The sequence below is a fragment of the Helianthus annuus genome, chromosome 7 (assembly GCF_002127325.2).
Source record: "Helianthus annuus cultivar XRQ/B chromosome 7, HanXRQr2.0-SUNRISE, whole genome shotgun sequence".
Lineage (NCBI taxonomy): Eukaryota > Viridiplantae > Streptophyta > Magnoliopsida > Asterales > Asteraceae > Helianthus > Helianthus annuus.
Genome location: NC_035439.2, coordinates 2540160 through 2612248, shown reverse-complemented (window position 1 = coordinate 2612248; position 72089 = coordinate 2540160). Strand labels below are relative to the sequence as shown.

The window sequence follows — 72089 nt, the reverse complement described above, 5'->3', positions numbered from 1 at the left end:
TTTACTTTTACCACTTTTGGGGTGTAACATGTTTATCTATCAACAAACTTACACATGAACATTTTGCTTAAACACATGAACATTCCTATAACATGCTTGTATACGTGATGGCTTGATGCTTTAAACTTGGATTTATCTTATGTGGTGAATTTATCATTAACTTCGTACGAGCCAAACCGTGACATATGTAGCGCTATAGGATTAACGACCCGCCCCTTTATCTCGGTTATGTCATGAGCATATTGCGTTTCCTTGGTTTGATATGTTAGACACATACCATATTTAAAGGCTTATCTTGAATCACATGCTTGCTATGAGGAATTGTTCAAAACTTATCTTTTGCTATGTACGTATCAAACTTGTATACTCGCCTTTGCTTTTGCATTGAACTTTATTTTAACATGTTACAGGTGGATGTTGACGATGCATGGAATCTAGTAGGATGCTTAGATACACACTTAGAAAGAATTGTATTTGTATTGTATCATTTTATTATTCATGTTGTTGTACTTTGTTTCAAAACCTTGTACTTGATTCTTTAGAAATGAAATGAAATGATTATTTAAATACTTGTCACAATTATTAGCGTTATGATGTCTCGAGCAATCTTCACACTTCGTCTCATCCCGATGTTTCCGCCATTGGTTGGGGTGTGACAGTCTATGTCACATTACATCACATTGTGTTTTTTGATGATCACATTACATCATAATGTGTTTTACATCAGCAGTTTTCGCCCCAGCTTTCAATCGGCTTCCGGTAACTGTTCCGCTGGTATCTATCCTTTTCCAAAGTTTCCTGCTTTTTGAATCTCTTCCCTGCAACCAACAAAATACCGTAAATGACAAACAAGAATCACCCGTAATCGCTTTGTAAAACACGTAGTACAATGAAAGCTTGATCTTACGTATATAGAACAAGGAAAATCTCTTATCTTCATCCATGATTTTAGGTATATTTGGTATGATTTTGGGGGTTTCCGAATGTGGGTTTAGAGAGAAAGGGAAATTCGCGTGAAAATAGGAGTTGTGATTGCCTGACAGTTTTTTTGATTGATTAAAAACACGGCCATTGACAAAATTGCCCCTACTCATTTAAAGCAATCAATTAATTAAACTCAAATATTACAAGATTGCCATTGTCACACCCCAACCGATGGCGGAATCATCGGGGCGCGGCACTGAGCGAAACAGACTGTCCAGAAGTTTCCACAACAACTATTATTACAAATTCAGTTAAATGATACGTCCCATACCATATCCCAAATAAATAAACAAGTTATCATAGAAAGCAACTAGGCAAATAGTTCCGTTCCGACAACTCAGATTCAATTATTATTACAGACAATTGTTTATTATTTCTAGACTCCCTAGCCTCGATTTCATCACCACGCGCCTAAGCATCCTAGCAACTTAAGCACCTGTCACATACGTTAAAATAAAATCAATACATAAAATGTAAAGGTGAGCACACAAGTTTGATAATAACATATAGAGTTCGAGTAGTTTACGCATAACCAGGCACGTACACAGAGGAAAACGAAGCATGTTAATTATCGACATGGGACCATCGATACCAACGACTGCGGGTTGACCGTCCGAGATGGTTCGCAATACATGATTACCACCGTAATCCATGCAAGTAATTGTCCTTAACAACCCCCGTGTGAACGGGTGCTGAGTCCAAACTATAGTACTATGTTGCTAAGGCAGGTAGATAGCACTCCACGTGTAAACATAATAAACAGCATTCATTTAGTCAAGTAGCACATGCAAATGGTTAGCGTTCAAATTGTTTGTGTTTGATTGTGATTTGATAGGTAACGTATGTAACACCCAACAGTGCTAAAAGCAAAAAGGGATCGAGTATACTCACAGTGATTGATTATGGATTGAAGGGAGCGCTGAGAGTAAGATTAGCCTGAATAGTTTGACAGGATAACGATAAGTAACGCGGAAAAGTAAACAAGTGTGAATGGATCGAATGGGCTGGTCGATCGAATGACAGGTTCGATCGAACAGGCTATTCGGTTGGCTGATATGTCCGGTTGGACAGTCCTGTTCGATCGGCCGGTAGGCTCGATCGGCTGGGCCATTCGAGTGGATTGTTTCTTCCTCTGGTGTGTTTGTGTTTGAGGATTTGAACTTTTGAAGTTTTCGTTGCAGCATTTGAGAACACTGAAGTGTTCCTTCCTTTCAAGTCGATCGATCGAGCGGTTCGCTCGATCGGCTAGCTCACTCGATCGGCTAGGAACTCCAGAAATAGTCCTCAACTGAATGTCACTCGATCGAACGGCCTGTTCGATCGGCTGGCATTCCCTACTACGAACGAGTGGTAAAATCAATCAAGTGTTGAAGTATAGTATTTCATGATCCGAAGAGTAATGTTTACCAAACGCAGTTCGATCGAACATCTCTTCCTCAATACTATGCTTCCTGAAATTTTAAAAGTGTGGGACCATGTGCTAGCCGATCGGCTGGCCCTGTCGATCGGCGGGCATGTCCGATCGGCTGGGCTGTTCGAACAGCCTAGCCGTTCGGCTAGCAAGTCTGACCTGGTCGGCCTTTCGTCTAACACTTGGCTGTTTGATTATTTGTCATTATATCGAGGTAGTTTGGTAACGAGTTGAACTATGATACCTTCGTTCTTACTTGTCTCTCCGGATCGGACAGGAATCACCCAAATCCGTCCGTTGAGCGGTTCGGAACGTCGGCTTAGAGTTTAACCCATTGTCGGCGAACCTCGTAGATAGAACCCAAATCTTGAACCATCCAACCATTGGAATGATCGGTGAGTTGGCTCAGGCTCCGTTTCTACCGGTTTGAAGGCATTGAGTGTAAAAGAGTTGAAAGAAAGTTGGGATTCCTTCTTTCAATCCTTCACAACTTGTGGATGTTTAGATCTTTGATAGATCTTAACTTGTTTATGTGGAAATCGGTTAGATCTAAGCTATTCATGGTTGAATGAGGCCAAAGTTTGATGTTCTTCAAGAACACCATGATGACATCACCCAAGAACACTTAGATCTTGGTGATTTCGCGATTAGAAATCGAGTTTTGAAAGATAGAAAGGTGTAGAATCAAGAAATGATCAAGAACGTACAAGAGTTAGAGTAAAAACTTACCGGGATTGAGAGAAATCTGAGAAAAGGTGAAGAAGATGGCTGGTTCGGTCAGAGCTTTCCAAAAATGGAAAGTGTGACAATGACAGCCCTATTTATAGGCTCCAAAAGAGGAAAGTGGCAGCCGATCGGCCAGTAGCTCCGATCGAGTGGGCTGCTCGATCGGCTGGCAAGATGCTAGCCGATCGGCTGGCCTGTTCGATCAGGATGCTTCCTGTTCGATCCGCGACCCACTTCGAGTATTTTGCGACGATTTTCGACGTTTCGATTTCGATGGACGATGATACGAATACGATAGAGTTCCTAATCAAATTACTTTCAGTAGTTGGGACTATATCTAACATAAAATCTTCTATAAGTCACGTTTCGATTTCGGTTTCGATTGAGTTCGATTGCTTTTCGAGTTTCGATTTGATTTTCGATTGATTCGCTTGAGTACCACTCCAAACATATAAATAAACACGCACAAGTAACACATAAGACACACACACACGTATAACAATACCAAATTTTGCATAATTCGAGTCTCGAGTTCGATTGATTGTTAGATCGGTTTGATTACTGATTAGTCAACTTTATCGCATTGTTACTTCCTATCATTCACAGTCGTAGATCGGTTCGCGTTAAAAACATTCGATCACTTCGATTTTTGCTGATTACAACACTTACTCCACATAATACAACTAAAATCTAACATAGACTATCTACAGTCAAAGAAAGTCAAAGTTGACTTGGACTTGGACTTTGACTTTGACATTCGAAAACACGGGGTGTTGCAGCCATTGATTTAATCTCAACACTTAAACGCACCCATTGGATGGACCAGATCGCTTCCTAGACTTTCTAGGAAAAACACACTTTCCGCAGGATCCCCACTCATATAATATAATATAACAGATTGATGAGTTGTAACTAAGTTAAGCTGTAATAAGAAAAGTCATTGACTTAAAGAGTCAATATGTTTAGCTAAACGAATTAGTTAAATTGATTAACCCAAGTACGACCTACATAATTAAACGATTTAAGCACGTGATAAACCAAAGAAGATGTATTTTACTAAGCAGGTTAAAGAGTGATGTGTCACTCATTCTGGTCCAATGGTTAAACTTTTATTTTTTTTTGAACTTTTTGGCAGACAAGCTTTGTTATGTTTACGTTATACTATTTTGGGATATTGGATTAAGCTTTGTTATGTTTACGTTATACTATTTTCGGATATTGAATTTAAATAAACTTAACTTTCACTAATTGGCTGATAGCACTCTTAACTTTCAATTTGTACCACACTACTCACAACTTTCAACTTATTTTTCTTGGACACTCCTAAGCTAACTGAACCCTAACCTAATTAATTTATGCTGACGTGGCACTATGCTTAGTAACGTGGCATCTGACGTGACCTTTTTTGCTAGCGTGGCATATGATATGGCACTTATTTGGTGATGTGGCATATTTGATGACATGACATCTGATGTGACACATGTATAGTGATGTGGCATCTGACGTCAACTAACTTGGTTAGGGTTCAGTTAGTTTAGGAGTGCTAGAGGAAGATAAGTTGAAAGTTAGAATAGTGTGGTACAAATCAAAGGTTGGGAATGCTATCGATCAATTAGTGAAAGTTGAGGTTATTTAAATCCAATATCCCTATTATTTTCCAATCATGATATTTTAGTACATATGTTTGCTTGTTATTCTTATAAAGTTGAATTTCATTACCTCGTGTATTTAGTTCTCTTATCATTCAATTCCTTGAAACCAACTACAAAATTTCTAATATCTTTCCTGGTAATAATAATCCCTATGCCATTTGTTTCAGATCAATTGAAAACTCGTATAATGAAGCTCCATATAATACTAGTGTGTTAGTAATTACTTCCCACCTTTGGTTATACTATCCATTACTCTGAGCTAATGACATTACCAATTATGTCACTGACGGACTCAAGAATTATTTTATGTGGGTGCGTACGAAGGGTTTAACCAAACTTTCAAAGGGTGTGATCGGGTTTTTTTTTTGTCTATAAAATACACTAAAATTTATTTTTTAAGGGGTGCGACCGCCAACCCAACCCAACACGTTACGACTCAATACATTTATAAAATACTGTTTTGGGACTTGTTGAAATAGATATATATTCAACTCAATGTCAGATATATGTTTTATATAAGTATTTTCTAATTTGTTACATTTTAATTTGGAGTTAAATGCTTGGTTGGTCTATGTGGTTTGCAAAAATTGCAGACTTGGTCCCAGTGGTTTACTAATTACACGCGTGGTACCAAAACTTGTCAAAGATGAACTCGGTTGGTCCCCTGCCCTAACATCAGTTAGATTTCTCAGTTAACACACCCCATATACATGTTACATGAGAATAATCTTATGTGAATTTACTTATGTACCCTTGAAGATAAAATGAGAATATAAATTCATCATCTTCTTCAATTAACTCTCTCTGCATCCATACACATTCATCAGCTGTGAAATTGAGCAGCTGGATCTCCACACACGCTCTTCAATTAACTCTCTCTGCATCCACGCACATTCAATTAACTCTCTCTGCCATTGGTGCCATTATTCACGCATTTCAACTGTGAAATTGAGCAGCTGGATCTCGAACTTGTTACAATTTCAAAACTCGTGGATGAAACGATGTTTTTGGTTGATTGAAATGGTGAGAGAAGACGCTGACTGAGTTGACAATTTGAATTGAAGTTCGATGAAGCAGAAGGTTTTGTTACGGCATAAATGGAAGACGAAGGTGTTTGTGGTGGTTTTGTTAGGTTTTTGTTTGAGGCTGTTTGGTAGCCTCTGAATTGGAACCATTAAGAATTTTACCAATGAGAAGGTAGAAGAATGTGACATGTGATGATTTACCATTCAGAGGTTACCTCTTAACCATTCAGACTTGAGGTTACCTCTTATTCATTCAGAGGTTTTAAACCATTAAGAGGCAGAATCGAAATGATCATTAAGAGGCTACCAAACAGCCCCTTTCTCTACGTTTTTGTTAATGGAGGCACGGTACAGGAGGATTCGTGCGTCTTCTCTGTTTCCTCTGAAACCTAAAATTGCATTCTTAAACCAACCGATATTTTTTACCAACCCACATGTTGGGTTATATCGGACCCCAAATATTTATCAATGGGTTGATATGGGATCGATGGGCAGAAGGGAATATCCCACAAGTTAATATGGGCTAAAGAAAAAAGTTCAGTCTAATGATTAATGAAAATACTATGTTATTACTGATTCTGATTTCTACACAAATATGACAGTCAGTTCTAATTTATATTGTCTAATCTTCTCAATTCTCTTATTCAAATAAATATCTATATGATTAGCATTCTTTCAGGTGAGATACATACTGAGATGATGAATCGATTGTGTTGTGGGGATGATTTGTGTAGCTGATGAATGTGTGTGGATGCAAAGAGAGTTAATTAAAAAAGATGATGAATTTATATTCTCTTTTTATCTTCAAGGGTAAATAAATAAATTTACATAAGATTAACCTCATGTGACATGCACATGGGGTGTGTTAACTGAGAAATCTAACTGATGTTAGGGCAGGGGACCAACCGAGTTCATTTTTGACAAGTTTTGGTACCACACGTGTAATTAGTAAATCACTGGGACCAAGTCTGCAATTTTTGCAAACCACAGGGACCAACCAAGTATTTAACTCTTTTAATTTGCGTATATTTATGGATGGGCTTCTTTTTGGCCAGGAGTGAACCAAAATGAGAGAACAAAAAATACTCGATTGCATCTACTCTTACATGGCCTGGATTGCAGGCCTTGGTTTTTGTTTGAAAAAAGATGACCGACATCATCTCCTTTACATAGTCGATGATTCAAGTCCAGTTGCGGAGATTTCCAATTCCTCGCTCTATTCTAACGTCTCTTCTTGGGTTTCCTCGCTATACAAGGAGAGCTTTGCTTGTATGCTAAACAGGATAATACATCCATTCGTCTTGTTCAAGAGGTGTTATCTCTTCTTTGTTTGTTTTGGATCATCAATCATTCTCCTAGTTTTATTACCTTGTAATCTTGTATTCATCTTGTCTTTATCGATTTGTTCCATTTGACTTATCTGATTATATCCGACTTATAATTGCGTTTTTATTCTTGTTCGTTATATTTTTTGGCAGGGCTCTTAGCAGGTGTCGACCATACTAATATGAATTAGGCCAGTTATAGTTTAGAACTGTTCAACCCTAGTAAATATGTCTCAAGAGTTTACTAAAACTTGATCAATAATTAAACTTATAGTAAGTATATCAAGCCAATTATGGTATTTTAGGTACTAACAAATCTTGGATCGGAATGGGTGTTTTAGGATTATGTTTGTCATCCAACTATCTAACTATTGGTGAGTTAGATAAGGTTTAGGATAGCAGGTCAGATGTTCGATCTCCATAGTGTGCATGTTTTGCCGTTAAGGAAAAAAAAAACTATCTAACTAATCTAACTATTGGTTTTTAAATCATGCCATATATGATAATAAGCATGGACTTTTTATAGTTATCCTAAAATAATAATTTTAACGTAATTTATTTTAACTAGTTATATTATTACACAATATAAAATCGAGATAACCCAAAACCCATTCCTGGTTTCTATGAAACCGATAAACGATGTGTATGTACTCGATTTCTATGTGCTCGGGCTCTTGGTTCAACTTCTAGTGCCCGTTTTATAAAAATAACAAAGATGCGTTTGTAGTCCAACGGTTAGGATAATTGCCTTCCAAGCAATAGACCCAGGTTCGACTCCCGGAAAACGCAATTTTTTCCAAAAATTTAGCCCTAAATTTTTTAGTTTGATGAAAATCCACACTGATTTACTTTGGGTGTGCTCTCATCGGACTGTAGTTAGAAGCTAGTTTATCTGTTAAACAATAAAAATCCAGGTGAATTTTTTTAATCTTATCTGAATTATGCTTTATGATCTCTACATATTCAAGTGTATTTATGGGTGTAGTTAGAAGCTAATTATCTGTTAAACAATAAGAATCCAGGTGAATTCTTTTTAATCCTATCTGAAATATGCTTTATCATCTCTACATATTCAGCTGTACTTATGGGCATAAAACAGAAGCTATTCGAATTATGCCCATAAGTCTCTGTTACGGACCAAAAACCATTGCAACAAATGTGGGTTTATAGATAAAATGGATTCCCTCACCCACTAGACTAGTCTTTTGGATGAGCCTGAACACACGACCTATATATTTGGCAGACTAGTCTTTTGGGATGAGCCCGAACATGATTTATTATATATCTGGCACAAAGAAATCAAAAGTGTGGAATCTGCCTGTATACAAGAGTCATTGATCCAATCCTTACACGTAGTATCTAGTGGGGCATATATAGGCTAAACCCTTAAAATCTTAAATACACAAATGTTGGTCAACTAATCTAAACGATGCATTTTGTTTGACCATTTGATTCAAAATTTGAGTTGAGTCATATTGGTATAGTGGCTGCTGTTATGAGTGTCTAATTTATATTGTTTTTCCACTTTACCTTGTATTTCCTGAAAGAGTTAAGAAATTTGAAAGATTAAAACACATTACAGTTCCAGAAAAACTATATATAGCAAGTTTCATCAATGTTGAGAGATTAAGGCTACTTTGTTATGCCTCAATCTTAGTGTTAATGTTTCACTTTCGGTTTTACACGTTCCAAACCTTTACCCATGAGTGTAAGTGTTTTGAGGATTGCTGTGTAAACACTGGGGAGCAAATAACTTCTTAGATTTCGCCAACGTCACATCAAATTTTGCTTTCAAAGCATTTCACAACCTTTTTTTTTTAAATTTTTTTTTTTAATTTGATCAGTTTTCTTTGTTCTATGTGCTTTTACTATTTCAGGCTGTTGGTGTTATGGGTGTAACTGATTAACTGGTGGACAAGTGTTTAACAAGCCTAAGTTTTTCTTAATAGACTACTTATTTTGCTTTAGTTCCTCTATTTAGTATTTAATGTATGAGTTATGTATCACAGATGCCGCCGTTAGGCCGGAGATCTAGCAGTTAGTTTCAAAAAGCTATCATAGTAAAAGAATTATCTCCATTGTTTATCTTTATGTGTCGGTAAAAGCTTCCGAAACCATGGCTTATCTTTACGTGAGCTGCAATTACTATGCACCCTAATAAATGATAAATCACACGCGCGTGCGCACACACTTCCCCTCTTCACACCCGATTCTCCGAATCTAGGTTTTCAAATTTTCAATGAAAAATCTTTGCACCGGAACCCTTGAAGAAATCCTAAAACGGTTGGAGGTGAGGGATCTGATCCGCTGCAAGAGTGTTTGTAAGTCATGGTTATCTTTTATCTCTAGCTCAGTTTTCATAAAATCTCATTTAAAACATAGCTATCATAGTGATCGCAACAATGTCAATATTGCACATAAAAGAATTGTGTAGGTCCCTTTTCGCGGAGGATTACGAACCTAAACCTTGTTATACTAACCCACTAGCAAGTGCGGAATCCAAGCTAGTAGGCAAACCGGGATGAAGCAAGTAGAGAAACACAAACACACAAGATTCACCGATTAACACCACTGTATTAATACGTATGAAGGTTCCGGTTACAAGCACAATGTTTACAATCAGTTTGCAAACTCTCAAAGTGTATGTGTGTGTGTTTTCAGCAGAGTATCCTCTCTATCTCTCGGATGTACTCTCTCTTGGTGTCTTACTTGTGTCTGCTGAAACCAACACACTGCATGGGTACTTATACCCATACACAGCAGGTCTTGGTCGAAGGATCCGATAGATGGTCCGAAGGATCATCTATCGATGACAACATGTTCGAATGATCAGCAATGACCTCGAAGGATGATCCTTCGAGGTCCAACAATTCGAAGCATATCTTTCGATTACCTCGAAGGATCGACAGTATCCTTCGAGGCTATCCTTCGATTCAGACTAGCATATTACAAACAGATTGACCAAGTCAAACTAGGAGGATAGTTGACTTGGTCAACTTACAGACTAACTTTGGACATCGTTTATATACAGACCGAATACAGACAAAGTACAGACACAAGTGCACCAACAAACTCCCCCTTGGCTGTAGCTTTGTCTTTATCTTCTATAGTTGTAGACTCGTCTCGAACTTCGACGGTCTTTGGTCTTCGAGTTCCCAAAACTCTGATGTCCTTTCAAGTCTTCATTGTCGGAGGATCTTCAAAGTCTTCACGTCTTGAAAGCAGAGAGTGTATCAACAAACTACCCGTATCATGTAGGAAGTGTGTTGACAAACTCCCCCTTAACATAAGCCCCCCCTTGAGTTATGCTCGTGAAATACTTTAACTTTATGAAGTGAGATCCTTGTGGTGTTGATGATGGTCAGTGGCTACTCGATCATCTTCATCTTTTGAGCGCCTTCTCGTCGTGTCTTCATTCCAAATCTTGTCATCGACCATGTTCTCCTTGCCTTTAGAATCTGCACATGCAAGAAATCTAAACGCATAATGAGAACAACTGCTTAGAATATAGTATAAACAAATGACACACGAATGACCATGTCATAATCAAACACCGTCCGACAGTTTGAAAGTTTAATAAATTTCTCAACTTTAGACTTAACTTTCAAAACTTGCAAATTTCGACCGTTTATGAAGATTTAGTCAATTCGGTTTTCGTTCAGGTTTCAGGGAACGAAGACTCGAGCTCCAACATCGTACGATCGAAAATAAAGTAGAAATAAAATCTTTTTGGCTTTTATAAAGTTTATATTAAAACACGCCTAAAATCTTTTTGGTATTTTTGAAATTACAAGACAACAAGTTAAAATCCTTTGAGTGTTATCAAACGACATCACCGCTAATGTCGTGCTGATATGCACCAAACGACGAAACTGTTTAAAAGAAACAATAAAAGTTAAGCAGTAAATAAATATATACAGACATTCTTTTTGCGAGTTTCGAGGGTAAGAGAATCATATCAGTGTACGGTCATGCCAAAACACTCTTGTTGTTCAGTTAATTAACATTAAGATAAACATCCTATAACAATTATCGGTATTGTTGTCCACTTAAACTCAACTTATCAGATGTAATCATGGCGAGGGGATACGTTAAAGTATGATTTATACTTACCGACCGGTGTTCATCCACATCACGACACATTCCCGTATCAAGGTATGCACGAGAGTTCATCTTACCGGTGAGTATACCGATTATCATCTGTTTGATCGTATAAATTGTGAGATACTCACTTATTTTGATTTGAAAACAAGCCCTTTGTGATATAATCACTTATTGATGAGGAACTTGATTTTCATATGCATGAGGGCACAGGTGCAAGTCCGTGAACAGGTCAGTACTTCCGTACAGCAGAGAGACGAACTTGACACCCGGATAAATGTGATATATATTATCACTTATTTGATTTGGACATGTGATTGTTTATCACTTATTGAGGTCGAATGCAGTATGCAATATGTACACGTATGTATAGTATCATGGAAGATCTAGACTTGCGTCCCCGTTATTTTTCGGTAAAAGATACAACCATGATACTCAGATGATAAGCAACATAAAGACCGAATATCTCAGAACCTCGGCAATCTATCAAACGAAATTTCGGTACTAAGACCATATGCCAATGAATGGTTCCCACCTGGTCTTCAGTCGATTAAGATTTATATCGCCCTGCACACTTTAAAATGATTGTGAGCCTACCGATACATCTTATATAGAGCTGCTTATCGTTTTGCATTTAAGGTTTAAAGAGGTTTGGATAGACCACTGATGTACTATCATTTTCTCTTTTGCTCGCCAGGTAACTCATTTTTGTTTTTCTATGTTTTTGTGTTTTTGAAATTTTTCGATGTTTTTGGATTTTCAGATTTTGGATTTACTCCCCCTAAAATCAATAAACTAAGATAAATTTAAAAACACACAAAGATATTTACAAAAATGATTTTCCGATGTTGGTTTACTCTTGCTTGACCTTAATGCCGTTTACCAATAATAAGAAGTCAAATCTGGATTTGTCAAAAGCTTTGGTAAATAAGTCGGCACGTTGGTCATCGGTGTGGACCTTAACAACATCGATTAGCCTTTTCTCAAAGCAATCACGTATGAAGTGATATTTGATTTCGATGTGTTTGGTCTTAGAATGCTGCACAGGATTTTTAGTGATATCTAAAGCAGCAGAATTATCAACGTAAATAGGAGTAGTTAGGAATTCAAAACCGTAGTCCCGCAATTGTTGTTGGATCCAAAGAACTTGTGAACAACAACTTGAGGCAGCAATGTATTCAGCTTCGCATGTTGATGTAGCGACACACGTCTGCTTCTTGCACTGCCATGTGACTAGGCGATTTCCTAAAAACTGACATCCAGCCGTTGTGGATTTGCCGTCGATTTTGCATCCGCCAAAATCAGAATCACTGAATGCAACCAAGTCAAAGTTATTATCCCTAGGATACCACAGACCGGTGTCGGGGTAAGCCTTCAAATAACGAAAAATCCTTTTGACAGCTGCAAGATGTGAGGCCTTCGGGTTGACTTGATATCTGGCAAGCAGGCACGTTGGGTACATTATATCTGGCCTTGATGCTGTGAGATACATAAGGGATCCGATCATCGCGCGATAGTATGAAGGGCTAACAGGTTCACCCTTCAAGTCAGGAGTTATTCCGTGATTAGTTGGCAATGGGGTACCAATGGGCGATGCATCGGACATCTGGAACCGGCTCAAGATGTCTCCAACATATTTAGTCTGATGGATGAATATCCCAGACTCCGTTTGTTGCACTTGTAGGCCCAAAAAGAAATTCATTTCCCCCATAGCACTCATCTCGAACTTATCCTGCATAATGCGCTCGAAATTCCTACACAAAACATCATTAGTAGAACCAAAAATAATATCATCAACATATACCTGTACCAGAAGAAGATCTCCATCTTGTTCTTTGATGAAGAGAGTACAATCGATAAGACCTCTTCGAAAACCGTTCTCCAGCAGATATGTAGATAAGGTTGCATACCAAGCTCGTGGCGCTTGATGAAGACCATATAGAGCTTTGTTGAGCAACCAAACCCGATCGGGATGGACAGGATCTTCAAAACCTGGAGGCTGTTCGACATATACCTCTTCTTCAACCACACCATGTAGAAATGCACTTTTGACGTCCATCTGGTAAACCTTGAATCCTTTGAATGAGGCATAAGCCAGAAAGATCCGAATAGCTTCCAGACGTGCAACTGGTGCATAGACTTCGTTGTAGTCGATCCCTTCTATCTGACGAAAACCTTGAACGACTAAACGAGCTTTGTTCCGAATAACCACTCCACGGTCGTCTTTCTTGCATTTGAAGACCCATCGAGTGCCAATCTTCTTGTAGTTCTCGGGTTTTTCAACAAGCTTCCAAACACCAAGCTTGTGAAATTGCTGTAATTCTTCCTGCATGGCTTCAACCCAAGCACTATCTTTCAATGCTTCTTTCCACGACTTTGGTTCTTCTTGTGACACGTAACACGCGAAGGACCAGTCATTCTGTTGACCAGATTCTCTTATAGCTGAATACAAACCAGCATTTCGGTTGTTTCTCAGCTGATTACGCGTCTGCACACCGCGATGGACATCTCCTATGATATTCTGCTGGGGATGGGTATCGTGAATCCTCATTTCAGGATTATCTGGCACACGAGCATTGATACCCAAATTGGTAAGATTAAGATCAACAACCAACTCCACACCAGGAATGTGGGTAGAGGTGGATGCATTCCCTTCAGCAGTGTCTACATTCTGCGTATGAGGTGTATCTACAGAAGCACCTTGAACAGGAGCAGCTGGAGCTGAAGATCCTTCGGCTGCATCATGATATTCATCATCTTCAGAAGAGTCATTATAATCAGCAGCATCTTCATAAACCTCATTTTGAACCAAATTGTTGACTGACGTAGAAACTTGAGGATCAACAACAATAGGTCTAACCAATGGCGAGACAGCAGCGTTGTCACTTTCCAACAACATTCTAGCCGCTGCTGATTCTTCGTCAAAGGATGGCAGATTGAAGGAGTCAAATAGCCCATCATAATCGAACATCCACGGATCACCCGGAGCCCTAACAGGACTCGTGTACCTTTGAACCCTAACTTCGCTCCATAGCTCAATCTTCTTGGTAGCTAGATTCCAGACACGAAAATTCGGAGTAGCATATCCAAGGAAGAAACCCTCGATAGCTCTTGCACCAAACTTTCCATCCGGCTCAATCATAGTACACGGAGCACCAAACGGTTCAAGGTAAGAAAGATCCGGTTTCCTTTTCTGAAGGAGTTCGAAGCAAGTCTTGCCATGTCTCTTTACTGTAAGAACTCTGTTTAACGTGTAGCATGCAGCCGATACAGCCTCCCCCCAGAATTGAATAGGGAGTTCCGACTCTACTAACATTGTTCTTGCAGTTTCAATAATAGTTCGATTCTTCCTCTCAGCGACACCATTTTGTTGTGGAGTATAACGAGAACTGTACTCATGAAGAATGCCTTTAGAAGTACAAAACTCATCCATAACTTGATTCTTGAATTCAGTTCCATTGTCGCTTCGGATCCTTTTCACTTTCAACGTATAGAGATTCTCCAACATTGTAAGAAGATCCTTGAGGATGCCGGGAGTTTCACTCTTGTGTGCCATAAAAGATACCCAAGAAAATCTAGAGTAGTCATCAGTAACTACTAAACAATAGGCATCACCAAACGTTGTCTTGTGCTTCATAGGTCCAAAAAGGTCCATATGAAGACGTTCGAGAGGCATGCTGACAGTGTTGATTTTCTTCAAAGGGTGAGACTTCTTTGTTTGCTTCCCTTTTTGGCACGAGACACAGATATCTTGTAGATGAAAACTTCTCACAGGCACACCATTCACAAGATTATTTTTCACCAAATGGTTCATCTTTCTCAAGTGAATGTGTCCCATTCTTCTGTGCCAAGAGATAGACTCCTTTTCTGTGGCTTTTGAGACAAAGCAAGTGACTTGTGCAGATGTAGTAATCGCCTGGCTCATATCGAGAATATAAAGATCATTAACTCTCGGAGCCGATAAGAGAATCCATTCTTGTGGAATTTTGAAACCAGGTTTCAGCACATAGCAGCCAGCATCATCAAAAATCACTGAGAACTTTTTATCGCAGATTTGCGACACACTCAGAAGATTGTGATCAATTTGCTTCACATAATTGATCTTATCAAAGCACACGATACCATTGGAGATACTTCCTTCTCCAGTGATGTACCCACCTTTATCACCCGCAAAAGCAACATACCCTCCTCTAATATTTCTCACGTCATATAGGAGCCGTAAGTCGCCAGTCATGTGCCTGGATGCTCCACTATCAACAATCCAATGACTATTAATAGTTCCTCCTAGAACATCCTGCACATGTCAATTAAACACATCAGTTGAGAATGGGGACCCAAGCCTTAGTGGTCTTGGGTCGTCCCTTAGCATCACGAAACGTGAGCTCAATCTCTTGATGGTTTTCAAGAACAACTGCTCCCCCTGAATTGTCACCCGACTTAGGTAACCAAGTTTGTCTTTGCCTACCTGTTTTTGAAGATTCTGGTTTTACAGGTTGTGACACTCTTGGTTCCTTTTGAACTGTTTTAACTTCAGATTTTAATGCTTTTTCAACAGTTTTCATGTTCTTACGTCGTTGTTTAGTTTCTTGTTCTTTTACAGTTCGTTTATCTTGTTTAGGTGAAACTGACCGACGTTGAGGGTGAACTGTTTCAGGTGGAGTTTTCTCAACAAATTTCTTCTTTGGAGCATTTGGGCAGTTTCTGATAATGTGCCCAATTTCTCCACATTTGAAACAAGTTCTCCTTTCAACAGACTTAGGAGAACTTAATCGACTACCAGATGTTGAACCTGTAGAACCTGAGGTACTTGCTCTTTCATCACACCCGTCTGTGTGTTGGGTGTAATTGTTATCACTGTTACGTTTCAAAATCTTGACTTGTTGTACAAAATCAGTGTTTGATTTGTTTTCAAAAGTCTCAATTTTATCTGTACCTTTTGATGCTACAAATTTAACATCTTTTCCTTTCTTTGTGTAACGAGCTCCTTTTGATTCAACCTTAGCCTTTGGCTTTGGAGCTCGTTGTTGTTGTTTACCCTTAGAAGCAGTCGGTTGTTGAGTGGTTGGAGATTTTTGATTACCAAACTGTTTTCTAATCTCAGCCTTAGGAATTGGATCACATTGTGTTACCACAATTCCCGGAAGTGTTTTTCCCAAAAATTTGTTTGTATTGTCTTCAAAGACTTTGTCAATCAAAGATTTATTTACATTTTTAATTGGAAAAACATGATCTGAGTAGATTTTATTATCTCCAACCAAAGTGTACAACACATTACTGCTTTTAACAGTAGACACACCTGTCTTATCAACCTTGACAGGATCAATCACTTGCTTCTTGACAGATGGAACCTCAGGAATATCAGGATCACAAAGGATGTGATTCTCTCGTGGAATATCTACTCCTTTCATCTTGCTAAGTGATTTATCCTGATCACTTACAGCCACTTCTGATTCATCATCCGATGTCTCATAGTCCTCGATAATTGGAGGACTTTGCTTCATGGATGGTGAAGTTTCTTGTTCCTTAGAGGCTGTGTTTGAAGAATTGTCCGGTTTGAACCCAAGGCCAGTAGTAAACTCCTCAACATCAAGAGGCACACTGGGTTCATACCGAGGCATTTCTTCCTCATCAGGCATCTTGGTATAGTTGTTCATCAAGGGGGGCGGACATTTGTTATACCCTATGCCTTTCTGATTTCCCTTTAGTTGTTGAACATCGATGATGTGATCAAGCACAAATTGGGAGTTAGAATAACTATCCAATTTCTGTTTGATCGCATCATGTTCGCATTGGGCAATGGCTAATTTCTTTTTAGTTTCTTCCACAATGTTAATATATTCATTTATACTCACTTGCTTGTGGTAAACTACTTTGTTAACCTCGGACACATTTTTCTTTAAAGTTTCTATTACAGATTTAAATTCTTTTTCATTCCGAGTTAAAGCCATGTTTGCCTCTTTGCATTTCGACAGTTCAATAACCAAATTCTGATTATGACTATGAAGCTTTTCTGATTCAAGCTTCATCTCAGCACATGAGTTACAAATACTAGGGGCAGGAGGTTCAGAATTTACCTGACTAGTAGAGGCTGAACCATTTGCCATAAAGGCAGTTTGAAAAGAAAAAGCTCCATCTTCAGAAAATAGCTTTTCCATTTCCGTTGATGTAGCAGCAGCCTTCCTAATCAGAATTGATTTCTGACATTTAAGCTCATCAGCTTCATTCAGAAGATCCTGAATATCTTCACTTTCTTCCTCCTCATCAGGCTCTGAGTGATTATCCCCAGAAACAGAGCCTTCTTCATCCGAACTTCCAGAATAACCAGAACTGTCATCACTCCCAGAAGATTCTTCTTTATGAACCTGCTCGATGACTTTAGCATACAATGCAGTTCCACTTCCCTGATCACCTTCACCAAACTGCACTGACCAGTCACATCCTTCATCAGCTTGAACAGCCAAAGCCCGATTGTGATTGGTAGTTCCAGGCTGTCCCTGATTGTTATTCACTGCCACCATCCTCCGTTCACGGTTTTCTTGTTGGGCATTCACATTCGTCTGGTTTCTGAAAGGGTTGTGATTGCCGTGTTTTGTTGGTCGAGTGCACTCACGTTTAAAGTGCCCTTTCTCGCCACAGTTAAAGCACGTGACGGCATTAATATCAAACCCATACTTCGTGTTTTTCTTTCCTTCCAACGAAGTTCTTCCAGTTCGTGCCATGAAATCTTTTGCCCTTCTAACCGCACTAGCAAAAGCCCATTTAATATCCATCAACTCCATTTCTTCCTTGTCGATCTGATCATAATCTTCATTGGTCATGTTGATGTTTCCAAGCTGACCTGCTACCAAAACACAGTATGCACTGACCATGGTGTTGATAATTTCCATATGTTCCTTAGCAACTTCAATGCTAAGGTGTGAAAGATTTGAGTTGTCGACTCGGATTGTGTGATGACTTTGGGGTTGAGGTTGAGGACTGCTTGTATAGTGAGCTTGCTGTTGTTGTTGTTGAGGTTGTGGTTGTGGCTGTGTTGGAACAGGAATGTAGGACCTCGGATCGAATTGAGGTTGTGGTGGAGCAGCTGTTGATTGAGGAAATGGAAAGGAACTTGAACTTGTATTGGACACAAATGCAGTCTGCAGCTTAGGTTGCTGTTGCTGAGCTGCAGCGGATCTTGCCAAAACATCGAATCCTGGAAGATACATTTCTGTATTCTGAGGAGCTGGAGCACGCCTTGCTTTCCTAATTTCTTCATCATTTTTATGTTCCAGCTTTTGAATGAACTCATAGATGTTGACTTGATCTAGAGTTCCAGTATGCTTCAGCAGTTCAATGAAAGAACTCCACTTTGGAGGTAAGGCGTCAGCAAATCTACTCACCATGTCTTGTTGAGTAGACACAACTCCATAAGCACACATCTCACTAATCAAATGATAGAAACGTGTGATCATATCATTCAGAGTCTCGTTTTCCAAAAACTGAAAGGATTCAAACTCTTTCTTCAACAAATCATGCCGAGATTTTCGAGCAGCTGCATTGCCTTCTCCTCTAGCAACTAAGGCATCCCACAATGCTTTCGTGGACTTGCAATATGAGAACTGATGGTAGATGTCTTTGTTGAGTGCTTGAGTAAGTGTGGCAAAGGCCTTTTTCTCCAATTCATAAGCCTTCTTGTCATTTTCAAGCATATTGGCATAACCCTCTGAAGTTGACGCAGCAGTTTCAAGATTAGTATTGAACGCATTGATGAAACACGTCCAAAGATCAGTGCTTTGCCCTTGAACATATGTGTGAAAACGGTTTTTCCATGATGGAAAATCGTTCATATGGTTCAACTTAGGTGGACGATTGTTGCTGCCAGTTTCACTCTCACTAATCAGAAGGTTCTGAAGACTTTGACTTTGATTGGATACCAAAGCCCATTGACTTGGACTGATTGATGGCTGTGGAATCATACTCTTTGCCCAATCTGCAGCAGTGACTAGCTCTTGATTGGATCGTGAGTCCAAACTCCAATCCCACGGACTAGTACAACTCATTTTGATCAAATATAAGTACCAAACCTACACACCACAAACTGTTAAGTGCAAAAACAGATATGAATCGAAAGATGCAACCTGTTCGAGAGATCAAGACTAGTTCGAATGATCAACAGTGATCGAAAGATTACTGTTGAGTTTCGAGCAAAGTCTTCGAAAGATTCACAATGAAAGATCCTTATCTTTCGACCAATTATCACGAAAGATTCACAGTTCGAAAGATCTTTATCTTTCGAATACTGATCTCGAAAGATTCACAATGAAAGATCCTTATCTTTCGGACTACTATCTTTCGAAAAGATTCCACACACGAAGGATAATTCTTAGACTTCGAAAGATTACTCGAAGGATGCTAATCTTTCGAGCTGTCTCTGATCGAAAGATGATCTTTCGAAGTCGAAGGATATCTTTCGGAACTTTCTGACACACTGACACAAAGTTGACGGGTAGGTGAGAAAGGTGATGGGTTGGTGCACAACTTTCGGCAGAAGGTATGTGCAGACCCAACTTTTCACCAAACTTTGAAAAGTTTTCCCAAAATGGACAACACCTTATCCACAACCAGTCGCCGGAATTATGAACGGAAAATGGCCGGAAAAATCAAAGTCTCTTAAAAACAAGTTTTCAAGTTACCCAACCCAACCTTGAACACTCCCGAAGGTTTAGAAACCGTTTTTCAGTTTAAACAAGCAAGAAAACCACCAAAAACGGGTGCTAAACCAAGTGTTCAAACACACCAAGAACTTGAACAACCCGGTTTTAAACAAGGTAAAGAGCCAAGCTCTGATACCACTTGTAGGTCCCTTTTCGCGGAGGATTACGAACCTAAACCTTGTTATACTAACCCACTAGCAAGTGCGGAATCCAAGCTAGTAGGCAAACCGGGATGAAGCAAGTAGAGAAACACAAACACACAAGATTCACCGATTAACACCACTGTATTAATACGTATGAAGGTTCCGGTTACAAGCACAATGTTTACAATCAGTTTGCAAACTCTCAAAGTGTATGTGTGTGTGTTTTCAGCAGAGTATCCTCTCTATCTCTCGGATGTACTCTCTCTTGGTGTCTTACTTGTGTCTGCTGAAACCAACACACTGCATGGGTACTTATACCCATACACAGCAGGTCTTGGTCGAAGGATCCGATAGATGGTCCGAAGGATCATCTATCGATGACAACATGTTCGAATGATCAGCAATGACCTCGAAGGATGATCCTTCGAGGTCCAACAATTCGAAGCATATCTTTCGATTACCTCGAAGGATCGACAGTATCCTTCGAGGCTATCCTTCGATTCAGACTAGCATATTACAAACAGATTGACCAAGTCAAACTAGGAGGATAGTTGACTTGGTCAACTTACAGACTAACTTTGGACATCGTTTATATACAGACCGAATACAGACAAAGTACAGACACAAGTGCACCAACAAATTGCTATATCTATACATCCCGACTACTTGATGTATCGTTGCTATAAAATCGGTGAACAATTCTTTAACTTCAATGACCGCTATCTACTCGGGTCTTGTAACGGTCTGATATGCATCTCTCCTCGCTGTAATGAAGTTGTAGTCATCAATCCTTTGACTAGAGAGGCTAGGAATGTACCAAATCCCCAAATCCCCGTAACCGAGTTTGTATGTTGGGGTTTTGGTTATGATTCCATAAAGGATGATTACAAGATCATTTTAGGGTTTAGGAAAGGTGAAAATTGTACCTGTTTTCAAATGTTTAGTTTGAGATCTAAAGTTTGGAAAGTTATTGGAGAGGTTAATCACGCCTTTTTAAGTACAGCGGGTATCTTATGCAAGGGGATGCTTCATTGGGTGGCATATTGTTGGACCGTTCTATGACCCTAAAAGTCAGTCAAGGTAGTTCATCTTCACGTACGGAGGCGGAATCAACGTAAATGAAGTTACAACAGCTTATCCTTTCAATTCCTTTTCTTTCTATTGCTTTCTGATGAAAATTTGGCAGAGTTTCAGCACCGTAGCACACACATACACTGTTACAACTTATGAACCGCTCTGACCTATATATAGAGATCCAGGGTCGCTTATGTGACATGCCATATAAGCGATCCAGATCCTTTGTCACATAAGCGATCCAGATTCATGTCACAAAAGCGGTCCAAGACAATACAATGACTAATAAGCGATCCTAACTATGTTTAACCTAAAATTTACACTTTGACCCCCTATTGACCAATATTGACTTCAGACTTTTTGTAGACGCAGTCAACAGACATTCCGTGCATCAACAGACTCCCCCTTGGATGTTGACGTAGTCTTTATCAGTCTTCAGTTCCATAGTCATCAGTCTTTGTCTTTTCACAAACTCTGTCTTCTTCTCATAAGCATTCTTCACAGGTTCCAGGACTGTCTCTAGCTCTATCTACAAACTTCCCATTAGCTGTTGATCCAGACTCCCCCTCTCACTGACTCCCCCTCTCATTATGCTGGAATCTTGAGATATCTGGTTCAAGCTTTTGCAGTTTGCCTCCGTTGGGAAATATTGTCCAAACCTGTTACTCAACCAATAACATTACAATCTATCTTTTCAAACAATAAACACAAATTCAACCAGCTTTTAGAAATCCACTCAAGTTTTCAAGTTCAAGTTAATGACCCTGAATACTTGATTAATCTACCAAGTTCAATTTAATGACCCTGGTTGATCTTTTGACGAATCACACTGATTTAGTAAAACTATTTTCCAATTTTCTGAAAATAACAAGTATCAACTTAATGAACTTGTTTGTAACTTTGAAAACAAACAAATTTCCAACAATATAAGCTCTCCTCGATCTTCAGCTCAGAACCTCCTGCATCTGCTTCATCTTTCTAGAATCCGACAATCAACTTTCCACTCTGGTTTGTCTAAAATAAAGCAGAAATAAAATCTTTTTGGATTTTAAGATGATCTAAACTAAGAAATGAAATAACAGAAAACTTAAATTGCAGAAAATAAACTATTTACAGGTTTGTTTTTGGCGAGCGTGTCAGGGAATCATATCAGCTTTTCAGACAGATTACAAGTACCGTTAAGCTACATTACATACTCAGATTTAAACAATTCACCTCGATTGTCGATATACTGATCCATCTTAAATTTTCACACAAACTTCAATCTATTCAGGATACTGTTTAAGTGTTTTAAGAACATAGCTCAATTCATGTTTCCCACCTCTTGAATATACTCCCGTATCCAGAATCCCAATATTCAGTCTTACAGGCAAGAATACTACAATGATGTCTGTACATAAATTAGGGGTTAAATGCGAGAACTGAGTGATCTCAGGTCAGAACTACCGTTCAGCAGAGAGATATCAGCTTCGACTTTGCAGTGTGTCCCCTTTAGAGGATCTTTTCAGCTACAACAACTGATTATCAATTTTATTGTCTAATCAGCTGAGGGCTTTATGCTCTGTTTCAAGCATTTTGGATAAAGTATTAGCCAAGGACTAGGTCAGAACTACCGTTCAGCAGAAGTCCCGGAATAATACCCCAGACATCATAGAGTATAACCACCTAGTATATCAGAATACGAGACCTTTCAAACGAGATTTCAGAGGTTACCTATATATCCAAGTAGTGTTCCCCACGAATTTCACCAGTTTGAAATTTTAGGTTTATATCCCGAATACATCTACTAAATGTACGAAAACCTATCGACACATCGTTAGTGAGACTGTTTAACTCATTTTGTCTTTCCAAATCTTTAGCATACTGTAATTGTCTAGCTGATGTACTATCATTTTCCCTATATACACAAGCTCTTTTTCAATTTTATCATGTTTTTGTATTTTTGCATTTTTTACTGTTTTTGTATTTTTCTGAAAATAAAATATGTACAACTATCTATCTCCCCCTAAATACCAAAACACGTAAAAAATCGACAAACCATCGCAGATTGTTTCTCATCTTCATCCGCAACAGTACTCTCATCAACGCTCACAACCCCATCCGACACCGAAAGCAATTTCATACCATTAAGTTTTAACAAATATTGAAACCGATTTTTATCAAAAGCTTTGGTATGCAAATCAGCTTTTTGTTCGTCAGTGTGGATTTTCTCAATTCGTATCAACTTTTTCTCGAAGCAATCGCGAATAAAGTGATGACGAATCTCAATATGTTTAGTTTTAGCGTGATGTACTGGATTTTTAGTTATATTAATTGCGACCTCATTATCAACAAACAGAGGTGTGTTAAGAAACTGCAAACCATAGTCGCGCATCTGTTGCTGTATCCACAGGATCTGAGAGCAGCAACTGCTAGCAGAAACATACTCCGCTTCACATGTAGATAGCGCCACAGATGTTTGTTTCTTACACTGCCAAGTAACCAATCTCGGACCAAAGAACTGGCATCATGCAGTTGTTGATTTCGCGTTGATTTTGCAGCATCCGAAATCCGAATCGGAAAACCCTTCGAGTGTAAAATCGCCTTTGCGAGGATACCACAACCCCAATGTGGGTGTGCCTTTCAAGTAACGTAATATCCTCTTCACAATAATCATGTGCGATTCTCTCGGGTTAGACTGAAATCTTGCTGCGAGGCACGTTGGGTACATGATGTCAGGACGTGAAGCAGTTAGGTACATCAAAGAACCTATCATGGATCGATAAAGTGTCTCATCAACCCTGTTTCCGGTGAGATCTGGGTGAATCCCATGATTAGTCGCAAGTGGGGTAGCAGCTGGAGTAGAACTTGACATTCCAAATTTCTCCAGAATATCATGCACGTACTTCGTTTGATGAATGAAAATTCCCTCAGGAAGTTGTTCAACTTGTAATCCCAGAAAGAATTTCATCTCCCCCATTGAAGACATTTCAAATTTCTGCTTCATCACCTGTTCGAAATCTTTGCATAATTTCTCATTTGTTGACCCAAAAATTATATCGTCTACATAAATTTGTACTATCAGAAGATAACCATCAACGACTTTAGTGAAGAGAGTGGCATCCACTTTTCCACGTATGAACTGGTTAGCGAGTAGGTGTTGAGACAAAGTCTCGTACCAGGCTCTCGGCGCCTGATGTAGACCATACAACGCTTTGTCCAACAAATAAACTTTGTTTTTGTGGATTGGGTCAGTAAAGCCCGGCGGCTGACCAACATAAACCTCCTCTTTGACCTTCCCATAAAGAAACGCTGATTTAACATCTAACTGAAATACTTTGAAATTCTTCCAAGACGCAAATGCTAGGAAAATTCTGATAGCCTCTAGTCGTGCGACAGGAGCATAGACTTCGGTAAAATCAGTCCCCTCCTGTTGACTAAAGCCCTGAACAACGAGTCGAGCTTTGTTCCTTACAACCACTCCTCTGTCGTCCCTCTTACATTTGAAAACCCATTTTGTATTGATTTTTCGTTGACCCTCCGGCAAATCCACTAACTTCCAAACACCTAACTTCTCAAACTGACCTAACTCTTCTTGCATCGCTATGACCCAAGAGTCTTCAGTAAGCGCCTCTTTGTAAGTCCTCGGTTCGACCTGCGAAATAAAGCAACTTAATGAAAATTCAGTTTGTAAAGGTGCTACTGTAGTATAAAAACATGTTAAGCCCTGATCAATTTGACGTCTTGTTCGAACGCCCGATTGCAATTCTCCTATTATCAACTCCTCTGGATGATACGAAAGAGTTCGCGGCATCACTTCGCTTGGAACTTCTACATTTCCTTCCAGATTAGTAACATTCTGCTCTGCATCTTGTTCACCAACTTGGTTTGTTTGACTTGACAACTGGATCTGCTCCCCCTCAAGATCTGAATCACCATGGTCAAAAACTGGCCTATTTTCAGCTTCTTGATCATCATTCACCTCCGACTGATTACCAGGAGCAACTTCATCATCATGTTCACAAGCGTTACTAGGACCTGCTTCATCATCATTTGAAGTCTCCCGAGGTCTTCTAGAATACTCTGCTGGAAACCTGAGCGACGATTCATACTCTCGTAAAATATCCAGCTCATCAAAGAAATCTTCCTCTTCCTCTGATTCTTCTCTCATGTCAAACGATTCCCAAAGTTTGTCATAATGATAACGCCATGAATCACCAGGATTCTGTGGCGGCATAGTATAACCCTGACATTCAACATTCGCTGCTTCAATAATACGCTTTTCACTTGGAACAAAGACACGCCGTGTAGGACCTGAATATCCAACAAATATTCCTTCAAAGTTCTTTGAACCAAACTTGCCATTAGGCTCTATCACCATACAGGGTGACCCAAACGGTTCAAGATACTTCAAATTCGGCTTGCGTTTATTGATTAGCTCAAAACACGTCTTGTTGAACTTCTTCACAGTAAGAACTCTGTTGAGAGTATAGCATGCAACAGAAACAACTTCAGCCCAGAAATTAATTGGTAACTTGGAATCTGCAAGCATCGTTCTGGCTGTCTCGATTAGCGTCCGGTTCTTGCGTTCTGCAACTCCATTTTGCTGAGGAGTGTACGGAGCACTAAACTCATGCAGTATACCTCTTTCATCACAGTATTCCTCCATCTTACTGTTTTTGAACTCAGTACCATTATCACTTCGAATTCTACAAATCGGTCTCTGGTACAGATTCTCAATTTTCTTAAACAATACCATCAAACTATCAAAGGTTTCGTCTTTTGTTTTCAAAAACATGACCCACGAAAATCTGGAGTAGTCATCAGTCACGACCAGACAATAGGAATCTCTTGTTATACTTTTGACGTTCACTGGACCAAATAAATCCATATGAAGTCTTTCCAAAGGTCTTGAAACTGAATTGACTTGTTTTGTAGGGTGTGACTTTTTCTTCTGTTTGCCTTTGACACAGCTTATGCACTCCCCTTCCAGAGGAAAACCTTTAATATTCACTCCAGTGACCAAGTCGTTATGCACTAAGTGATTCATTTTCCTTAGGTGAATATGCCCCATCTTTCGGTGCCATAACCTTGACTCTTTCTCCGTTGCTCTGGACACAAAACAATGAGCCTGACCCGTGGTTGTAGCAGCAACGCTCATGTCCAACACGTACAGATCGTTGACTCTTGGTGCCCTCATGATGATCCACTCTTCAGGTATCACAAATCCCGGTTTCAAGATCAAACATTCTTTGTCGGTGAAATGAGTAGTATACATCCTGTCATAGATCTGGGAGATACTCAGCAGGTTGTTCTCCAGCTCAGCGATGTAGTTAACTCTCTCAAACGTTATAACGCCATTTGACAGCGTTCCTTCACCTATGATCCTTCCTCCTTGATTACCCGCAAAACCCACATAACCACCATTAATGTTATTCACATCATACAGCAATGCGGTCTTCCCTGTCATATGCCTTGACGCTCCACTATCCATTATCCACCTGGATACAAGTTTTGGAAGATCCTGCACATAACAAATCATCATTTAAACAACTTCAAGAAAGATGCCGATTCATGCTTCGCGATCCAGGAAGCTCCGGCAATTCAAACTGTTTAGTCAAACATGGTGTCCACCCAGGCCTCATTAGCCTTAGGTGTAACCGTGACTTTGGCAATTTGAATTTTGAAATTCTTAGACTTAAGAGGTGTAAATTGTGCATCATAATCAACCGTAATTGATTCTTCAGCATTTTTCACCTCAGAAGTTGAAACTTTCTTCTCAACTTTAGGTTCAATTTTAGGTTTCCACACCTGTTGAGCTACTGCAACCCTCTTATAAAATTTATCATTTTGATTTACCAACTTCTTTACGGGTTCAGTTTCTACTGTCAAGTTGTCAATTTGAACATTTTTCTTCCCAACAACTTTCTTCTCAACATACATCGGTGTTTTACCCTTCACATCAACTTTCTTTTGTTGAACCTTTACAGATTCAGTCTTAGGCTTCACATATGTACACTTTCGTGCAATATGACCAACCTGTTCACATCTAAAACAAGTACGAGTATCAACTACCCTACTCGTGCCTTCAGACTGAGCCTGTGAAGCTCTCTTCTCAAAAAATTCTTTGTTTGATTTTGTAAAAATTTCCTTTTCTTCATCAGCAAGTGAACTTGAACTGTTCACAAACTCTTTCTTTTCTACAAACCTCTTGTTTGAAACATTTCTTTTCTGATATGGTTTACCCCCCTGATAACCACCCGACCAGTTGTTTCTGTTGTTATTGTAAAAACGTGGTGGATAAACAGTTTTCTTGTTGTAAACCCTCTCTTTCTTTCGACTCAGATCGTTCACTGCTGACAACTCGACTTCGACCAGTTTGAAAACATTTGTCAATTTGTTCAAATTAACATTCTCTAATGGAAACTCAGAATCCGAAAACAACTTATCCGATCCCGACATCTTGTACATGACAAGATCAGATTCATCATGTAAGTTGTTTTTGGACTTTTGCTTCGGAATGTATTTATCTAGAAAACACCCATCCTCCTCAGAAGTGTCACAATCCGGCTTAAGCACTTTGTCTATCACACTTTTCACCACATCATTTTGGACACCCTCTTCATTGGAAGACGTGAACGTGACATCAATGTTCCCAGGAAGTGTAACATCACTTTCTTCCTCAATTTCCACCAAACTAGACTGCTTTTTCGTGTAGTTGTCTAAAATTGGCGGTGGAACTTTGTGAAACCCTACACCCGTTCCATCAGAAAACACATCCTCACCAGCTTTGTTTTTCCCTATAGGTTTGGGAACGATATGCTGCAAAACAAAGCTAGCTGAGCTATAGCTGTTTAATTTTAACTGAATTCTTTCATTTTCAATTTCAATTTCTTGGACTTTAAGTTTTAGTTTAGCAATTTCATCCAGTTGTTTGTTAATTGATTCTTCTTTTAATCTCAAAACAGCTCTCAGATGTTCATTTTCTTTATACGTTTTACCATTTCGATCATCACTATCTTTGACAATGCTTTTTAATTTTTCAAACTTTTCAGAAATTTGTCGATTCTCAAGAATTAACTTTTCATTTTCACATTTAATTTTCTCTCGTTCAGTTTTATCATTTTCAATTTGAGTTGTTAATTCTTTGATTCGTTCAGTTGAAGATTTTACTGTTCTGTCACGACTGAGAATCTGATCCTCAACATTTCTAACCTTCGTTGTCAGATTCTTAATTTTCTCACTGTTCAGATACATGACAGTGCTACAAAAATTGCATTGTTTAGTGCAATTTTTGCAATCAGCATTTCCATCTATTTTGTTACCTGACACATTCATTGACACATTTTGACTAACCTGATCCTTTGACTCAGTAACAGAAACAGGATCTACCTCAAGTGCTTTTGCAGCTAGCACCTTGTCAGCCATATTTCCCAGGTTCTCAGCTGTCAATTCCTGTGTAGTATCAATCAAACCAGTATCAACCTTCTTTACTTTCTCAATCTCTTCTTTTTCTTTCCTCTCTTTCTCTTCTTTCTCCTTTCTCTCTTTCTCCTTTTCTTCTTCAATCATCTTTGACGTTGGTGTTCCCCACCACTTGTGCTGCCAATACTCATCATCTTCTTTAATCTCCTTGATTATAGCTTCCATATCAAGTGTGCTGTCATCAATCGCAATGTTTCCATAACAATCCAGATAACATTCCCTATCTGGATCCCATCTATTTGCTCGTCTTGCTTCCAGATAAACACGAGAGATCCTCAAAATTCTGTTTTCAGCAATCATCTTTCGATAACAATATTTTTGCTCTTCTGTTCTATCTTCTTTCCATGGAATTGGTTCATCATCATTTGCCATGAATGCGTAACCAACCGCATCTTCTTCCGGTAACACTTCTTTACTCCAATCATACCCCTCGTCATCATAAATCACTGCCAAAGCCCTTGATTTATCTCTGTTATCATCAGACTGCTTCAATCTAGGCGGCTCGGATTTATTCTGATGGTAGATTGCCTTTTTGTAGTAGTCGTCTCGAAATGGATTCTCTGACTCATCAGCATACGCATTTCTACATTCCCGTTTGAAGTGACCCTTCTGCTTACACTTGAAGCATGTCACCTTTGATTTGTCGAATCCCAACTTTGTGGACGGACCACCAATCGTTTTTCTCCCAGTAATTTCCATGAAACGTTGAGCACGTCGAACAGCACTTGCCATTGCCCAACGAATGTCAATAAGCTCCATTTCCTCGGGGTCTATCTGATCATAGTCTTCTTTTGTCAGATTTGTATTCCCGATCTTTCCAGCCACCAAACCTTCATAGGACTCTAGCACAGATGCCAGAAAAACCATTTGTTGCTTGGCCGACTCTTCATCAAAATTCTGTGCGTTCTTTAGATCTATCGCGATGTTACAAGAAAACTTCGCATCAGAATGATTTGCAGAAGACGTAGATCCACTGTGATAACCACTGTGGCTTCCGCTGCTTGAACTGCTTTGACTTTCTTTGTTTGCTGAAGAAACATTCTCAGCAGAAAATGCAGTTTTCGGAGAGGTAGCTTTTGGGATCAAGCTTTTTGGATAATACAGATCCAGATTCTGCTGATAGGATGAGTGATTGACTTTATACGTCTTTTTCAACTCTAGCTCATGACTCTCAAGTCTTTCAATCACCACATCTGGAGTCAGATTTGCTGGAGCAATAGTGTTCTTTAACATCAACGCATAATACCTCCAATCCATATCATCAGGTAATGAATCAAATAACTTGTCAACAAGTTCTTCATTTGGATAAGTGATGTCATGTCGTGCAAGCTCCAGCTTTAGATGACCGAACCGTTCAATCATTTTGCACACCGATTCATTCTTAAGACAACTAAACATGTCAAACTCTTTTTTAAGCAATTTCGTCTTATTTTTTATAATCTCATTACTCCCTATACACTTTTTCTTGAGTTTTTCCCGTAAGTCTTTAGCATTGGAGTAGTCTATCAACGAAATGATATCTTCCCGCACCGATTGAAACAATAATGCCACACACTTTTGCTCGGCGACAAAACCTTCAATTTCTTCAGCTGATCTCAATGCTTCGCCATTCTTCTTTCCATTAACATATCCAGTTTTCATACTTTTCCAGCTTGGAAAGGTGAATGCCATCAACCAATCTTCAAACTTTGTTGCCCACCTGCTGTAATCTTCTATAGCCATCAGCTTAGGAGGTTTGTTAAACGTTCTAAATGCACTTTCGGACTCCCAAGCTTCTTTCTTTTTCTCTTTAGGTTGATTCTCGTTCGTATTGTTCGATGTCGAATCGTTGTTTCCTGAACTTCCCGTGAATGCGTACATATCACTAAATGGATTCAAGAACATATCATCCATCGTGAACGTACCTGCAAAATCAGACAACACTTAGAAAAGCTTTGATTTAAAAAAAATAACAGAACCACAAAAGCGATCCTGTTTGTACAGCTTGACAGAAAAGCAAGTCAAGAAATGTCCTTTCGAGCGGACCACAAATTGTAATTTCGAGCGAACCACAATTTGTCAGAAAAGCGATCCTACTATGTTCGTTCGAGCGGACCAGAATGTGTCCGTTCGAGTGGCTTAGCAATGTCAAATAAGCGATCCAAAGCGTGATCGTTCGAGCGGTTCAGAATATGATCGTTCGAGCGGTCCAAGATACTTCCGTTCGAGCGATCCTAATGGTAAAATTGTCCGAAAAAGCGACCCAAACTGTTATTTCGAGCGATCCTAAGGCTGAATTTCGAGCGATCCAAACCGATTGTCCAAATAAGCGATCCTAATGTCCGAAAAAGCGATCGACTATTTTTAACCAGTTTTTACCATTTTTAGTCCGTATTATCACCTGATTCTTTCTAGGGTTTGTTAATAGTGAGTTTTACACTTTATACTCGAATTTCAGTCAATTTTGACCGTTGGAACCACTAGAAACTGAAAAAGTATGAGAGAAAGTGAGTAGAAAAGAGAGATTTCTGCAGATCTATGCTGTCATAGTATGAACTCCTCGTCCTGAGCTCTGATACCACTTGTTGGACCGTTCTATGACCCTAAAAGTCAGTCAAGGTAGTTCATCTTCACGTACGAAGGAGGAATCAACGTAAATGAAGTTACAACAGCTTATCCTTTCAATTCCTTTTCTTTCTATTGCTTTCTGATGAAAATTTGGCAGAGTTTCAGCACCGTAGCACACACATACACTGTTACAACTTATGAACCGCTCTGACCTATATATAGAGATCCAGGGTCGCTTATGTGACATGCCATATAAGCGATCCAGATCCTTTGTCACATAAGCGATCCAGATTCATGTCACAAAAGCGGTCCAAGACAATACAATGACTAATAAGCGATCCTAACTATGTTTAACCTAAAATTTACACTTTGACCCCCTATTGACCAATATTGACTTCAGACTTTTTGTAGACGCAGTCAACAGACATTCCGTGCATCAACACATATAATAGTTTATCAAAACAAAAGGATGCCATTATTTCCTTTCATCTAATGGATGAGGAGCTTTCGAAAATCCGTCAACCTGATGATGCATACCAATTTTATTTTGGTCGACTACGCACATCAATTTGCTTCGGGATTATAGAAGACTGTCTTTGTATGTTTGATCCTTCGTTTCTTCCACCTTGTAAGGTATGGGCAATGAAAGACTTCAAGAAGCAGTCGTGGGAAGTCGTTGGGGATGCATGCGAGAATGGGTATGACGCTGTGCACGGCATTAGACTATTGACGAATTACATTCAATATGAGGGGCCCCTGATTTATGAAACATTGTACTGCCACAGTCGGGCGTTCTTGTGGGGCCCTTTATATGTGGAAAGCCTTGTATCTCCCCATTCGCTAGAGACCAAAGAGGAAGAGGCAAGCAATGAAGAGTCCTGAGGTGGGTTCTTCGTGTGTTATTGTATTTACCCTTTCATATAACTTACAATCCATATGCTATATTACTCATCTGTATATTATAGTTATATTTTTGTTAAGTGGTCTTTGTTCCAATGGTATCAGTGGATCTTTTTAATGTTTTGAGACTGCTAGAAATAAATATTGTTACTCTTTTTAGTCCCTCATGTTGTGCTTGCTGGTTTTGATTATGGTTTGAACATTGTGACTTTGTTGGATATCCTTACATGTATCAAGTTTTAACAAATGTTTAGTTCTTGGTGATCTTTGTTAGGCTTGAATATTGGTTCAGTCAACTGATTTGGGAGCAGTCCAAGGCACTTATTTACTGCAACTAACTGCCATATGAATATGATGGACTTTCTTTAGTCGAATGCTTCATATCTTTACACAAGAAGAATCCTTGTATAGTTATCAAAGGCGCTAGGTGCCCTAGTGGACCCAAGATTTTTTTCCAATGGGTCCATTTTTTGGTGTTCAAAATTTTCATAATAAAACGTTAAAATTTTCGGGTCGGGTCAGAGCGAGGTTTGAACTAGATTTAAAAAAAAAACAGAAAAACAGGCTATACAAGGATTGAACCCATGACCTCTTGTTGTTAGGTTTGAAATCAAATGTTCGGAGAGTTGTTGGGGAAGTGAGGTATATGTGTATGATGCGGATTGGTGTCTTCTACAACGGGGCGCGTCATTGGTTTATGAATGATGAAAACAAGAAGAAGGAAATACGATCTTATATTTTATCGCAAGATTGATTTAAAGAAATCCCTAAACTGATGATGCAAGATATGAATATACTTATGATAGCAGGCATGGCATGGGATTATTCAAGATAACTTGTGCATATTTTGGTGTTTGAAACCTGGATATGAACTGGGAATAAAGGAATCATGAGTCGATACTTATAGAATTAACGGGTGACTCTTTCTTAGCAGAAATACCAGAATGTCGGCTGGTCAAAGGGTAGATCTCCCTTCCAACGGGTCTGTTAAGAAATTAACGGGTGTCTCTTTCTTAGCAGAAATACCAGCGCACCTGAATATGTCAAAAAGGACATCCCTAACCAAATCATGTCGGTATTTGAACCCCGAGAGCTCTCTACAATGAGCTGCATGCTCCCCAAAAGAATCCAAACACGCCTTATGACAAACAAGGCATACCTCATCAACTGGGAATAAAGGAATCATGAAGCGATACTTATAGAATTAACTTCGCTTAAGTATAGAGATTGTATAGTTGAACCTGTGATTTGCATAACGCCTTCAAGTCTTATTGTTCTGTTTTAAAGGCTTCTGCAATTTGTATGGCAGAATTACAATGCTTTCCCATTTAACCCGTTTACACGAACATGCTACATGGGTTTTGCTCAGGTTACTTGTTTAAGAAGAATTCAGGTACGACCCTTTTCTAATCGTATCCAAATTCTGCCTAATCATATCCAGTTGACTCTTATTTTTCTTTGAAATATATTAAACACCACTGAACACCTTTACGACTGAGCTTACATGCTGCCAGGTCAAATTGACCAACAGCAAATCCAATTATAGAAATTAATTAATTACCAAAGACTAATAAATGTTACTGATGCATTGGATTACTGGTTTTCTCTAACCTTTTTTGTTTGAATCACGATGATGATGAAGAAACATCGGATATCTACAAAACTTGGCGATAACACTGCCTGGTTTGTAAGTGCTTTTTATCTTTCATGTTGTTAAATAATAGTTAGATGGAAATTGGTCATTTTAGCTTGATGATTTCTAAGAAGCCATACTTCGAATCTGAAAATGACTCAACTCTCACACAAGACTCACATAATTCAATTCACGTAAAGATGAAGAATGCAGAAAGTAAAGAAAAAAAAATTGCTTTCAACTCTAGGAAGCCTCAGAATTATTCAAATAAAAACTGGTTTTGGCTTTGAAGTAGATTCAATCAAACTAAGAATCATTTTCAGTACTTATTGTTAATGTCACATCAAGCGTTTGTAGTCCAACGGTTAGGATAATTGCCTTCCAAGCAATAGACCCGGGTTCGACTCCCGGCAAACGCATTTTAATTTTTCTTCCTTTTTGCCAAAATTTAGACCTAATTTTTACCCGGAGACGATTTCATTGCTTTAGAACAGACTACCAGTGAGTAATTTTTAAACATATAATTGGATAACCTGTTGCTTAAAGCTCAGTTTTTTTACAGCTCTTTACTTGATTTGATTATCCATATCTGTTCCTATAATTTAATTCAGAAATTTATAAATATAACCAGTTACTCAAACACCAAAGAAACTTATTGCTACTTTAAATTGCAAAAAATGGTATAACTGCATGTCCAGACACGCCTTTCATCCCATCCTCTCAGGTAAGTCTTTTTAGGTCTCGAGTTGGATTATATTGCGAGAAAGATTGCCGAAAAGGTAACCAAAACTTGAGCTCCTGCAGTTGTATTTATAGTAAGAGGATTAAAGCTACTCTGTTATGCCTCAATCTTCTAGATTACAAGTCAAGTTAAAAAAAAATGTGTTGTAGCACTGTCAGCCTGTCCCCATGTCAAAGCTAGTGCAGGTTCCGGTGTAGTAGTTTGATGATGGTATCGAAGCTGTCAAGTTGGTCATATCATTTCTCCTTATATTTTAAGACTGCTTTTTATAAACACATCCGTACGGACCGTACTCTTGGTTTCCAGTGTTGTGTTTGAAAGTTTTCTTTGAGAGCTTATTACTTTGTTAGTGCCTTATGTTGTGCTTCGTGGTATTGGTTTTGGTTTTAAAGTTGTGATTTTGTTGGATATTTTTCATCTATTCAGTTTCAACACATGTTTAGTTCTTGGTGATCTTTGTTAGCCTTACAACTATGCATACCTAGAATATTCAGTTAAGCTGAGTGGCTGTTTACACTTGTTTTGACTGAATACGTCTAACATTTACCTACTATACAATCACAAGTTGGGGGAATAGTGCCAGGCAGCTGCCTGGCACTCCCCCATTGGACCAACCTTTTTTCCAATTTAATTTTATTCTCAGTTTAAAATTACGCTTTCGTCCTTCATTTAAAAATACGTTTTTGCCCCCAGCTCAAAATAAATTTATAATTTCGCCCCTAGCTTAAAATTACGCTTTTGCCCTTAGTTCAAAAACTCATTTTTAATTTTGTTTAAAATTACGGTTTTGCCCCAGTTCAAAATAAAATGTTGGTTTCCCCTCTACCTTAAAATTACGATTCTGCCCTCAACTCAAAATTACGTTTTTACCCACAGTTCAAAATAAAGTTTTAAGCTAGGGGGAATACTGCCAGGCAGCTGCCTGGTACTCCCCCATTGGACCAACCTTTTTTTTAATTTAATTTTATTATCAGTTTAAAATTACGCTTTCGTCCTTCGTTTAAAAATACGTTTTTGCCCACAACTCAAAATAAATTTATAATTTTGCCCCTAGCTTAAAATTACGTTTTTGCCCTTGGTTCAAAAACTCATTTTTAATTTTGTTTTCAGTTTAAAATTACGGTTTTGCCCCAATTCAAAATAAAATGTTGGTTTTCCCTCTACCTTAAAATTACGATTCTGCCCTCAACTCAAAATTACGTTTTTGCCCACAGTTCAAAATAAAATTATGATCCCCCCCTGCCATGCTCAAATTTATGATTTTGCTCTCAGTTTTACAATTACAAGTTGGGGGGAATAGTGCCAGGCAGCTGCCTGGCACTCCCCCATTGGACCAACCTTTTTTTAATTTAATTTTATTCCCAGTTTAAAATCATGCTTTCGTCCTTCGTTTATAAATACGTTTTTGCCCACAGCTCAAAATAAATTTATAATTTTGCCCCTAGCTTAAAATTACGTTTTTACCCTTGGTTCAAAAACTCGTTTTTAATTTTGTTCTAAGTTTAAAATTACGGTTTTGCCCTTCATTTAAAATTACGGTTTTGCCAGCAGTTCAAAATAAAATGTTGGTTTTCCCTCTACCTTAAAATTACAATTCTGCCCTCAGCTCAAAATTACGTTTTTTCCCACAGTTCAAAATAAAATTATGATTCCCCCCCCCCCTCAAGCTCAAAATTATGATTTTGCTCTCAGTTTAAAATTATGATTTTGCCTCCAGGCTCAAAATATAACTACGATTTTGCCCTCTATACAGACATACATATTATGAGAGAGAAATATTTGATTTATTGCCCCGCAACGCGGGCGGGGCAAAAACTAGTTGTAAAACATAACTCATAGGAAAGTCTGTTTGACTATGTGATGGACAGTCTTTCACTTTTGTCGGGTTTCAAGTTATGACAACTAACATGCATTAACAGTGATTTGGAATAAAGCAGTTAAAAAACAAGCATGAATACAGTCTTATTGAAACTGTTGATACACTTTGTGTGGACGAGACTCGGCTTGGTTCGACTCGGCTCGGTTCGACTTGGTTTCGACACGGTTAGGTCCGGCTCAAGCCCGACGTCATGACATTCCTCCGTCGTGCGCCCCAGAGTTCGACACGCGAAGCACGGAGCGCCGCGAACCAAGACCAGGTGACACATCACCATGACATCATCACTGTGATGTCATTTAGTTGAAAATGCATACAAATTCACATCTGCATGTGCATGGTCGACGAAACTGAATGTGTTTCGTCGACTATGGTGTTTCGCCGTGGGCTGCCCCTGTTTCGTCGCCTGTTGGGCTTCTTCAAGGCCCATTATCTGGCCCAAGTTTGTTTCGCCGAGTTATTTTGTGTTTCGTCATTATCTGTGTCTGTTTAGTATAAATACATCTGCTAGTTTCTGTGTGAAACTTGGACATGAGAGACGAGAGCTGTGAGACTTTGAGAGAGTCTGTAAACATTGTTTGTATATGTTTGTATCGTTCTCATCCCTAATCAATAGATATTGAATCTTTTGGTTACGCGTGTTCCTATTAACTGTGTTTGGTTTGCACCGTCACGGGGATTCCGCACCCGTTACCGTGTTTGTGATAAACAAGGATAGGTTTTCGTTATCGATCCACCGGAAAAACGGGACCAACAATTGATATCAGAGCTTTGGTTCTTTTCCTTGTTTAAAACCAAACATTGTTCGTGTTTGAAACAAGTATCTTATTGTGATTTTTTCAGATTTTGTTCTTGAAAAGTTTGTATTTTTCTGAAAATGTGCTAAAAATCTGATTAAACTTGTTGTTTTGCTATAAGTTCTTACAAAAACCTTGTTGTCTTACATGTTTACATGGTTAAACAGTTGGTTTTTATTGAAGTTTTAAGCAAAATCGTATTCGATAACTTTTCCGGTGACTGGAAAACCCATCGAGTTCGTCACTGTTATTTAGGATCTTCAAAGAGTTCTTATCGTTCTTCATAAATTATTTGATTTTGATCTTTAAAGTTGTGCATGAATTATTGTTGTTAAAATACAATATCATTGTTTGAATTTAGGGTACAAGGCATGGTGTATGGTTGGTAAACACATGTGTCTTGGTAAGGTGTGTCTGACATTTTGGTTCACCAATTTTCACAAGTGAGACTAGAAGGTATGGGGGCCGGCTTGGCCCGGCGCCGGACCCCCACACCGGCCCCTGGCCCGGCAAGCATCACAACCGGCAACCTCCAGCCGGGTGTGCCGCCCCAATTTTCAAAACATATAGCCGTTGAACGGCTAGTTCTTTAATAAAAAAAAAAAAAAATTCATTTTTTCCTATAAAATCACCCACTTTCAATATTATTTCCCCACTTTCAACCCAAAACCCTCTCACTTTTATACCAATTTCTCCCTACTTTTATAAAAAAAAATATCCTTTTACCCACAATGGCTTCTAATCCTTGGTGGCCCTCGTCTTCGGATGACGAAGAGGAGATGTTTTTCGCAAACGCTGTTCTACGGGCGGGACAGATTTTAATCGAAGACGAAGACGAGTAGTGTGTTTGTTTTAAATTTTTAAATCTAGTCTTTTTTATTTTTTAGGTAGCGTAATTTTTTATTTTTTAGGTTATGTAATTTTTATTTTTTTTATGTAATGGATTTTATTATCTTCCTTTATGTAGTATTTTTATTTAAATGTTAAATACTTTTTATAAAAAATAAAAGTTAAAGAAATAAAAATTAAACAATTAAAATGACTTAAACAATAAAAAATATGTGGTGGGGCCCCATCCTCTATCCCCCTCCATCTTCATTTTGGCTCATCCCATGCTAGCCGCCTACGTCGCGCCTACGTGGAGGCTCATCCCCGTGGGGATGAGCCAAACCATACCTTTTAGTCTGATAAGATTTGATTTTCAAAATATCATTTCATTTGTTTGTGCACTAAAGTCAACGAAAACTGTTAAAGTAAGGTGTAGGTTTGAAATTTGTGGCCTTTTGTCAGAAGGATAAGGTTTTGTTGAAAAAAAAAATCTAACCAAAAGATAAGATCACATCAGTTTCGTCAAGTTCACTTTTGGGTTTCGTCGACATCAAGAAGTTCATCACTTTCGTCGACAATTAACTCACATTCAATTTCGTCGATAAACACATATCATTCACTTTCGTCGTTATCAAACAGATTTCAAATCTGTTTCGTCGATCAAACAGTTTCGTCGCTGATTAAATCAAAATCCTGTTTCGTCGACATAAATTATCATTCAGTTTCGCCATACAATTTCCTGTTTCGTCGATCTTCATTCAACCTAACTGTTTCGTCGCTTAACACTTAAATCTGTTTCGTCGACTAAACAAAACAAAAGTGTTTCGTCGATTAAACAAAACAAAAGTGTTTCGTCGATTGTTTAATAAAGGTTTCAGTTTCGTCGATCATCACACATCAACTGTTTCGTCGACCAGAAATAAGAATCCAGTTTCATCGAACCCAATTATTCATTCAGTTTGTCGACATCAATCATCATTCAGTTTCGTTGATTTTGGATTTTAGTCAAGTGTTTCGTCGACAACAACAGTTTCGTCGAGTCCCGTTCAGTTTTCATCAATAGACATCCAAAATGAATCCGAATTGGTGGGGTACTCCATCAACTACAGAGAGCAAGTATATAAACACGTGTTTATCTCCCTCATGGGCCGAGTCTCCCACACCATCAAATAAAACGTATACGAGAAAGGACTTAGCAACCGATTTATATGGAAATCCAATACAATCAGTTCCCCAACCGGAAAGAACAACAGACTTGTATGGAAATCCATTACCACCAGTTGCTTTACAGCGCCATCGTTCTACTGTAGCAGCATCATCTCTTGATCCAAGGAACTGTAGTCAAACAAAAACGGCATTTTATGCTAAAATTGTCAAAGATGCCAGCAATGGTGAATCCTCGGGAAATAATAACAGTTCCGAACATGACAGTAGTTCAGATGAAGACGAACATGACAGTAGTTCAGATGAAGACGTTTCAACTTCAGTTGAAGATATTTCAACTTCAAGTTCAAGCGAGGATGGATCTGAATGTGAATCAACAAGGGAGGTTGTTGATTATGAGGCAAATGAGTCAACATCCGAGAGTGATTCCAGTCAGGTATGTGTCGATAAACCAACTGTTGTTAATTGTGATAATTGTGCTATCTTAAATGTTAAATGTGCTGATTTAGATGCTAATATGTCTGAGTTGCAAAGCAAACATGATGCTTTAAATGCTAACTTGTTTGACTTGCAAAACAAACATGTTTCTCTAGATAATAAGTGGTGTGATTTGCAAAGCAAACATGAGGCTTTGCAAAACAAGTATGATGTGACATTTATCCACAACCAAAAGTTGATCGTGGATCCTTCTAAATGCACAGAAGCCAACATGTTTTATGAAAACCATGAAAAGGAGTTTAAATCGGTGATCGAAACATTAAAAAAGGATAAGACCGAGCTAACGAAAATGGTTTCAAGAAAACAAACTGAAAAAAACCTTTACATCAGTAGGCTCGAGTTAATGCAAAAGGAAATGGCTTGTGTTAAAACTGAAAGTGAGGCGATCCGATTCAAGTTAGACAGCTATTTAAGCTCTAGTTATGTGTTGGATCACATCATTGATGTTTAGAAAGAGAAAAGGGATGTCACATGCATTGGATATAAGAAATGTCCACCACCTCTTAGACACAATTACGATGCACTGCCTGATGAGGAGAATAGAACTCATTTTGAACCATCTGTTCCTTTAGACATTGAGGAATTTGCGACCGGACTTGGATACACGAAGGAAGTATCATCAGATTCGGATGCGTCAGCAGATACATTTGTAACTGCTGAACAGAATCAGGATCCTCGAGTCATTATTGAGGATGTTGATTCTTCAGATGATGAATCCGATGATACTAACTCAGCCCAGTTTGATGTGGTTATCAAAGAAGAGGACATACCTCTTGAGAATCACATTCTATGTGATCCTCCCGCAAAACATGCTAAGACTGTTTAGGTCGAGTCCACGTCCACTTCCTCACAAGAGTCTGAGAGTGTGAATTTGCTGTACACTCTTGTTGGTGATGATAAAATCTATTCTGACAAAGATTTTCCAATGAAAAATGTCAATCCATCTTTGATTGATAAAGTTTTTGAAGATAACACAAGCAAGTTTTTGGGAAAGACGATCCCGGGAGTTACTGTAACTCAATGTGATCCAATTCCAAAGGCTGAAATCAGAAAACAATTTGGAAAACAGAAATCACCGACAAAGCAACAACCAATTGCTTTTAAGGGTAAACAACAACAACGAGCTCCAAAGCCAAAGGCTAAGGTTGATTCAAAAGGAGCTCGTTACAAGAAGAAAACAAAAGACGTTAAGTTTGTGGCCTCCAAAGGTATTGATAAAGTGGAGACTTTTGAAAATAGATCAAATACCGTTTTGTACAAAAAGTCAACATTTTGAAACGTAATAGTTATAACAATTACACCCAACACACAAACGGGTGTGAAGCTAGTACCTCTGGGTCTACAACTTCTACGTCAGGTCGTCGATCAGATTCTCCTAAGTTTGTTGAAAGGAGAACTTGTTTCAAATGTGGGAAGTTTGGGCACATCATTAAAGACTGCACAAACTCGCCCAAACCAAATTTTGTTGAAAGAGCCCCCTCTGAACAAGGTCACTCACAACGTCGTCCTGTTTCTCCAAAACATGATAAACACACTGTTAAAGAACAGGAAACAAAACAACGACGTCAAAATGTGAAGGTGATCGAAAAGGCTTTAAAACCAGAAACTGTTAAAAGGAAACCAATTTTGTCACAACCGTTAAAACCAGAGATTTCTAAATCTGTAAATAATACACAATCCGGTAAACGGAAACAAGCTTGGAAACCGAAAACAGGCGAGGATTCAGGGGGAGGCTTGCAATTTAAGGACCTTCAAGAAATTGAAATTACATTTCTTGATTCTCAGGGGCAACCCAAGTCTATGAAGGCTTGGGTCCCCCTCTCCAACTAATCTCTGAGTGAGTGTGTAGGATGTTCCAGGAGGAACTTTCGATAGTCGTAAGATTGTTGATAGTGGAGCGTCCTTGCACAAGATATGCGACAGAAGAAATTGTTGCCTTTGATGGAGAGAAAAAGAAAGGGGAAACAGAGTTGTCTGTTGAGAAGATTGAAAAGCTTCCACAAAATGCAAATCATTCCAAAGTTTGATTGTTAATGGCTTTAATCGGGTCCCCGGGATAGATTCAATCAAAATGTACGCATCTGCAGCACGTCTGAAGTTCAAAATCAACAAGATGAACGTGCAGTGTACATTTCTTCGCGGTGTAATTGAAGAAAATGTGTTGTTGAACAAACCAACCGGGTGTGCGGATGCCTTGGCATGGATTGAGCAACCGCACACTACTTCTGAAAGAGAAAGACAAAGACCTTCGCTGGTGCAATGTGGAAGACCAGCCGGACCCAAAGGTTTATGATCTTGTTGCTGTGAAGAGATTTCTCAGTAGCTACAAAAATCGGCTTTGAAGTCCACACCGGGTGGATATCCAGCTTGGTAGAGTGCTCAGATTCCTTGCAATGCATGAAACAGTTGCAGGATACGGTTTTAAATTTCTAATTTCTCCTATACTTGTCGATTTTTAAGCTGCTTTATGAATTATTATCATCTAGTACAACACTCTTTGGCCAGACACGTTGATCTCAAATATCACTTCACACGTGATTGTTTGACTATGAAACTCGTCAATGTTGTCATGGTCCACACCGCTTACCGACGTGCCAACTCATTTTCCCAAAATTCGATAAATCATTTCTGATTAAAATTAATTTTGGTAAACGACATTGAGGTAAAATATGATTAATCTGACATCGGAAAATCATTTTGTAAATACCTTTGTGTTTTTAAAATTTATCATAGTTTGTTGATTTTAAGGGGAGTAAAAATTTGAAAATTCAAAAACATCGAAAAATGTCAAAAACACAAAAACATTAGAAAAACAAAAAATGAGTTTCCTGGCGAGAAAAAGAGAAAATGATAGTGTCACACCCCAACCGATGGCGGAAACATCGGGATGAGACGAACAAATTGCTCAAAACATCATAACACTACATGTGACAATAATATTAAATTTCATTTATTATAATTGCAACGTTTCATACAAAATGTCATAAAAGGGAAATAACAAACACCAAACATAGTTTATTGTAATGTGGGTTTCTAAGCCATCCTAGTCATTTCTTCAAATCTTGACTTCCTCATCCTGCAGTATGCATTTAAAATAAAGTCAACAAAACATGTTGGCGAGTACACAAGTTTGAATATAGTATAATATGTTTGAAATAGATTAACATGCTCAAATCCACGTGACTACATGATTTCATATTAACAGTTATACTCGTAACGATGATATCTATGTGTTCAAACCAAAGTTTAACGCAATTAACATAGCCTAACCCTAGAAGGGTGGTAAATGAGTAACATAGAATAAACCTAACAATACCCATAATATTATGGGAGGGGCGTTTCTCAACCTACAGCGCTGCCATTGTTAGGGGAGGCTTGCAAAGTTAATGAACACACAGTCATAAATGTTTAACAGTAGCATAACGTGATTAACATGAGTCAAATAGATTCACATGAAATGTGAATTGAGGGTGCAAAAATGTTTAACATAGTGTGTTTGATATAGAAATGCATACAGCACCCAAAATGTGATAAAATAGAAAATGGGTCATGTATACTCACCTTAGGTTGCGTTGCGTTTTTCTTGGAAAAGATTAAGAACAAGAGATTGCCCAAGAGAATGTGCACAAGAGATTTACCCTATTAATTTTGAGGATTTGTTAAATAGTGGGAATTTAGAGGTTATTTAAATAACAAGGCATTTATAAAAATAATATTAACATTTCTAAAGTGAAATAATAATAATATGCCTTATTTTTATATATCTTGTATTTAATGAAATAAATGTCAATTTGTTTTATAAATAAGTGAGAAAAATAAATACTGATTTTTATATACTAAAATAATATTACTAATTGTACCAAAATATTATAAATATTTTTACTATAATTCTGGATTTTATAAATAATAATTCCGATTAATATTAATAATAATATAGATTAATAACTCTGATTTGAAATAATAAATCTGAGTATATATATATATAAAATAACAATTCTAATCTAAATAAATATCTATTTATTATATAATAATTATGATTTAGATAAAATAAAATAATAAATCTGATTATATAAAATAATAAATCTGAATAATAATTCGGATTTAAATAATAATTTAAATAATAATTCTGATTATTATATATATATAAAACAATAATTCTGATTATATATATATATATATATATATAAAATGATAATTCTGATTGTTATAAAATAATAATTCTGAATTTGAAGTATAGATTCTGATTTAATAAATTAATAATTCTGATTTTAAAAATATAAATTCTGATTTAATATTAAATAAAATTCTGATTATTAATAATAATAATAATATTAATATATCTGATTATTTAAAGTAAAAATCCAGATTATAAATAAATCTGATTTAATATAATTATTTGGAATTATTTTATATATTTGATTAATATTTATAAAATAAACCTGATTATCAATAATTTAGATTAATAATTAAATCTAATAAAATAATGTAATAATAATAATAATAAACGTAATAATAATAATAATAATAATAATAATAATAATAATAATAATAATAATAATAATAATAATAATAATAATAATAATAATATTACGGAAACTGTAATTATAAAAGAAATAGGAAAAACGGAATCGAAAACGTAAAGTCGAAAAGAAAAGAATACCGGACTGTTGCAGACGGCGGCAGTCGGTGGGTGGTGGTTCTCCGGCGACGATGCAGGATTCCGGCGACGAAGGTGGTTTCGGTTTCGGGTTGCTTCGATGATCGGGTGAAAGGACCGAGTATGAATAGTGGGTCGAGTTTATATAGGAGTTGTTGATTTCGGTTACAAGTAATGGAAGGTCACCAGATTTCCGGTAAACAACTCTAAAGTCGAAGAAGAACAGGGGTGGCGGTTTCTTTTTTTTTTTTTTTTAAATTTGGCGCATTAAATGTGATGTTAAATGTAATTTGGGTTCAAGATATGCCGGATGTGGCATGCCCGGCCGAGTGGTTGAGTGGTTGTTTGTTATCCGAAGCGTCTCGAGTTCGATTCTTGTCCCACGCGGTTCAACCCCTTTTTTTAATAACAGTTAGTCTTGACTAACTGGGTTAGTCACTAACTGAGTTTTCTAACTCAGTTAGTGCTGCCCTTTGATAAACTTAACCTGGTTAGCTGATTTAACCAGGATTTAGCTAACCAGGTTAGTTTAACTAACCAAAATAATCAAAAATCATAAAAATTCAGTTTAAAATATTTATTCATTTAATTTTAATTATTAGTTTACTTATTTAAAATATTAACAAAATAATATAAAAATTATTTTAACCCAAATTTTGATATTTTTACCGAATTAACGTATAAACTCCCGATTTTTGTACGGTTTAGGGTAATCTCTTGGAAATGATGAATTTGAGAGCTGGGATTAAGATGTATTTTCACTGTTTTTACGTGTTTAACATAGTTTATCATGTTTTTAATTGTTTTGACAATACATAGTATTCAAACACAAATATGAATAAAATAATGCACTTTCATTATGATTTCAAGTCTCGAGTACAATTTGGGAATAAAACCAAATACCACAAAGGTACAACTTACAAAAATAGAAAGTACAAGTAGACTTGCCAAAAATGGAAAGATTGAAAATACGAGGTGTCATAGATAGTACATCAGTGGTCTGTCCAAACCTCTTTAAATCTAAACTGAAAAACGATAAGCAGCTCTATATAAGATGTATCGGTAGGCTCACAATCATTTTAAAGTGTGCAGGGTGATATAAATCTTAATCGACTGAAGACCAGGTGGGAACCATTCATTGGCATATGGTCTTAGTACCGAAATTTCGTTTGAGAGATTGCCGAGGTTCTGAGATATTCGGTCTTTATGCTGCTTATCATCTGGGTATCATGGTTGTATCTTTTACCGAAAAATAACGGGGACGCAAGTCTAGATCTTCCATGATACTATAATACGTGTACATATTGCATACGACCTCAATAAGTGATCAACAATCACATGTCCCTCAAAATAAGTGATAATATATCACATTTATCCGGGAGTCAAGTTCGTCTCTTTGCTGCACGAAAGTACTGACCTGTTCACGGACTTGCTCCTGTACCCTTCATGCATCTGAAAATCAAGTTCCTCATCAATAAGTGATTCTATCACATAGGGCTTATTTCCAAACAAAATAAGTGAGTTTCTCACATTCTTTTATACGGTCAAACAGATGATAATCGGTACACCTACCGGTAAGATGAACTCTCGTGCATACCTTGATACGGGAATGTGTCGTGTGTGGATGAACACCGGTCGGTAAGTATAAATCATACACTAATCGTATCCCCTCGCCATGATTACATCTGATAAGTTGAGCTTATGTGGACAAGAATACCGATAATTGTTATAGGATGCTTATCTAAATGTTAACTAATTGAACAAAAAGAGCGTTTTTGTAACACCCCGACCCGAATAGGGCTGACGTGTCACTCTTACAGATATCAAAACTAAAAACCAATCCATAGCATTAAATAAAAGATCCTAATTACATTTATTACATTACTGAAATAAGGAATCTTAGCCAGCAACTTCCTAACGCTCCTCACTGAAATCCCAGATCATCCCATATTACCTGTAAAAAACGAATAGGAAAAACACAAAAAGAAAAATACGGCTGAGCCAAAAATTGCTCAGTAACGGAGAAATCAAAAGTACAAGTAAAGTCATATCAGCGGAAGCAAAACACAACGTAACATAATTGAGACTGAACTGAAACGGTTACTGACATGAGTGCTAAAAATTGATGAAGCCACAAGACTGATACAAAAACTGATATACGAACCGATCTGAACTTGTAACAGAAACTGACATGGAAACAAAAGTCATTCAGATGCATAACTGCTATCGAACCCGACACAAGACCGACGTAGAGAACTGATACATGGTTGACCATGATGATAAAAAGAATTTTATCTTGTATAAACGGACTTATTTTAAAACACCATTTAAATGATCTAGTATTCGTATAAATAGAAAAATTCTAACCTTTCGTTTGTAAATGAAACGTTTGAACAAATCAAAAAGTAATGACCATTGGATAGTTTGAACAACGTTTAATAATGCTAATATTTTTAAAACAAGATACTTGGCGAAGCTATTTTCTTATTGAATGTTTGAACTTCATCAACATAAAATAGTTTATCATATTTCATAGCAAATCATCATTGGACAAAAAGAACTAATTTTCTAACTTTGAAAAGTTATATTCTAAAAATAGAATAATTTAAATAATCTGGATTTCCGAATGAAACACTTTCGACCATTCCGTAAGACGACATAGGAAACAGAAACAAAACAAATAGCTAAGCCAAAACGTTTTAACTACCATTTAAAATCTCATGATCTTTTAAAAGAAAAGAATTGTCGAACTACTATCTTTTAAATACACGTTTAGATTCAAATTCATATATTTTAATTAACCAATATTCATATGTTATTATTTAGTCAAACTAACTATTTTTATAACTTTAGAGATTATTACTTAGTAAAGAAAATACTTTAGATAATCTAAGTTTATATGTAGAATAATAAAATCCTAACAAAATTACTTAAACCAATTGAGAGAAATGACACAAAATAAAGACAGATCCAACGACAAGAATAGAACAGACATCGAATCAAATACTGAATACATGTACTGACGGATATAAACTAAGCGTATAACACCGAATCTAAATCTAATTCAAGACTGATACTGAGATGAAACTGATACTGACCGGTAAAGATACTGAGTCGAGACAGACATAACTAATACATAACAGAATTGGACACTGAACATAGTCAGAAGCATACTTAACCCAATACCGGTCGGAAGCATAATCAGATGCGTACAAAACATATCAAATATATCAGAACAGATACTGAACATATTCACATACGGAAATGTATGCTAACTTACACGATAGATATATCAACAAACTAAGTCGTGTAACACAGAAGCACCCAAAGCCATAAACAGAACAGACTGGTACACAGCTAGCTAGTCCATGCACCTATGAGATGGTGAGTGTGGCGTTCACCCATTATTCCATCTCCAGACAAACAAACTCAAACTCAGAGCTAAGATCGATCTATACGCCTCTAGTGGCCAAGGTGCTACACAAGCACAAGCTAGAGACGCCGTGAACTTTTATTACGCACCTCACGATAAGTGCCATGCCGTTGACGCCCAAACGACAAGCCAGGCATGCTTGGGTGACAGAGTACATATAATAAGGTCTTGTAAATAATTTACACGCAACTGGAAATAATAATGACAGGAACATGCGACCACGAGTACAAATCTGAGGTATGGCATGCTACAACTCACTAGTAAACAAACATATACAGGCTGACTCATATAATGTATCACATATCAAATGAGTACTAATATCGAATCATGAAAATCAAACTTTGGGAGAGAGACAAAGATCCACACTACAAAGTAACGGATACGATAAAGATGAATACTATGATGAGAAGACCAAAGAATCCGTACCGACGAGTAACGAAAATAAAAGTATACTACGATGAAAGAAAAACAGAATCCGTACCTTTATTAGCCAAGCAAAAGAATAAATCAAGTAGTCTTTAACGTATATGAGAACCTACATTAAATCATCTTAAATTAATTCACCTAACTCATATTACCATGTCCCTTGGCGGATTAATAATTCCCGCGACTAAGATTTTCTTTAACGCATCATGTTGCTTGTTAGTGTCATCAAGAAAAGATAACTTTTTTTTATTAGTATTCGACTTACACATGTTTCAAACTTACTAAACTATTTTTAAAATAATTTGGAAACCAAAAGACTCATACTATCATTTATAAAATCTACTAAACTTGTACTAGTTATCTGTGTAAAAGTTAAGCTTATAGCCCTATAAAAACATGTGCCATTAAAGACCAACACCAATTCATAAATTAACTTTTCTATATCTTACTTCTCGTCACATATATATATATATATATATAATAAGTAAAAGATATTATGAAGTTGTAGGTCCCTGTTTGCGAAGGATTACGAACCTAAACCTTGTTATACAAACCTACTAGCGAGTGCGGAATCCAAGCTAGCAAGCAAACCGAGTTAGTAGCAAGTAGAGAAACAAACACACAAGTTCACCGATTAACACAACTTGTATTAATGCAATGAGGGTTCGGTTACAAGCTCAATGTTTACATAAATGTTCTATAAACTCTCTAAGTGTGTGTGTGTGAGTCCTGGACAGAATGCTCTCAAAGCTCTCTATCTCTCGGATGTGCAAATGGCAGAACTAACTCACACTCAACACATGCATGGGTATATATACCCAACTCAGCAGGTCTGCTCGAAGGATTCGATAGATGGTCCGAAGGATCATCTATCGATCACAACATGTTCGAAAGATGAGCATTGACCTCGAAGGATCATCCTTCGAGGTCTAATCAGTCGAACCATATCTTTCGTGCACCTCGAAGGATCAACAGCATCCTTCGAGGATCTATCCTTCGATCAGAACATCTTTCAACTGTTGACTAAGTCAAACCAGGAGGACGGTTGACTTTGTCAACTTACAGGACTGACAAGGACATCGTTTACATACAGACCGAATACAGACAAAGTACAGACACAAGTGCACCAACAAACTCCCCCTTGGCTGTAGCTTTGTCTTTATCTTCTATGGTTGTAGACTCGTCTCGAACTTCGACGGTCTTTGGTCTTCCAGTTATCAAAACTCTGATGTCCTTTCAAGTCTTCAATGTCGGAGGATCTTCAAAGTCTTCACGTCTTGAAAGCAGAGAGTGTATCAACAAACTACCCGTATCATGTAGGAAGTGTGTTGACAAACTCCCCCTTAACATAAGCTCCCCCTTGAGTTATGCTCGTGAAAAGACTTTATCTTTATGAAGTGAAATCCTTGTGGTGTTGATGATGGCCAGCGGCAACTCGATCATCTTCATCTTTTGAGCGCCTTCTCGTGGTGTCTTCATTCCAAAGCTTGTCATTGACCATGTTCTCCTTGCCTTTAGAATCTGCACATGCAAGAAATCTAAACGCGTAATGAGAACAACTGCTTGGAATATAGCATAAACAAATGACACACGTATGACCATGTCACAATCAAACACCGTCCGACAGTTTGAAAGTTTAATAAATTTGCCAATTTTAGCCTTTTATCTTTCAAACATGCAAATTTCGACCGTTTATGAAGATTTAGTCAGTTCGGTTTTCAGTCAGGTTTCAGGTAACGAAGACTTGAGCTCCAACATCGTACGATCGAAAATAAAGTAGAAAGAAAATCTTTTTGGCTTTTATAAAGTTTATATTAAAACACTCCTAAAATCTTTTTGGTATTTTTGAGATTAAAAGACAACACGTTAAAATCCTTTGAGTGTTATCAAACGACATCACCGCTAATGTCGTGCTGATATGCACCAAACGACGAAACTGTTTAAAAGAAATAATAAAAGTTAAGCAATAAACAAATAAATATATACAAACATTCTTTTTGCGAGTTTCGAGGGTAAGAGAATCATATCAGTGTACGGTCATGCCAAAACACTCTTGTTGTTCAGTTAGTTAACATTAAGATAAGCATCCTATAACAATTATCGGTATTGTTGTCCACTTAAGCTCAACTTATCAGATGTAATCATGTTTAGAGGATACGTTAAGGTATGATTTATACTTACCGACCGGTGTTCATCCACATCACGACACATTCCCGTATCAAGGTATGCACGAGAGTTCATCTTACCGGTGAGTATACCGATTATCATCTGTTTGACCGTATAAATTGTGAGATACTCACTTATTTTGAATTGAAAACAAGCCCTATGTGATATAATCACTTATTGATGAGGAACTTGATTTTCGTATGCATGAGGGCACAGGTGCAAGTCCGTGAACAGGTCAGTACTTCCGTACAGCAGAGAGACGAACTTGACACCCGGAAAAATGTGATATTTTATCACTTATTTGTTTTGGACATGTGATTGTTTATCACTTATTGAGGTCGAATGCAGTATGCAATATGTACACGTATGTATAGTATCATGGAAGATCTAGACTTGCGTCCCCGTTATTTTTCGGTAAAAGATACAACCATGATACCCAGATGATAAGCAGCATAAAGACTGAATATCTCAGAACCTCGGCAATCTATCAAACGAAATTTCGGTACTAAGACCATATGCCAATGAATGGTTCCCACCTGGTCTTCAGTCGATTAAGATTTATATCACCCTGCACACTTTAAAATGATTGTGAGCCTACCGATACATCTTATATAGAGCTGCTTATCGTTTTTCATTTAAGGTTTAAAGAGGTTTGGATAGACCACTGATGTACTATCATTTTCTCTTTTGCTCGCCAGGAAACTCATTTTTGCTTTTCTATTGTTTTTGTGTTTTTGAAATTTTTCGATGTTTTTGGATTTTCAGATTTTTGGATTTACTCCCCCTAAAATCAATAAACTAAGATAAATTTAAAAACACACAAAGATATTTACAAAAATGATTTTCCGATGTTGGTTTACTCTTGCTTGACCTTAATGCCGTTTACCAATAATAAAAAGTCAAATCTTGATTTGTCAAATGCTTTGGTAAATAAGTCGGCACGTTGGTCATCGGTGTGGACCTTAACAACATCGATTAGCCTTTTCTCAAAGCAATCACGTATGAAGTGATATTTGATTTCGATGTGTTTGGTCTTAGAATGCTGCACAGGATTTCTAGTGATATCTAAAGCAGCAGAATTATCAACGTAAATAGGAGTAGTTAGGAATTCAAAACCGTAGTCCCGCATTTGTTGTTGGATCCAAAGAACTTGGGAGCAACAACTTGAGGCAGCAATGTATTCAGCTTCGCATGTTGATGTAGCGACACACGTCTGCTTCTTGCACTGCCATGTGACTAGGCGATTTCCTAAGAACTGACATCCAGCCGTTGTAGATTTACCGTCGATTTTGCATCCGCCAAAATCAGAATCACTGAAAGCTACCAATTCAAAGTTATTATCCCTAGGGTACCACAGACCGGTGTCAGGGTACACCTTCAAATAACGAAAAATCCTTTTAACAGCAGCAAGATGTGAGGCCTTCGGGTTAACTTGATATCTAGCAAGCAGGCACGTTGGGTACATTATATCTGGCCTTGATGCTGTGAGGTACATGAGAGATCCGATCATGGCGCGATAGATAGAAGGGCTAACAGCTTCTCCTTTCAAGTCTGGAGTAATTCCGTGATTAGTTGGCAATGGGGTACCAATGGGCGTTGCATCAGACATCTGGAACCGGCTCAAGATGTCACCAACATATTTAGTCTGATGAATGAATATCCCAGACTCCGTTTGTTGTACTTGTAGGCCCAAGAAGAAAGTCATTTCCCCCATAGCACTCATCTCGAATTTATCCTGCATGATGCGCTCGAATTCCCTACACAAGACATCATTAGTAGAACCAAAAATAATGTCATCGACGTATACCTGTACCAGAAGAAGATCTCCATCTTGTTCCTTGATGAAAAGAGTACAGTCGATAAGACCTCTACGAAAACCGTTCTCCAGCAGATAGTGAGATAAGGTTGCATACCAAGCTCGTGGTGCTTGATGAAGACCATAGAGAGCTTTGTTGAGCAACCAAACCCGATCGGGATGGATAGGATCTTCAAAACCTGGAGGCTGTTCGACATACACCTCTTCTTCAACCACACCGTGTAAAAATGCACTTTTCACGTCCATCTGATAGACCTTGAATCATTTGAAGGACGCATAGGCTAGAAAGATTCGAATTGCTTCGAGACGTGCCACTGGTGCATAGACTTCGTTGTAGTCGATCCCTTCAATCTGACGAAAACCTTGAACGACTAAACGAGCTTTGTTTCGGATAACAACTCCGCGGTCATCCTTTTTGCATTTGAAAACCCAACGGGTACCAATCTTCTTGTATCCAGCAGGTTTCTCTACTAGCTTCCAGACACCCAGCTTCTGGAATTGTTGCAGTTCTTCCTGCATTGCCTCAACCCAGGCATTATCCTTCAAGGCTTCTTTCCACGTTCTTGGTTCTTCTTGTGAGACATAACACGCGAAGGACCAGTCGTTTTGTTGCCCGGATTCTCGAATAGCTGCATACAAGCCTGCATTGTTGTTGTTTCGCAACATGTTTCTTGTTTGTACGCCACTTTGCACATTTCCAATGATGTTTTGTTGAGGATGGGTATTATGAATCCTTGTTTCTGGATTATCTGGAACTGGAACATTTATACCCAGGTTGTTAAGATTAAGATCAACAACCAATTCAAGACCCGGAATTGACGAAGAGGATGATGCAGTAGTCTCAGCTGTTCTATGTGTATCCACTGGAGGAGTACCCTCTGAAGTACCATGAACTGCTGTTGTAGGAGCTTCTTGATCTGCATCTAGAAATTCATCATCCTCTGAAGATTCGTTCAATTCGTTTGCATCATGAAAATCCTCATTGTTGAGAGTATTATTGTTCACCGAAGAAGATGGTTCTTGATTAACAAGAATCGGACGAACCACCGGTGAAACTGTTGCATTGTCACTCTCGAAAAACATCCTAGCCGCAGCATTTTCTTCAACGGCTTCAACATTGATCGAATTGAAGAAGTCATCGTACTCAAACATCCAAGGTTGACCCGGATTTTTGACTGGCAAGGTGTGCCTTTGTACTCTGACCTCAGACCATTCCTCGACCCTTTTAGTCTCTAGATTCCAGACTCGTAAGTTAGGGGTGGCATACCCAAGAAAGTATCCATCAATTGCTCTTGCCCCAAACTTTCCATTAGGATCGATTATTGTGCAAGGAGCTCCAAACGGTTCGAGATAGGACAAATCTGGTTTCCGTTTTTGAAGAAGCTCAAAGCAGGTCTTGTTGTGTCTTTTGACTGTAAGGACTCTGTTCAATGTGTAACATGCAGAGGCCACAGCTTCAGTCCAGAATGGAATAGGCAACTGTGACTCTACCAACATTGTCCTAGCAGTCTCGATCAATGTGCGGTTCTTACGTTCAGCGACACCATTCTGTTGAGGAGTATAGGCTGCACTAAACTCATGAAGAATACCCTTTGAAGTGCAGAACTCCGCCATGGAATGATTCTTAAATTCAGTACCATTGTCGCTACGTATCCGCCTAACCTTCAACTTATACAAATTCTCAATCTGAATGATTAAGTTTTTGATAATACCAAAGGTTTCACTCTTGTGTGCCATGAACGCAACCCAAGAAAATCTTGAATAATCATCAGTAACCACGAGGCAGTATTGATCACCCCGAATACTCTTGTGCTTGACAGGACCGAACAAATCCATGTGCAAACGTTCAAGAGGAACTGCCACTGTGTTGATCTTCTTTGTAGGATGCTTCTTCTTTGTTTGCTTTCCTTTCTGGCACGAAACACAGACGTCTTGAAGATGGAAATTTTTGAGGGGAACACCATTCACCAATTCATTTGAAACCAAATGATTCATTTTTCGTAAGTGAATGTGACCCATTCGTCTGTGCCAAGAGATAGTGTCTTTTTCTGTGGCTTTAGAAACGAAACAAGTTGCTTGTGCAGACGTAGTAATAGCCTGGCTCATGTCAAGGACGTACTGATCATTTATCCTTGGAGCCGACAAGAGAATCCATTCTTTTGGAATTTTGAAGCCGGGTTTCAGCACATAACATCCATTAGCATCAAAGTGTACTGAAAATTTCTTGTCACAGATTTGAGAAACACTAAGAAGATTGTGATCAAGTTGTTGCACAAAATTGATCTTGTCAAAGCTGACAATCCCGTTAGATATCATTCCTTCACCCGTAATGTATCCACCTTTATCTCCAGCAAAAGCAACATAACCTCCTCTAATAGATTTAACGTCGTAGAGAAGCTTCATGTCGCCTGTCATGTGCCTGGATGCCCCACTATCAACAATCCAATGACTACTGATAGTTCCTCCTGAAGCACCCTGCACATGAACTCAAATGAATTAGTTGGAGATGGGGACCCAAGCCATTGTGGTCTTGGGTCTTCCATTTTCATCAATGACAATCACTTCTTGTCTTTGATGGTTGGTGAATTGTGATGGTCCCCCTGATTCAGTAACCGATTTAGGTTTCCATGTCTGTTTTGTTTTACCAGTATCTTTCTTTAAAATTTTAACTTCTTGATTGTTTGAAATTGTAGAAGTTTCTGGTTTTACAGCAACAGATTGTTTTTGAACCACATCAGTTTTAATTGCTTTTTCAATTTTCTTGACCTGTTGCCTTTTCTGTTTCTTTTCCCTTTCTTTTACAAGGCGGGGATCTTGTTTTGTGGAAACAGTTGGCTTACGGTCAGTCTTGCCACGGGGATCATCAACCTTTCCTTTCTGCTTATGAAGATATGGGCAGTTTCTAATAATGTGCCCAATGGTTCCACACTCAAAACATGATCTTCGTTCTACAATCCCCGAAGAAACATGTGATCGCTTAGCCGATGAAGTTGAACTTTGTGAACCCGAGGTACTGGGTTTTGAACTACTTGGTTCATTTCTTTTCTCGACAAAAGCTTTCTTGACAAAATCTAAGTTAGATTGATTTTCAAACTTTTCAATTTTGTCCGTTCCCGTCGATTTCACAAAGTTGACCTTTTTCTTCTTCTTTTGGTTCGGCTTCTTGTCAGCTTGAGCCGGTGTTTTATCTTTGGGTTTGGTGTGATTTTGCTGTGTTGGCACTGTTGGTAATTTCTTGTTACCAAATTGTTTTCGAATTTCAGCCTTTGGAACAGGAGGACACTGTGTAACTGTAACTTTAGGTCCTGCCTTTCCCAAGAACTTACTCGTCGAATTCTCAAAGACTTTGCAGATTAAAGATTGATTAACATTCTTAAGGGGAAAATCTTTGTCTGAGTAAATTTTATCGTCACCAACTAGAGTGTACAGCAAATTCACACTCTCCAGCTCTTCTGCAGATGAGGACTCAGCTGCAACAGTCTTAGCGGGTTGAACAGGGGGATCACATAGAATGTGATTCTCAAGAGGTATGTCCTCATTTTTGGCTACCGCATCAGACTTTGCTGGGACAGTATCGTCAGATTCATCATCAGACGAATCAGCATCCTCAATCACAACTGGAGGATCTTGATTCTGTTCAGCACTCACAAATGTATCTGCTGACACATCTGAATCTGAGGATACTTCCTTTTGGTATCCGAGTCCTGCAGCAAACTCCTTAACATCTAGAGGCACAGAAGGTTCAAAGAAAACTCTGTCCTCTTCATCAGGCATGGCGTCATAATTATGTCTCACTGGTGGTGGACACTTCTTGTAGCCTATGCATGTGACATCTCTCTTTTCCTTCTGAACATCAATGATGTGATCTAACACATAGCTAGAGCTCAAATAACTGTCTAGCTTGAGTTGGATCGCATCACTTTCGGTTTTCACACAGGCCATCTCTTTTTGCATTGTTTCAAGACGAGAGATATACAAATTAATGTCCGTCTGTTTTCTTGAAACCATTTTTGTCAATTCAGTTTTATCTTTCTTTAATGTTTCAATCATTGACTTAAATTCTTTTTCATGGTTTTCATGAAACATGTTGGCTTCTGTGCATTTTGAGAGATCCACAGTCAATTTCTGATTGTGGAGAAAGGTCACATCATATTTTTCTTGCAAAGCGTCATGCTTACTCTGCAAGTCACTCAAATTCTCATTCACAGTAGTATGTTTGTCTTGCAAGTCAAACAAACTAGCTTGTAAAGCATCATGTTTGCCTTGCAACTCAGACATACTTTTCTCCATTTCAGCACATCTAGCATGCAACCTAGCACATTCATCACAATTAACAGCAGTGGGTTCATCGACACATACCTGACTTGATGAACCGTCGACATTAGCCATAAAGGCTGAATGGAGAGAAGACGAAGTATAAGCAGCTTGATCCACCAAAATAGATCTTCTTTGAGTTTCTGCTGCAGCTTCCTCCAAGAGTTCATCAATATCTGCATCGATTGTTGCATTCGATGTCTCACCCACATAATCATCACCAGAATTGGATGATTCTTCATCAGCACTCCCGCTATAACCAGAAGAGTCTTCATCTTCAGACGATTCACCACCACTGGCAGAAGATTCTCTACCACTGGTGCGAACCAACTTTTTCACAATTTGAGCAAAACATGCTGTTTCATCAGGAGCATCAGCACCCAACTGGATTGACCAGTCACAACCTTCATCCACCTGAACTGCAAGTGCTCGGTTGGTTTGGTTATTTGCAGGCACCAATGAACGCTCAGTGTTTCTGTTCTGATTCTGCTGGTTGCCTCGGTTTCTGAAGGGATTTTGATTCCCGTGCTGTGCTGGCTTTGTACATTCCCTTTTAAAGTGGCCCCGTTCACCACAGTTGAAGCATTTAACAGCCTGCTTATCGAACCCATACTTGGTGTCTCGCTTACTTTCCAAGCTGGTTCTGCCAGTACTTTCCATCCAATCCTTTGCTCTTCTCACAGCACTCGCAAAGGCCCACTTGATATCCATCAAGTCCATCTCTTCCTTATCAATCTGCCGGTAATCTTCTTGTGTCAGATTAATGTTTCCAATCTGACCCTCTATCAACCCACAGTACGCGCTCACTACAGTGTTAAGCAGCTCCATGTGTTCCTTAGCTACCTCTACACTGATTTTAGAAAAACTTGAAGTGTCAAGCTGTACTGTATTTGACTTTGATTGTTGACCTGCAGCAGATGATGTTCCTCCATAACACGCATATTGTGGTTGTTGAGCAGGAGGAGGAGGAGGTGGTTGTATTGGATTTCCATACAGATCTGTGGTTGGAGGCGGCTTTACAGGAACTTGCACTGGATTGCCATACATATCCGTGCTTGTGACGAACGCCGTTTGGAGTGGAGCATGTGAACCGGCTTTTGCAGATGAAGTAGTGGAGGTGCCATAATACATCTCTGGATTCTGTGGCACTGCAACTCTCTTTGCCTTCAACGTTTCTTCCTGATCCTTGTTCTCCAGAAGCTGCACGAAATCGTTGATATTTGTAGTTTTCAACGTTCCGTTGTACTTCAAGATTTCCAGGAAGTTATTCCATTGAGGAGGCAATGCATCGGCAAACTTCTTTACCACCTCTGTTGGAGTCGTTGTGACCTCAAAGTTGGTCAGCTCAGTAAGTAGGTGATAGAAACGGCTTGTCATATCTCCCAAGGACTCCTTATCCATACATGTGAAGCCATCGAATTCTTTCTTCAGTAGATCTCGTCGTAGTTGACGTGTGGCTTCATTACCTACTCCTCTTGTCTTCAATGCATCCCACAGCTTCTTCGTAGTCTTGAAACTGACGAACTGATGATAAATATCCTTGCTCAGTGCTTGAGTGAGAATAGCGTATGCTTTCTTTTCTAAGTCATACGTCTTCTTTTGATCCTCAGGAAGATCGGCAAATGTAGCTGTCGAAGAAGCAGCAACCTCGATAGTTTGATCGAATTCCGTAGTGAACCGCAACCACAACTCTGTATTTTGACCAAGAATATATGTATGGAAACGATCAACCCATCCCGGATATTCATTAAGATGCATCAACTTTGGAGGCCTGTTCAAACTTCCGGTTTCACTTTCGCTTAGTAGAAGACTTTGAATACTCGGAGTTTGATTTGAAACAAACGCCCATTGACCAGCTGGAGTGGCATTTGTTTGTGAGGATGTAGATACCGGAGATTCGGCCCATGATGGAGATTGACTGGTATTCATGTATTTTCCACTGTCTGGAGCCGGACTTCCCCACCAACTTGGATTCATGATAGATGAGCAAAATAAATGCTAAGTAAGAATGATCCGAAAGATACACAGCCGAAGGATCCTGGTCGAAGGATCTGAAATCACAGAAACTTGTTAACAACAAACTGACCACAATCGAAAGATTAACTATTGTTCGAAGGATCAACAGTACTCGAAAGATTACTGTTGAATCTCGAACAATGATGTCGAAAGATTCAAGAACTCGAAGGATTCTCCTTTGAAAGATCCTTATCTTTCGAGTTAAATATCCTTATCTTTCGTATAGCTCACTTTCGAAAGATTACACTTGTTCGAATGATCAACAGTGTTCGAAGGATCACTGTTGACTTTCGAGCACTGGCTTCGAAAGATTCAAAATCTCGAAAGATTCACACTTGAAAGATCCTTATCTTTCGAGATAAATCCCTATCTTTCGGACACTGTCTTTCGAATAGATTCCTTAATCGAAGGATATGTTTCGGACGTCGAAGGATGGGTCGAAGGATGGTGATCTTTCGAGCCTTCCTTGATCGACAGATGTCGAAGGATAGTCTTTCGATGTCGAAAGATATCTTTCGAGAGGTTCTGACACACACTGATCTGATGTGATAGGTTGGTGAAAAAGGTGATGGGTTGGTGAAGTACTTTCGGCAGAAAGGTATGTTCTGCACACAAATCTTCACCAACTTTTTGACTTTCAAAAACAATCCCCAAAAATGGCAAACCTTATCCACCAAGTCTGGTCACCGGAGACACACCGGAAATTGGCCGGAAAACACAAAGTTTCTTAAAAACCAATTTCCAAATTACCCAACCCAACTTTAAACACTCCCGGTTAGTTTAGACACGTTTTTACTCAAAGAAAATGCAAGAAAACAAGTAAAAACAGGTGCAAAACCAAGTGTTTCAACACACCAAAACTTGTAAAAACCCGGTTTTAAACAAGGTAAAGAGCGAGGCTCTGATACCACTTGTAGGTCCCTGTTTGCGAAGGATTACGAACCTAAACCTTGTTATACAAACCTACTAGCGAGTGCGGAATCCAAGCTAGCAAGCAAACCGAGTTAGTAGCAAGTAGAGAAACAAACACACAAGTTCACCGATTAACACAACTTGTATTAATGCAATGAGGGTTCGGTTACAAGCTCAATGTTTATAGAAATGTTCTATAAACTCTCTAAGTGTGTGTGTGTGAGTCCTGGACAGAATGCTCTCAAAGCTCTCTATCTCTCGGATGTGCAAATGGCAGAACTAACTCACACTCAACACATGCATGGGTATATATACCCAACTCAGCAGGTCTGCTCGAAGGATTCGATAGATGGTCCGAAGGATCATCTATCGATCACAACATGTTCGAAAGATGAGCATTGACCTCGAAGGATCATCCTTCGAGGTCTAATCAGTCGAACCATATCTTTCGTGCACCTCGAAGGATCAACAGCATCCTTCGAGGATCTATCCTTCGATCAGAACATCTTTCAACTGTTGACTAAGTCAAACCAGGAGGACGGTTGACTTTGTCAACTTACAGGACTGACAAGGACATCGTTTACATACAGACCGAATACAGACAAAGTACAGACACAAGTGCACCAACAGAAGTTAACTTATAAATCCCATCAAACATATGATAATATATTTATATATGTATATTACAGTAAACAACTTTTAGCTCTCTATTGTCTTGATTTTTGTTGAATTAATTACAACCAACCAAATACTCATGTTGGTGTGATATTTGCTTATTAAATTTCTAGAACTGATATGTGTGGTTTCAGTGAATAGAACTAAAACCACCCATGTAATGCAAAGTTTCAAAATAATTTTGCTAAAATGGTAATTAGTCTCCGAAAACAAATCCGTCAAAAACGTATATCGAATGACAATCAAGAGGGTCAGATCTTACCTCCATAGATGAGCGGAACAAACAAATTACTTCCACATAGACGATTGATTAGTGTTGCCGGCTACGTCCACTCCTGAACAAAGGCGGCAGCCGCAACAGCTCTGGTTCATGACGGACTGTGGCGCATTGGCGGTATGAAACGGTGGCGGTGCTTGTGATAGATAGCCGTGGTCATCTATTTGTGACGGTAACTAAAGGCGACAACAATCTGGTTTGGGAGTGATGGTGGCCGCGATGAAGCTGTGGCGGTCACGGTGCGGCTATGTGTGGTGGATATGTGGCTGAACGACAACGGCGAGTCTGGTTCGCGGAGGCTTGGTGGTGCGGTTGTGGACGGTTGCGGTGCTTAAACTGAAGAGAGGTGGCGCACGTCGGTGTTTGTTTCTACTCAACAGTATTGTAAAAAGAACACAACGGAATGATCGGTTTTGTTGTCACCGTAGAGGAAAGCGAACAGAACTAAGTTGCCGCTTGTGACGTTTGAACGAGATAGCGGCGGTTAGCAGTTGTGTAAGTCCGGTAGCGGCGGCAGATGGGGCGGTTGTCTTGGTTGTTGGCGAGTGGTGGTTCACGATAACGGAACAGTTGAGGGTGGGGTTCGAAAAACAAAATGTGGTGAAGAAGTTATGTGGTTTTATATTTAGTATTGATTGTAAAACAAGTTTAATGGAAATCAAATTCCCAATTTCACGGGATTTGTTATGGTAAAGTTTGTGATTGAAATTTAGAGAAGATAGACATATAATTTGAATTAATTGAAATTTGCAATACACACCCTTAAGGTTTGAATCATTTAGTTAAATATAATATTTAATAGACCTTAATCTATTATATAAAATGTGTACGTAAATAACTTACTAGCATTTACCTATCAATTAACTCATATCTAAACAAATAATGTTATTTTAATGCACCTAATTATTTGTTCATTCCGTAATAAATCCGGTTAACATTGATATGGTTAATCAATATTTATTACTTTGGGGTTTTCCAATTTTTTTTTCCCAACTATTACAATTTTACCCACCTAAAAAAAATTTCGTCCTCGAAATTGTTAAGTGCGGATATACGATAAAGAACTTACTGCAGTTATCATTATATGCTTTTCAAAACATTGTATAATAATGAAAACATTGTGTAACCCAACGAAAAGTAAATGGGGAGCTAGAACAGATCTAAAGTCCTATACGATCAAATTAAACTTATCACAATTCAGGATACTAAGGGGTAAACAAATTCAGAGAGTGAGACAAGAGCGGTGATACAAGACACATTAACTGTGGCTAAACAGAACATGGTTGACGCGTGTGACGTGGTGAACTTAGCTATCCAACGCGGTGGTAATCACAGCGGAGTTGCGCAATGACAGAGATAGAGCAACAGACTGAATAGTGGCTCGTTGTGGCGGCCTTTGGCGCGGTGTAGCACACATTGGCTAGTATTGCGGTGATGGTTAAGACGGCCAATCTCTGACAAACTTAGGGTATCGCTACGGTTCAGGTGTAATAGAGGTGATGAACATAATACTACTTCAAATGAGGGTTTTTAAAAATATATAAAAGTCATCAACAGCAACAGTCAAACTCCTTTAAATGTTGGTTGGTTCATTACACGGAATTTAAAATTCGAAAGAAAAAAAAATTAGGGATAATGCTATAACGAGATTAGAGAACATCGATCATAAGTAAATTGAATTTGGGCTAGCGCATGCTTAGCATGGCTCAAGATACTAACTAGCTTTCAGATTATATGTATCTATTTTCTTTAGACACAAAAGTTAATTTATACATATTAATAAAATTCCATTTACTACAAATCGTATTCTATCAATTTCAAAACAATTAGAAATTTTATTTACCATATGATTATTATATTTTTTTTTCTTCCTAAAATTTCGTTATCAAAATTGTCAAGTATGACTTGCGAGAAATTCAAATATAACATATAGATAAACATACCTTAAATGTCACTATAATTTCAGATACGAAACATACTCAATATGCCAAGATCAGTGATATTCTACGGTTGAGAGGTTATCGGCTCTACGAAAATCGGATATGCGTATCATAAGCAAGCAGACATGTAATATCGAACGAGCAATGATTCTTTTATTTTAGACATAAGTGTGATGGAATCTTAGGAATTTTCAAACATTCGGATAGACATCAATCTACATAACAGGAATCCAAAAGCACACATATGTACCTATAATTCACGATTATGTTCATGACCATAATTGTCAATTATCTTACAATTGTGCCCTAACGGTCCTCCCGCCATGCATCTCAATGACATGTTTAAATTGGAAAACAGGCAAAGGGACGATAAGAAAATCATAGTCGAAAGGTATAATTCTAAGAAATAACGAAAGATAACTAAAATAGATGTGTCGATACTGAGGTGAAACACCACTTGAAGTACACATGGTAGCAAGGTTCTTATGGCGCGTAATGGAGTTCGTTCAAGGTCGTACCCACTTCAGTCGTGTAATCCACCATGTTCCGAGTCAATCATGAAATCGATAGTGAAACCGCAATGACGTTAGCATAATAATCCAATAGAGTCGAGGCGCTGGATACACTAGTAGAAACTAATAAAAGAATTCTCCCAAACAGATGGATCAAAAGACCTAGGACCAATGACTATGAAAATTAACGAAAGTGGAAATCTTAACCCAACGTCTACCCATTACCTCACAGGTTAAGTTTTTAATGTTTAAGTTATCTACAAGAAAGAACCTGGCTCTGATACCATAATTGTAACACCCCGACCCGAATAGGGCTGACGTGTCACTCTTACAGATATCAAAACTAAAAACCAATCCATAGCATTAAATAAAAGATCCTAATTACATTTATCACATTACTGAAATAAGGAATCTTGGCCAGCAACTTCCTAACGCTCCTCACTGAAATCCCAGATCATCCCATATTACCTACCTGTAAAACGAATAGGAAAAACACAAAAAGAAAAATACGGCTGAGCCAAAAATTGCTCAGTAACGGAGAAATCAAAAGTACAAGTAAAGTCATATCAGCGGAAGCAAAACACAACGTAACATAATTGAGACTGAACTGAAACGGTTACTGACATGAGTGCTAAAAATTGATGAAGCCACAAGACTGATACAAAAACTGATATACGAACCGATCTGAACTTGTAACAGAAACTGACATGGAAACAAAAGTCATTCAGATGCATAACTGCTATCGAACCCGACACAAGACCGACGTAGAGAACTGATACATGGTTGACCATGATGATAAAAAGAATTTTATCTTGTATAAACGGACTTATTTTAAAACACCATTTAAATGATCACTCCTGAACAAAGGCGGCAGCCGCAACAGCTCTGGTTCATGACGGACTGTGGCGCATTGGCGGTATGAAACGGTGGCGGTGCTTGTGATAGATAGCCGTGGTCATCTATTTGTGACGGTAACTAAAGGCGACAACAATCTGGTTTGGGAGTGATGGTGGCCGCGATGAAGCTGTGGCGGTCACGGTGCGGCTATGTGTGGTGGTGAGTGGTGGATATGTGGCTGAACAACAACGGCGAGTCTGGTTCGCGGAGGCTTGGTGGTGCGGTTGTGGACGGTTGCGGTGCTTAAACTGAAGAGAGGTGGCGCACGTCGGTGTTTGTTTCTACTCAACAGTATTGTAAAAAGAACACAACGGAACGATCGGTTTTGTTGTCACCGTAGAGGAAAGCGAACAGAACTAAGTTGCCGCTTGTGACGTTTGAACGAGATAGCGGCGGTTAGCAGTTGTGTAAGTCCGGTAGCGGCGGCAGATGGGGCGGTTGTCTTGGTTGTTGGCGAGTGGTGGTTCACGATAACGGAACAGTTGAGGGTGGGGTTCGAAAAACAAAATGTGGTGAAGAAGTTATGTGGTTTTATATTTAGTATTGATTGTAAAACAAGTTTAATGGAAATCAAATTCCCAATTTCACGGGATTTGTTATGGTAAAGTTTGTGATTGAAATTTAGAGAAGATAGACATATAATTTGAATTAATTGAAATTTGCAATACACACCCTTAAGGTTTGAATCATTTAGTTAAATATAATATTTAATAGACCTTAATCTATTATATAAAATGTGTACGTAAATAACTTACTAGCATTTACCTATCAATTAACTCATATCTAATGTTATTTTAATGCACCTAATTATTTGTTCATTCCGTAATAAATCCGGTTAACATTGATATGGTTAATCAATATTTATTACTTTGGGGTTTTCCAATTTTTTTTCCTGACTATTACAGTTTTGGCATGACCGTACACTGATATGATTCTCTTACCCTCGAAACTCGCAAAAAGAATGTCTGTAAATATTTATTTACTGTTTTCAGTTTCTGCATTTTTGTATATATTTATTTATTGTTTTCCGTCTTTACTTTTGAAAAATGAAACTTCCAAAAAGATTTTAGGCGTGTTTTAATATAAACTTTATAAAAGCCAAAAAGATTTTGCTTCTAGTTTATTTTTGATTGATCGATGTTGGAACTCGAGTTATCCTAACCAAAATCCTGATCTAAAGCCGGAAAAAATTGCATCTTCATAAATGTTCGAAGTTAACAAGTTTTGAAAGTTAAAGGATTAAAATTGATCATTTTCTAAACTTTCAAACTGTTGTCGGTCGGTCGTTGATTGAAATAAGGTCACACATGTGTCGTTTGTTTATGGAAACTATATTCCAAGCGGTTGTTCTCATTATGCGTTTAGATTTCTTGCGTGTGCAGATGCTATAGGCGAGGAGAACATGTTCGATGACAAGCTTTGGAATGAAGACACGTCGTTGATGCAATCAAAAGATCAAAATGATCGGGTTGCAGTTGACTACTCATCAACACCACAAGGATCTAAAGAATTGAAGATCAAAAGATTCACGAGCATAACTCAAAGGAGAGTTCATTCTAAGGGGGAGTTTGTTAACACACTACCTAAATGAAATGGGGAGTTTGTTGATACACTTTTTGCTTACGACATGTGAAGACTTTGAAGATCCTCCGACACAAAAGACACGGAAGACGAACCATCACGAGTAGCGTCCAAGGGGGAGTTTGTTGATACACTTTGTGTGGATGCGACTCGGCTCGGTTCGACTTGGTTTCGACACGGTTAGGTCCGGCTCAAGCCCGACGTCACGACATTCCTCCGTCATGCGTCCCAGAGTTCGACACGCGAAGCACGGAGCGCCGCAAACCAAGACCAGGTGACACATCACCATGACATCATCACTGTGATGTCATGATGATGTCATTTAGTTGAAACTGCATACAAATTCACATCTGCATGTGCATGGTCGACGAAACTGAATGTGTTTCGTCGACTATGGTGTTTCGCCGTGGGCTGCCCCTGTTTCGTCGCCTGTTGGGCTTCTTCAAGGCCCATTATCTGGCCCAAGTTTGTTTCGCCGAGTTATTTTGTGTTTCGTCATTATCTGTGTCTGTTTAGTATAAATACCTCTGCTAGTTTCTGTGTGAAACTTGGACATGAGAGACGAGAGCTGTGAGACTTTGAGAGAGTCTGTAAACATTGTTTGTATATGTTTGTATCATTCTCATCCCTAATCAACAGATATTGAATCTTTTGGTTACGCGTGTTCCTATTAACTGTGTTTGGTTTGCACCGTCACGGGGATTCCGCACCCGTTACCGTGTTTGTGATAAACAAGGATAAGTTTTCGTTATCGATCCACCGAAAAAACGGGACCAACAGAAACTAACAATCATACTCATGGTTTGGATGACTTGTTTTTGTCTAAATCTAGTTATGAGCATGATGAAGACAGTGGAAAATGGAAATACTGCAAACAGCCCATTCAAACCTTGCTGATTACACTGTCTGATTTGTAAGTATATGTTCTCTTTCTTGCTGTCAAGAAATATTTACATGGTTTTATTTGTATGCATTTGGTTAATTATAGATTTAGCCTTTAATTGGTGAGAGGCCTTAATGTCTACATGCTTATATATTGAATTTGTAAATCGCACTTTTGGTAAGTATTCAATGTTCGACGGAACCACTAAGCCTATGTAGTAAGTTTAACAGTAAAAGAAATATCTCAATGTGTTACAAAACTCCCTCTTTCCAGAAACCGGATCTTTACAAAATCAAAGGCTAATGTACGAGTAATAAATGACTATGAATGCATGGAGTATTTGATGGAAAACGTGACTGACTGAAACCCCTCTATGATTTCTGCATAAGCTAACAACTGTTGATGCATGGAATATTTGATTAAGCTGAGCGGTTGTTTAAATAGACTGTAATAGCTATGCAAACAAATTATAAGCTTGTGTCTGTATGATTCAATATCAATATAAAATGTTAGGCTCCATCCTTTGTTTCAACTATGCAAACAAATTATTAGCAATATGGTCATTATCAGACTAATAATCGTATTAATGGTTGTGATTACTATTTTTTGGCTAACCGTTCAGAGCACAATGATGATGAAGAAACGGAGTCACTGCAAATAGCCTATTCAAACCTTGGTGATGACAGGGTGCGGCTTGTAAGTGTTTTATTTTGTTTCATGTTGTTGAAAAATAGTTGGATAGAAATTATTCATATGGTTTCCGTTATTTACAGATTGATTTTGTAAATAGCGCTGGTAAGTTTCACGGTAAAATATATATCTCAATCAGTAGTAATACGGTAAAAACTTCTTTAACTTTGATTTGTTTTATGTTGGTGGCATTTATCATACTCCCTTATAAATCATTCGTCAAAACAAATCTCTCAATTTAATACAACCCCCCACACACAACCACATACACACACACATCCTCTTTTTCCCCTTTTCGGACCGTTGCCTAACCTAGGGTTTCAATGGCACATCCTTTGTATGAAGTCGAAGAGGAGCAGAGCCGGCTTTTGGGCTGGGCAGCCCGGGCGAAAGCCAGGGCCCAAAAGCTTTAAGGGGCCCAAAATTTAAAAACCTATTTTAGTATATATGTGGGCCTTGGGGAATTCTGGAGCGCTAAAAGGAAAACACGGAACTAAGCGAACAACAGCAACGAACAACAGCAATCCCATTCATATCTTCATCTCTGAATCTGAATCTGATAGTTGAGGGCAAAAAAAACACGGCGTCATCTCTGAAATCGACATCAACAACAATCTGAGTGACTAGGGTTTCTATATTCTTTCAATCAATCTAAGAAACAACTCAAAATCTGAGTGACTAGGGTTTCAATATCACATAAAAGGTAAATTAAACTTATTATGTTTCTCAGTTTCTTTTTATTAGCTGGACATATAGTTGATTTTGAGACTTGTTTTGATGTTTTACATCAACAAACGACCCATGCCCCAACTCCAATTCTTAATGTGTGGTTAAAGTGGATGACCAACAGAACAAACAATTGTGCCTTTTTAATTAATAGAAAGAACTAGTAGTTGAGAAAAATATTAATAATTGATGTGATAATCTAACAAATAGTTTAGTAGGATAATGTTGTTTTATATTGATGGAGTCTTCTTAGTTGACAGTGCATTCGTTGAAGACTCTGCCTTGATGTTGGAAAAAGTAAAATCACTTCAGCAAAGGTATAAAATATATAGCTATCATTAGCTTCTATGGTTCAGTTAATATAGTTTCAATAACATTGAGTGAAGACTTCAATTAATATATAGTTTCATAACGAATGCACCGACAACAACTAAGAAGACTCCATCTTTCCCACTTGTATCCTTTAACCAGCAACGAAAGGGGCCTATATAATAAAAAGCCTTTGATGTATTAACTTTTGCAAGTTGATTTGAAACTTACATGTTTGAAACTTTTATTTTGTCTAGAAATTATGCCTCCGGTTCCCAAATACAAATACCTATCCGGTAGTCAAAAACGTAAAAAGAAGAAGCTAGAGGAGGACAAAAGAAAGGCTGACGAAGTAAAACAAAACCGCATAAACAAGTTTTTCACAAAACAACCTCAAAGTTCTAGTTCTAGTGTGGATGCTAATGCGGGTGAAGATGATGTTAATGTTAATAGGGATGAAGTTAATGTGAGTGAAGATGATGTTAATGTGGATGAAGCTAATGTGGGTGAAGATGATGTTAATGTTAACGTGGATGAAGCTAACGTGGGTGATGATGATGTTAATGTTGATGTGGATACGGATGAAGATGATGTGAATGCTAATGTAGATGAAACTAATGTGAGTAAAGATGATGCTAGTGCCAATCCGAGTATTGATATTTTTGATCCTAGAACTTGGGATGGGCTTAATCCTAACTTGAAAAATGAATTGGTTATGAAAGGTCCAAAAAGAGATTTGACTGTTGATAAGGGTCCTGTGGATAAACTTGGAAGACGATTTTCTAGAGTGATGTATACTAGAATTCTATCAAATAGGGAGAAGCTTGATAGAGAATGGTTAGTGTATTCGAAAGAGCTTGACAAACTTTTTTGTTTCTGTTGTAAACTTTTTAGACAAGGGCATCCGAAAGGAGGGTTGGACAATGAAGGTTATGCGGATTGGAAGCATGCTTCTCAAGGTCTTAAAGAGCATGAAGTTAGCTTTGAACATCTCAAGAATATGAATCAATTGTTTGAAATGCGTCAAAGGTTGGAATGCAATAAAACAATTGACAAAGTAGCATATGAGCAATTTAAAAAAGAAAGAGATTATTGGAAAGAAGTCATCTTTAGGATTATTGCACTTGTGAAATTTCTAGCTAAACATGGTTTAGCATTTCGCGGATCAAATGAGAAGTTGTATCAACATGGCAATGGAAACTTTTTAGGATTGATTGAGATGTTGGAAGAGTTTGACCCAATTATGAAAGAGCATGTGCGACGTATCATGAGTGATGAACTCCATGTACATTATCTTGGGCATAATATCCAAAACGAGTTAATACAATTACTAGCTCATCAAGTTAAAACAGAAATCATCAAGAAGATAAAGCAAGCAAAGTATTACTCCATAATACTCGATTGCACCCCCGATGTAAGTCACCAAGAACAAATGTCGATAATTGTGAGGTATGTGAATTTTAGCTCTAATTCTGTGACCGTTGAGGAATCTTTTTTAGGGTTTTTGGTTGTTGACGATACTACTGGTAGAGGACTTTTTGAAGTTACGTCTAAGGAATTAGAGTCTCTAGGTCTTGATATTAATGATATGCGTGGTCAAGGCTATGATAATGGAGCAAACATGAAGGGAAAACATAGTGGAGTTCAAAGGAGATTCTTAGAAAAAAATCCTAGAGCTTTGTACAGTGCTTGTGGTTGTCATAGCCTTAATCTTGTTTTGTGTGATATGGCTAACACTATTACAAAGTCTAGAGAATTTTTTGGAACAATACAACGGATTTATACTATCTTTGCCAATTCTATTAATAGGTGGCAAATATTGAAAGACAATGTTAAAGGATTGACTCTTAAGTCATTGTCTACCACTCGTTGGGAAAGTCGTGTAGATAGTATTAAGCCTATTAGAACTCAACTTGTAGATGTAAGAAAAGCTTTGAAGGAAGTTAGGGCCTCCGATAAAGATGCTAAAATTCAAAGCGAAGCTAAATCACTTGAAAAGCATGAGGTTGGTGACTATGAATTTTTGGTACAGATCGTCATCTGGTATGAAATATTATCAAATGTAAATGTGGTGAGTAAAAAGTTGCAATCAAAGGATGTGGTTCTTGATGTTGCTATCGATGAAGTGGACAAATTGATTAAATACTTTAAAAAATATAGAGAAGAGGGGTTTTCCAAGGCGATTGATGAAGCTGTAGAAATTGCCAATGAATTGGGTGTTGATGCGGGATTCCCTAAAAAACGTGTGATACGTAGGAAAAAACAATTTGATGAGAATTCAAATGTAGAAGAAGTTATATTTTCACTCGATGAGGATTTTAAAGTCAATTACTTTTTATGTATTGTTGATCAAGCTATAAGTTCTCTTGAAACAAGATTCGATCAATACAAAAAATTCGAAAATTTATGGGGTTTTTTGTTTCCTAAAAAGTTGAAGACACTTGATGAAGCCACTCTTAAGTCTTGTTGTTATCGTCTCCAAGATGCATTGAAATATAAAGAAGAATCGGACATTGATGCTAATGAACTTTATTTGGAGTTGAAGTTGATCGAGACATTCTTACCGAGTTACATTGTTAGCCCTTTTGATGCTTTAAACAATATCAAGCGGCTTGGTCATTTCCCTAATGCTATAAATGCATATAAAGTGCTTTTGACAATTCCGGTAACGGTGGCATCGGCGGAAAGAAGCTTTTCAAAATTGAAGTTGTTGAAGACTTATTTACGATCGACGATGTCGCAAGAAAGACTTAACGGATTGGCGATGATATCTATTGAAAACGAAATATTAGAAGGTATGGAATATAAAGACTTGATCGAGAGTTTTGCTTCCAAAAACGCTAGGAGAGCCGCACGATTCACTTAAGTAAATTCGATCATTTTGTTACGTTACTTTTGTTTTGTTTATTTTATAACAATGATCGTCGTATAGTGATTTCTTGATATTTTATATTATAAATTTAGGCCCAATTTTTTTATCTTGCCGGGGCCCAAAAGATTTTTATCATTCTCGGGGACGGCCCTGAAGAGGAGATACTTAAAAGATTGGATGTGAAAGATCTCCTCCGATGCAAGAGTGTGTGCAAATCATGGTCATCTTTGATATCGTATCGACGTTTCATTAAAATCCATCTCAACCATCATTATGCTAATGATTGTGACAATGAAAGAATCGGACACCGGAGAATTACTATGTCTAAAGAAGCCGATTACATTTCAAATCAACACTTTGAGTTTGACCACGGCTTCTTTGAAATCAATGACCGCCATCTACTCGGTTCTTGCAATGGTCTTGTATGTGTCTCCCCTTCCCCTAGTAAAATTTTATTAATTAATCCTTCAACTAGAGAGGTGAAGAAAGTAAGAAAGCCCCGAATTCCTGAAACCGATTTTTTGTGCTGGGGCTTTGGTTATGACTCATTGACGAATGATTATAAACTTGTCTTAGGGTACAAGAAAGATGAGAATCATACATGTTTTCAAGTATTTAGTTTGAGATCCAACATGTGGAAGGTTATCGGGGAGATAAATTATGGATTTACTAGTAGAGTCGGTATCTTATGCAAAGGGGCCCTTCATTGGTTGGCATATGCATTTGATATTTCATCAAATGTAATTGTTTCATTTCATTTCTTGGAGGAGAAGTTTATAGAATTCCCTATGCCACATGACGTGAGATACCGCGAGCTAGTTACTTGGAAGCCTTTTTTGATGCGATTGGGGAATATGAACGAATGCTTATGTTTATTCCCAGATGTATTTCTCCATGATGTTTGGGTAATGAATAAGGAACAGTCTTGGGAAGTGTTTGGGTGGGAACGCGCGATCAAGGATGATGCTGTGCACAACATAAAACTATTGAAGAATTACGTTCCACATAAGAGGCCCTTGTGTCATGAAATATGGTCTCGTAATTATTGGTTGCGCAATAGTCGGGTGCTTCTCAGAACACCAATATACGTGGAAAGTCTTATGTCTCCTCATTTTCACAACAAATTGCAGAGAAAAAGAATGGCCACGAAGATCATCAAGAGTCCAAAGGTGAGGTTTTAATTGTGATTACAATTTTTATGACTAATGTTTATATCATAATTAAATTTTGAATGAATTGACCTTGAGAATGCATCATACATAATCACACAAGTGTGGAGTGCACACTCGTATAAGCTAAGTACTACAAAACCCAATGGATGGCAGGGTCACGGGCGATGCGCCTCCTTGCGAGGCACGCCCCTTTTGAGATTGCATCACTTGAGGTTTTGAGGCATTTTTTTTT

The 72089-nt window shown here is 38.2% G+C and overlaps 1 protein-coding gene and 2 non-coding genes across 3 annotated transcripts; all 3 read left to right on the top strand.

Moving 5' to 3' along the window:
* Positions 1–7840: 7840 nt before the first annotated feature.
* Positions 7841–7912, top strand: TRNAG-UCC. The gene has a single exon. It is a non-coding gene; the product is annotated as a tRNA-Gly (tRNA).
* Positions 7913–34025: 26113 nt separating this feature from the next.
* On the top strand, positions 34026–34097 carry TRNAG-UCC. Its single transcript has one exon. It is a non-coding gene; the product is annotated as a tRNA-Gly (tRNA).
* A 4896-nt stretch (positions 34098–38993) lies between these two features.
* On the top strand, positions 38994–70679 carry LOC110869328 (zinc finger MYM-type protein 1-like). The gene is made up of 6 exons (XM_035975685.1): positions 38994–39521; positions 40035–40196; positions 66659–66784; positions 66862–66883; positions 68071–68654; positions 68760–70679. The coding sequence occupies exons 1-6, from the start codon at positions 38994–38996 to the stop codon at positions 70677–70679; spliced, it is 3342 nt and encodes a 1113-aa protein (XP_035831578.1).
* The last annotated feature ends 1410 nt before the right edge of the window (positions 70680–72089 follow it).

Bases quoted from the DNA above. Each gene is read 5' to 3' on its own strand.
- LOC110869328 (XM_035975685.1), top strand. From the start codon at position 38,994: ATGAATCCGAATTGGTGGGGTACTCCATCAACTACAGAGAGCAAGTAT. The intron at 66,785-66,861 runs GTAAGTGTTTTA...CGTTATTTACAG, and splicing joins GTGATGACAGGGTGCGGCTT to ATTGATTTTGTAAATAGCGC. The intron at 66,884-68,070 runs GTAAGTTTCACG...TATTTTGTCTAG, and splicing joins TGATTTTGTAAATAGCGCTG to AAATTATGCCTCCGGTTCCC.